The sequence below is a fragment of the Oryza glaberrima genome, chromosome 12, assembly GCF_000147395.1.
Source record: "Oryza glaberrima chromosome 12, OglaRS2, whole genome shotgun sequence".
Classification (NCBI taxonomy): Eukaryota; Viridiplantae; Streptophyta; class Magnoliopsida; order Poales; family Poaceae; genus Oryza; species Oryza glaberrima.
The window spans coordinates 4,348,652-4,418,677 of record NC_068337.1 but is presented as its reverse complement, the minus strand read 5'-3'; the positions used below and the strand labels follow the sequence as shown (position 1 = coordinate 4,418,677).

At 40.2% G+C, this 70,026-nt stretch overlaps 8 protein-coding genes across 9 annotated transcripts; 4 read left to right on the top strand and 4 right to left on the bottom strand.

Annotated features, from left to right (window-relative positions):
* Positions 1-1,221: 1,221 nt before the first annotated feature.
* Positions 1,222-5,080, top strand: LOC127757903 (uncharacterized). Its single transcript, XM_052283496.1, has 4 exons — positions 1,222-2,144; positions 3,616-3,817; positions 3,915-4,385; positions 4,476-5,080. Exons 1-4 carry the CDS (start codon positions 1,357-1,359, stop codon positions 4,887-4,889), a joined length of 1,875 nt encoding a protein of 624 aa, XP_052139456.1. The 5' UTR covers positions 1,222-1,356; the 3' UTR covers positions 4,890-5,080.
* Positions 5,081-16,008: 10,928 nt separating this feature from the next.
* LOC127757698 (psbP domain-containing protein 4, chloroplastic) lies at positions 16,009-17,974 on the top strand. Its single transcript, XM_052283265.1, has 5 exons — positions 16,009-16,428; positions 16,986-17,089; positions 17,187-17,295; positions 17,397-17,621; positions 17,706-17,974. The coding sequence occupies exons 1-5, from the start codon at positions 16,110-16,112 to the stop codon at positions 17,768-17,770; spliced, it is 822 nt and encodes a 273-aa protein (XP_052139225.1). The 5' UTR covers positions 16,009-16,109; the 3' UTR covers positions 17,771-17,974.
* A 90-nt stretch (positions 17,975-18,064) lies between these two features.
* Positions 18,065-22,921, bottom strand: LOC127757697 (O-fucosyltransferase 38-like). Of its 2 annotated transcripts, XM_052283264.1 has the most exons (13): positions 22,722-22,921; positions 22,241-22,316; positions 21,365-21,432; positions 21,000-21,088; positions 20,726-20,903; positions 20,099-20,227; positions 19,836-19,969; positions 19,700-19,758; positions 19,545-19,615; positions 19,281-19,465; positions 19,040-19,135; positions 18,825-18,960; positions 18,065-18,272 (listed from the first exon to the last, which is right to left on the bottom strand). In XM_052283264.1, the coding sequence occupies exons 1-12, from the start codon at positions 22,911-22,913 to the stop codon at positions 18,834-18,836; spliced, it is 1,404 nt and encodes a 467-aa protein (XP_052139224.1). In that variant the 5' UTR covers positions 22,914-22,921; the 3' UTR covers positions 18,065-18,272; positions 18,825-18,833. The 2 variants fall into 2 exon arrangements, with proteins under 2 accessions (XP_052139224.1, XP_052139223.1); XM_052283263.1 differs by having other exon boundaries at positions 19,545-19,758.
* Positions 22,922-36,559: 13,638 nt separating this feature from the next.
* Positions 36,560-40,732, top strand: LOC127757025 (GDP-L-galactose phosphorylase 2-like). Its single transcript, XM_052282436.1, has 6 exons — positions 36,560-37,143; positions 37,689-37,792; positions 38,578-38,883; positions 38,969-39,154; positions 39,589-39,849; positions 40,100-40,732. Exons 1-6 carry the CDS (start codon positions 37,011-37,013, stop codon positions 40,424-40,426), a joined length of 1,317 nt encoding a protein of 438 aa, XP_052138396.1. The 5' UTR covers positions 36,560-37,010; the 3' UTR covers positions 40,427-40,732.
* A 38-nt stretch (positions 40,733-40,770) lies between these two features.
* Positions 40,771-45,151, bottom strand: LOC127757024 (uncharacterized). The gene is made up of 8 exons (XM_052282435.1): positions 44,922-45,151; positions 44,716-44,807; positions 44,514-44,588; positions 43,940-44,046; positions 43,803-43,858; positions 43,499-43,649; positions 42,317-42,622; positions 40,771-42,092 (listed from the first exon to the last, which is right to left on the bottom strand). Exons 1-8 carry the CDS (start codon positions 45,084-45,086, stop codon positions 41,248-41,250), a joined length of 1,797 nt encoding a protein of 598 aa, XP_052138395.1. The 5' UTR covers positions 45,087-45,151; the 3' UTR covers positions 40,771-41,247.
* Positions 45,152-50,641: 5,490 nt separating this feature from the next.
* LOC127757683 (uncharacterized) lies at positions 50,642-51,680 on the bottom strand. Its single transcript, XM_052283251.1, has one exon. It carries the CDS (start codon positions 51,566-51,568, stop codon positions 50,891-50,893), a length of 678 nt encoding a protein of 225 aa, XP_052139211.1. The 5' UTR covers positions 51,569-51,680; the 3' UTR covers positions 50,642-50,890.
* Positions 51,681-56,711: 5,031 nt separating this feature from the next.
* LOC127758151 (probable indole-3-pyruvate monooxygenase YUCCA11) lies at positions 56,712-58,488 on the top strand. The gene is made up of 4 exons (XM_052283772.1): positions 56,712-57,428; positions 57,558-57,794; positions 57,885-58,007; positions 58,306-58,488. Exons 1-4 carry the CDS (start codon positions 56,712-56,714, stop codon positions 58,486-58,488), a joined length of 1,260 nt encoding a protein of 419 aa, XP_052139732.1.
* Positions 58,489-66,409: 7,921 nt separating this feature from the next.
* Positions 66,410-67,425, bottom strand: LOC127756654 (photosystem I reaction center subunit N, chloroplastic). The gene is made up of 3 exons (XM_052282011.1): positions 67,094-67,425; positions 66,846-66,971; positions 66,410-66,685 (listed from the first exon to the last, which is right to left on the bottom strand). The coding sequence occupies exons 1-3, from the start codon at positions 67,325-67,327 to the stop codon at positions 66,596-66,598; spliced, it is 450 nt and encodes a 149-aa protein (XP_052137971.1). The 5' UTR covers positions 67,328-67,425; the 3' UTR covers positions 66,410-66,595.
* Between the last annotated feature and the right edge of the window lie 2,601 nt (positions 67,426-70,026).

Sequence of the window (70,026 nt, the reverse complement as noted above, 5' to 3'; positions counted from 1 at the left end):
GGCTTAGATTTTGTACCTTTGTCGGATAAGCCCTGAGATATATTTTTGTGTCCTATACTTAACAAGATATTAAGAGAGCTTAGGTCAACATAGAAACAATTAATACACACGTACATTCCCTGACTATTTTAAGAGACCGACCTAGCTACGTACGATACGAGGAGTTGAATTTGGAATAAAATGAATGAATGCAGGAATACACACGCACACAAACAGCACAACACGAGATCCTTGTGATTTTCATGCCAACATATATTTTCTTCTTTTTTTTCCCGTATTGAAATTAAATGATACTCTGATCGAATTCAGAATTGAAAACCCCTGGTTCTTAATATTAATTAATTTCGCACGCGTTCGACTGTATATATACGTGTCGTGTGTATGAACAAGTCCCAGATCGATGTTTTTGAACCGGAAAATCCACAGCCCAACGCTTTTAATTTAATGCATCAACAGCATCCGAAGACTCGCGAAGAAAAGGCAATGATCTCCGGTTAATTAGGTTTTGCATACTCCCTCCAGTTTCGTGTTTCCTGTTATTAATTTTGGACATAATCTCATTTGCCAATGAGTAATATTAATTGATTAATTAATTAAGATGTCTATTTTCTGCCCGTCCATATTAAACTGAGTGTTTCTCCCACGTTGGAAACCACAGCAGCATTAACTAGAAGGTGTAAACTTGTCCAAAAAAATGTTCTTTAATCTTTCTGAAACAACATATATTGTCATCCAACTCACAGAATGCTTGAACGACAGTAAATATGAAACTGGAGGGAGTATATATACTCTCTCTATCTTAAAAAAAAAGCCTCGTTATCCTAATAGTACCGAATCTGGATACTAGGATATATCATCCTAGTACGAGTACGAGGTTGATTTTTGTTAGACGAAGAGAGTATGTACTTAGCATGGAGTATATATGATGGAACAAGAAGGTGTAGGAATATATTCAAGGCCATTAATAAATGGGTCACAAATAAAGGAGGGATATATATTTTGAGAGCCGAAGAAGCAATTGTGTCATGTTGACCCGGCGCATTAATTAAATCAAACAGCTACCCTCTTCTTCCTCCCCATTTCCTGTTCTTTTTTCTTCCTGACCCTTCTCTCTTTCTAAAAATTGCATTAGATTTAATTAATTCCACATCAATGGCGCTATATATACCACTGCCCATGCAACCTACCTAGTTGCCTTCAACCTAAGTGAAGCTACTACTCGCCATTGATAAATTGAGAGATTTGCTTAGCTTCCATTGCCATTGATCTTTCATTGAGCTTCTAATTAAGCTAATCCCATTAATCAGTTGCTAATTACAATTAGATACAGAATTAGGATATAGCTAGTTAAGGAGAATGCCATCTCTGCAACTGCAAGAAGCGGCGGCGGTGGATGAGGCGGTGAGCAGCATGATGAGCCTGCTCGGCGCCGCCATGTCGTCGGAGAAGAAGGGGTCGGCGGCGGCGGCGGCGGAGCAGAGGGTGGAGTGGCTCCGGTCGCAGCTCATCGGCAAGGACGCCGAGTTCGACACGCCGTTCGGCCGCCGCCTCCTCACCTACGCCGACCACACGGCGTCCGGCCGGAGCCTCCGCTACATCGAGGACTACCTCCTCAACGAGGTCCTCCCCTTCTACGGGAACACGCACACGGAGGACAGCCATGTCGGGAGCAAGACGACGAGGCTGGTGCACAAGGCGGCGAGGTACGTGAAGCGGTGCATGGGCGGCGGCGCCGGCGACGCGCTGCTGTTCTGCGGCGCCGGGACGACGGCGGCGATCAGGCGGCTGCAGGAGGTGATCGGGGTGGCCGCGCCGTCGGCGGCGCCGCTGCGCGCGCGCCTCGCCGCGGGGCTCCGGCGGGAGGAGCGGTGGGTGGTGTTCGTGGGGCCGTACGAGCACCACTCCAACCTGCTGTCGTGGCGCCAGAGCCTCGCCGAGGTCGTCGAGGTCGGCGTCGACGGCGACGGCCTCGTCGACGTCGCCGCGCTCCGCCGCGCGCTCGCCTCGCCGCGCTACGCCGACCGCCCCATGCTCGGCTCCTTCTCGGCGTGCAGCAACGTCACCGGCATCGCCGTCGACACCCGCGAGCTCGCCCGCGTCCTCCACCAGCACGGCGCCTTCGCCTGCTTCGACTTCGCCGCCAGGTGAGAGACACGAGACAGGAGACACACCCTGTTACCTTACGTGATAAGCATTAACCATTATTACTAATCACTAACAATTAGTACTAATTAATTTAAGTGTTTAGCTTGGACTATTCTAACAACTTTACACAATCGCTTTCATGCAACCATGGGCTATGGTAGCATGCATCATGTAGCCTGGTCTCATATTAGGTGCTCCTAATAGACAGATTAAGAAGTCCACATTAGGCAAGCCTGATGTTTTGACATCGATCTAGGGTTTCTAGGGATTCTTTAGAACGCGGGAATTTTATCGAAATTTTTCTAAGGCCAATTGGTTTGATTCCTGGAAAATTTCCAATGAAATTTTACCATTCCAAAGGACACCATGTTATGCAAAATGGCTTCTCCTTTTTGTAAATATGATATATTCGTCTGAGATATTGTTTTTTAGGTGGTCCTAGAACCTGTGCACATCACCGATCACATTTGTTTTTTAAACACGTCCCTATCAGACATTCTGCCATTGATATGTATGTTCAAAGTACATATCTAGCTATGTTGTTGGAAAAAAATAACATGCTCAAAAGAACTGCAACGGTTATGTATATGAAAATATATCACTAAACTAGTCACTGAAACTCTGAAAATACTATCATAATGTAATATTTTAATTAATATAGCACATCCTGTTTCAAAGAAAATTAAAAGAAAATACCAGCAAAAAGTGAAATACAACAAATATGTTATTATCAACTTCTTTTTTCTGAAAATAAATAACATTTTACAAAATGAATACATATAATATATCCTTCGTGTAGTTTTCATGGTTAGGAGGTAAACAGTGTGGTCTAATTAATGAACAACAGAATGTCTTCATTCAATTTGCCTGACAGTACCAAACAGCTAGCTAGTAGTTTTTTTCTATACTTTGCATTAAATATGACAGCAATATATCTATCTCATCCAAACATTCAAGCATATGATCTCATGATGATTGACTTATGTGAATATATTGTCTATATATGCAAAAGGTATGAACTAAAGTACTGAGACTCTGTGGATCTTTGTTTGCGTGTTGAACCAAGATGAACTACTTGGGGCATATATTCTAATGTTTGGGGAGGATTGAGGAAATTAATCGGCCAAAAAAGTCTAGTGAAGTAGTTCATTGCGACAATGAAATTATTTTTGACTTTGACAGGGCACAAACAATTAATCTGAATGTTTTATTTCTTCCAAATTTCTACAATCTTGTACTTCATTTGTCTACAGTTTCAACTCTCTTTTTTGTTGACGGAGACTTTCAACTTAAACTTACTGGTCACTTCATTTTGAATTATATAACCGTGATCAGAATTGTTCAACCTCATACTTGAAATTCACTAGCTATGGTCAGGATTATTAAGCCTGGAAGCTAGCATTAATTATATTTCTTCACTTGTACATTTATAAAAGAATACCTAAATTTAACAATTACCCATGTTTGCAGTGGCCCTTATGTGAAGATAGACATGAAGTCTGGCGAAGTTGATGGTTATGATGCAGTCTTCTTGAGTCCGCACAAATTTGTTGGTGGCCCAGGGACACCAGGCATCCTTTTGATGAACAAATCGTTGTACCGACTCAATTCTCAACCTCCCTCAATGTGCGGGGGTGGAACAGTTGCCTATGTCAATGGCTTCAACGAAGAGGTTAGCATATAGACAAAGAAATTACAAGTATTTGTGTGCCAAATTAAACATGGCCATTTCATAAATACTAATGAACAAAGGTACACGTGATGTGTAGGATACCCTCTACTATGACGATATCGAGGAGCGGGAGGATGCTGGCACACCACCGATAGTGCAAAAGATCCGTGCATCCCTAGCATTTTGGGTCAAGGAGTACATTGGATATGAAACAATGGAACTACATGAGCGAGTGTACTCTGAAATGGCAATGAAAAGGCTCCTTGATAATCCGAATATAAAGGTCCTAGGCAACACAACAGTTGATCGTCTTCCAATCTTCTCGTTCCTCATCTACCCTCCAGTGGAAGATTCACTTTTTCTTCGGGTTGAGCCCGGTTGCTATAATTCATTGGAAAACAAGACAAACAAGAGACTACCCCTCCATGGGAGATTTGTTACAAAGCTTCTTAACGATCTTTTTGGCATCCAAGCAAGGGGAGGGTGTGCTTGTGCAGGCCCTTATGGACACATTTTGCTTGATGTTAATAACGAACTCTCTCTTCGCATCCGTTCTGCTATTCTTGAGGTATGATTAGATTGCCTACAGTAAATTTAAACCTATTAGTATATATCAAGGTACTAACTAGTGCTACTGTCTACGGTCAAATTATTTCAGGGGTACAGTGGACTGAAGCCTGGATGGACTAGGCTGAGCTTTGCTTACTATCTCTCAAAGGAGGAGTTTAAATTCATCCTTTCCGCCATTGAGTTCATAGCGGCATATGGTCACCGCTTTCTCCGGCTATACAAATTTGACTGGATCACCGGTAACTGGACTTTCCGTGAGCAGGCAATCAAATACCATGTTTTGAGGGAGGAACTCTCCCTTGCCACTACTGTGCAATATGCAGAAAATATTAAGTCAAGAATTGCAAAGAATTTGGACAAGAAGCCTGAGCCCAACCATATGAGATTTGAAACCTATTTGGAGAATGCAAGGAAAATTGCCCGGTCCTTGCCAAATATCAACCAGCAGATTGTCAGCATCCCAAAAGGCGTAGATCCTGACATGGTCCTTTTTCATATATAGTGAATTTTGGATATCATGATTAGGCTACAGCTTGACAGAAAATTACATTCATTGTATGATAATATATGTGAATAGTGATAGCCGACTACACAGTTAGAGGATGTGATGTAAACCTTTAAAAAATAAATGTGCCAAAAAAAATGGTACCAAGTAATATCAATTGTACTTTGATTTAGAAATCGATTTTAACAAAACAACTCCCACGAAAATGATCTCCATATCGAAGTAATATTGATTGTTCTTTGAACTCCATATCAGAAACAGTGCGCATGTGGTCTCCTTTTTTTTGGAGAAAAATCAGAAGAGTAGAAGACTTATATGCATGTCTTTTTGTAGTTCTTACGGTTGTAATTACAGAACAAAAAAAGTCGAACAATTCAAGAGACAATCAGAATGTTGTGCATGATAACTAAATTGATAGCAATCATATAGAGCGACTTGACTAATCGCCTCAACTACAGCTGATTTCACTGTCTCGATTCTGAATCTGAACCAGGCCGACGGTTGCAGCAAGTCAAAATACAGGCGTGACATGATTACGACACCTGATTTTTATTCCATGTGCCAGTGTGATGGAGCTCTTTTTTTTCTCAATTATCAAGGGATCCTTTTTTAAAATTATTATTCCACAATATAGATCAGTATCACATCATGCGTACTTGATTTTTCAGAATAGTCCAGAATTCTCTGGAGAGTTTCATGGAAAGTATAATCAGAACGATGAACTAACTATATTCTTATCAGATACTGCGCGCGTACCTTTGACTAGAGAAAAGTTCAAGCAAACTAAAAAATAAGTTTCAGAAATATGATTTCAGGAGTTGTTCATGAAATAAAAATCAAATAAAAACATTTTTTATCAATCAAATAAATTTAAGGTTGACCAATTCTTATCAGATCAAGCAAAAAAAATCAAATAAAAAATTTCAGTTCTCATGAAACGCTTGCAGATTGCTATGATTTAGCCGAGAGCAAGGTGCAAATTAAATGCTTCAGAAAATAAATTTGTACGAAGAAAAATAATTATTAAAAGACTAGCTAGAAATTTTTAACAGGAAAATAAGTGTCACGGATGTAATATATATGCACACTGCACATACCTTTGGCAAAGTAGTTTTCAACATATGAAGGTAACCAGCTAGCTGGATTAATGTAGTTACAGGAGGAGAACACTTTCAACTAAATGCTCGAGAGATATATGGCATGTGGTAATAGGAGTAATTAGTATGTCATCTCGATGTGATTGCAATTCTGCAATCAACATTGGTACGGTGTCCCTTTAATTTTTTTTATTCCTGTACTTGCAGATTTCACTGTCTTGTTGTATTTCACAATCTGAACCAAGAATAGTTGTCACAGGTATGAAATTAAAGATCGCGACATCGATCTCTGATATATTTGTTTGATGGCCAGTAAGTCTGAAAGGAATTAAGACAAGGTAAGATTTTTGCAACAATATTTTTCAAGGCACATATATATATGTACAGATATGATGTGACGTGTACTTCGATTTGAATTCCAAAATAATTGCAAGCTAGTCAAATGATTAACTGGTTTATAATAAATATATTTTCAGCATAGTGGTACACATGGGTATAATAATCATGCCATGTGTGATCCTTCTTACTTGCAAGGCACACCGTCTTGATTTGTACATGTTTTGTAAAAATCAAGATCATTCTAGCATGCAGCTGACGAGATTCAGGCAGGCTAGCCTAACTATGGAAAACTTAATTAGTTTCCAAGAAATTAAGCAACTGGAAAATAATGACCAAACGTATGAGATATTAGATGAAGACAAACACATATAAGCATGGTGTAAGCGTATGATTTGTCAATTTGATTGTATATATATTCCTTTTTGCAGACTTTGATCTAATAGAATTCGTCCTGATTGTATATGCATGCATCCATGCGATTCTTGTCATGTAAAAAATACATGCCGTTCACGCAGTTATAACTTATGACCTGAAAATTGAAAAGACAAGCAATGATACAATCATATGCAAGCGTCGTGTGAAGAAAACTTACCAAACTGAGAATTCTCGGTATGTGCATATGTTCTTTTTCAAGAAAAGAACATATTATACCTATTGCACATTTAAAAGACTTAAAATCGTGCCGGCAGTACACAATTTGACTATTACTAAATGCACCCGCGCGCGCGTACTTGTGCATACCTCTTTTCTTTTTTACTGTTGATGTTTTAGAAATCGACAGTATTCAATATACATGTTATATTATTATTATTTTTATAAAATTATTAATTTATAAAAATATTAAATATATAATTATAAAAAGGTTTTTTCATAAAAAAATATTCTTTGACATTTTTTAAGTCGTGATTTTTTTTTAAATGATGTAAGATTTCGAGGTTTGCATTGATAGCATGTATTTTATTTTAGGACATCGTACTTTTTTTAAATGGAGGTAGTAATACTATTTGATCTACTATCAAAGTACTCCATCCGTTTTATATTATAAGCCGTTTGACTTTTTTTCTTAATTAAAATTCTTTAGACCAAATTAATAGAAAAAATTAGCAGTATTTATAATACTAATTAGTTTAATTAAATTTAACATTGAATATATTTCAACAATATGTTTGTTTTGTATTGAAAATATTAGTATATTTTTCTACAAATTTAGTCAAACTTAAAAAAATTAAAAAAAATCAAACGACTTAAAATATGAAACAGAGGGAGTACCTAACATGTGTTTATAGGCTGTTCATATATTCTTATGAGCGCCTATGCACGTTATAGACTGTATAGTTAGATTATGGAGAACTAAATTAATTTAGTCAGAAATTAATAAAGAAAAGACTATTTCAAACAACAAGCTGACCAACCATCATTCCTAATTTTGCAGAGGAAAGAATTTGTATGACTTGCTAGTCGATCGACTGCTCGTAGACGACCTAGCTACATACTGTGACAGTGAAGTACTCCACTGATATACATATATACGCGTGGACGTGGCAGAATACTACTCGCGAGAAATGCAACGTGGATTGAGTTAATTGTTATATACACTCAGAATTAATTAATTTAATTAGCATGCATGCCGCATGTGACACACGAGATTACACGTGGTGTACTCAGAATGCATTATACCTCATCGGTGCATGCATATGGTTCAACTTCACAAACACAGGATGTGCTAGAAATCTAGTTATAGTTAAGAGTGGACAATTACTATGTATCATTCCAGTATGCAGTTGACGAAATTCAGGCAGGCTAGCTAACTATGGAAAACCTAGTTTACAAGAAATTAAGCAACTGGAAAATAATGACAAAAAAAAGTACGAGAGATTAGATGACCCTTTTTTTGACAAATTGATCCTTATAGAAAACTTATTTCAAAACTAGTCCCTACCAAAAACTATATCCAGAAATAGGCCGTCGGCTCAGCGCCAATGTGTTCCTATCAGCGCCAACGGAACTGGCACTGACATCATGCCAGCGTGACGGGCGAGCCGTGACGTGGCGCGGTCTCAGCGCCAATATATCTAGCGCTGACCAAATGTACACACTAATTAAACTGATGCACTGTAGTCAATCAGCAATGTACTTGTGGTGTAGTGGTAATTTCTTTGATGGTGTACCCTTCAACCAAAGTTCGAATCCCCATTAGGTCATATATTTTCATTCTTTTTAATCTGCATGCGTACATATAAATGATAATCTCTTTTTTTGAAAAAAAAAGTAGAAGAATGGATTTAAAAAAACTTGAGTTTTTAAAAAGAAAATTTAAAATTAAAACAACACTTGAACTTTTAAAAGAAATATCACTTTTTAAAAAAAATTAAAAGGAATAACACATTTAGTACATATTTAAAAATAGAAGAATGGACTTAAAAATACCTGAGCTTTGAAAAAATTAAAACCGCAAGTTGAGAACTAAGTGAAAAAAAGTTTAGTAAAAACATATAGGAGGGGGTTTGAACCCTGGTCACTGCAGTACCAACTCACAAGTACCTACCACTGAGCTAAGCCAAACCTCATTGCTGCATTTGCTTTTTCACCTATTACTTCTGATGTGATATGGTGATTTTTTTTGCACCGTACATATTTTTTTTTTTCAAAAACAGAGATCATCATTAATCATTTATATGTACTAATGTAGGCACGTAGATTGAAGATTTGAAGAAAAAAAGAACGAGTAGATTGAAGATTTGAAGAAAAAAAAAGAACGAGTAGATTGAAGAAAAAAAGAATGAAAATGGCTGACCTGATGGGGATTCGAACCCTGGTTCTAGGGTACACCAACAAAAGAACTTACCACAAGTACATTATTTATTCATTACCGGGCATCAGTCTAATTACCATGTAAATGGGGTCAGCGCCAAATACATTGGCGCTAAGGCCCCACCACGTCGCGGCTCGCCCGCCACGCTGGCATGATGTCAGCGCCAGTCCCTTTGGCGCTGACAAGAACAACCTCAGCGTCAATGGTTTTGGCGCTGACCCAACAGCCTATTCTTAGATATAGTTTTTGGTAGGGACTAGTTTTGAAATAAGTTTTCTATAAGGATCAATTTGTCAAAAAAACAGATTAGATGAAGACAAGCATGTACACATAAGCACGGTGTAGACGGCCGTATGGTGGCGGGCCCGGATCTCAGCGGGGGAGAAGAGGATGATGCATGGTGGCGACCACAGGCAGTGCGATCCTCTGATTTTGAGAGCCCTAGGTAAACTCATCGTGATGGGCCCTTTAAGCTATATATAAAATTTTATGATACAATTGACGCTAATTTTACTTGCAAAACGAAAACAAATACATCCATATATTAAATTTAACATGTCTGGTAATTATCGAGAAAAATAAAGTCGACCAAAATAACAATATATTTGTACCTAAGAACTAATATTCATTACCTTAACGAAGAATAGAATCCCATCATATCCATTGTTTCTAATGAACTTCTTCGAGCATTTCTTGATGCAAAATCATCAAGAATGAGTCGACGACGATGTGCGCCTGTGCGGTTGTGCCCTATGCGATGCGATGTCGTCTGCCGAGTTGCCAACGCTGCAACTCCTCTCGTCTCTCGGGCGTTTCTGCTTCCAGGTAGGCCATAGGCAGGTACTAGACTACTAGTATTAGGTGTTGGCCCCCCACCATCATGGGCCCCCGGCGATCGCCTCAGCTGCATAGCCCCAGGGCCAGCCCTGACAACAGGGGCCCAACAGCGAGGCACATCGAAAGTAGAACGGGATGGAGGCAGCGAGGAAGAAAACGGCAATGGCAAGGCAAAGGCGCAAGGACGTTAATGACGGCCAAACCGGCCTCTCCAAGACCAAAACTAGCTACACCCTGTCCTGGATCCAACAAGTTGGGAGCAGCTTGGTCGAGGTGCAAGTGGCCAATGGAGGTGAAGGTGGAGATGGTCAGCGAGTCAGAGTTGGAGGTGTAGGTGACCGGTGGAGGTGGAGGTGAAAGCCAATCGGAGATGGAGGCGCAAGTGTCCAAAAACTATGTGCAGGAGGCCAACAAGGTGTCCAGGTGCCTGGCACTTTTGTCGGAGGTGGTTTGCGAGGTAGCCAGATTTTTTTTCTTTTTAGATAATGAACGAGGTAGTCAAATAAGCAGATTGCCACCAGGGCGCAGTTGAGATGGATGGACAGCCGCCAATGTAGTTTGTTTGGTTGGAAAGCCACGGGACATAGTGAACAACAGTGTGGATGGTGGCCTAGTCGACCGCAAGGGGTCACTACACCATGTCCAAACATTCCCTGGCCGGCTAGGTCTTCTTCCATTCCATGGAGCTTCTCCCCTTCTTTTGACCAGTTTGCTTCCAGACTCTGGTCGTGGGGAGTTCCATGGCAAGCGGTGAGGCTCCGGTTCGGTTAGAAGGGTTCTATTTGGTAGTGATCATGTGGCCATCAACACTTTTTGTGTTTGAAAGTTCTTGCGGTAGCGAGGTGTTTGGTTTGGTGGAGAGGTAGTGCATGAGGCCCTCATGGTGCAACCATCAGTTATTGTGTCAGAGTGGAGACTGAGCTACTTAGTCAGGTGTGGCAAACTCAGCAATGATAACCCTCATGCTCTTTCATCTTGGTAGCATCAAAGGAGTAATTGTGCAGTTGGATTCCTAACGTGGCTGTGTGTTGGTGTGTTCGGATGGAATCAGAGTTGCTCTACAAGGACGGCAAGCTTAGCAATGATATCCCTTATCTGCTTTCATCTTGGCAGCACTGCAGCGGCCTTAGATTTCATAGTTGACACGCAATGAGAGCCTAGGAAGAAGTCTTGTTTGGTCTTTGACTATAGCCAACATGTCAATGCCTATGGGCATCGTTTCCATCTTGAAAGACGTCGTTGCTTTGCTCTCATCTTTTCTTTGGGTGAAAATCTTGTTACGATGCTCAGACGAACATTGTTCACGTCTTGGACACTATCTTCCTCCTTGTAGGCTTCGTTTAGAAGACCCTGCACTACGGTTTCTTGGTTGATATAATTGGTTGTCTAGTACATGGCTTGATGATATGAAGTCGGAATTGCTCTTTTGAGCTCTGCAATGATGAATTGTATTTCTAGCTTCAGTTGTGCCACTGCAAGTGTCTAGTTTGTTCTCCATGTGGGATTTTGGTCGGTTTCCGCAATTACTCGTGCATTTGTGATATATTTTGGGCTCGGTTTTTTCTTAAAAATTGGGTGAAGTCTCTTCTTCTTAAATGAAAATAGGCGCTCCATGTTCTCTTTTGAGATTTAGCAAAAAAAATAAACATGGAATAAGTATTATAGTTTGTCGATTTGATCGTGTGTGTGTATACATATTCCTTTTGATCAACTTTGGATAGAATTTGTGCTAATGTATGTATATGCATGCCATTCTTGTCATGTAGAAATCCAGTTCACTTGTTTATAACTTATGCTCGGAAAATTGGAAAGATAGGCAATGATATACTCCAACTAATGAATTATCAGTATGTAGGGGTGAAAACGGTAACGGTAATTCCCAGCCGACCGGTGTTCGTTTCTGACTTTCTACCAGCCGAGCCATATGGAAATGGTAATCAACAGAAAAAAATGGAAATGGAAACGGAAATGGTTTTGCTATTTTACTAATCATTTCCGTATTTACCGTATTCTTGTGGAAATTACCGTTTCTTATAATATAATAATTACCGTATTTCTAAATATCTCGATATTTATAGGGCATGTCTCTACTTGACCCACAGTTTAGAGATTGATTGACTCTTCAATCAAATCCCTAACTTGAGTGTATGGCTAAAATGGAGTTAATTTATAATTTATGTAGTATAGCTTGAATTTATTTGTACATATAACATACTTATGTAAAGTTAAATAAATGTTTTCTATAGTTTAATGTTTCCGTATTTTTTACCGGTTTCCGATCTATACCGACATTTTTCCGTCCGTATTATTCCATTTCTGGCTTTTCGATATTTCCGATATCGTTTTCGCTTCTGACTTTACCATATTCGATTTCATTTCCGAGAAAAATATGATTATGGAAATGGTTGAGGCTGTTATCCGATCGTTTCTGACTGTTTTCATCCCTATCAGTATGTATATAAGTTTTTTCCCTAAAGAACGGACACACATATATACACACTGTTATGCCAACACCACCACACGGAACTTATGCTCACACTGTCACATGCACTTGCATACGTGGAAAGATCCTAGACACAAAAGTACACATAATGTATTTATCTATGCACTACAATATGCATTTACATACATAGAGTAGATCCTAGACACAAACATACACACCTCGTAATTATACTCACAACGCCACATGCAGTGGCGCTCCCACATGCATTCAATTACCGGGGTTACAGGACCCAGGTAATTTATCCAATACTAACTAAAATGTGCCATTTAAACTAATATACTAGCTAATAATTATGTATTGGACCCTGGTAATTTTTGCTCTAAGTTGACCACTAGCCACACACATTTATGTACGTGAATGAATCCTGGACACAAACGTGCACAGACTATACTTATGCCCAAACGCATACTTATGGCCACACCACCACACGTGATGGATCGTGGACACAGACATACACATATCATCGTTCCTATACCCATGTAGTTGTCGTGGCGAGACTAATAATTGGTGGTGCGACGCGACCTCACATCGAAGCGGCGTGGCATATTCAGGGGCGCGGTCGTGGTGAGCTCAAACAGAGCCAACGCGAGCTCACTGCCACACACACTTACATATGCGGATGGATCTTAGACACAGATATACACACGTTGTAATTATGCCCCACGCATGAATTTGCATATGTGGATAGATCCTAGATACAAACGTACACACGTATATATGCCTAAACGTACCCACACTGTACTTATGCTCACACTGCCACACACACTTTGGTATGTGGATGTATCGGTCCTGCACACAAATGTACACGCACCAAAATTATTACCCTACCGTACAAACATCGCACTTATGACAACACAGCGATAGGTATATGGATAGATCTATCATTGATACAAACTTACACACATCATACTTATGCCTAAACCGACACACATACTTACATGCGTGGATGGATCTTGGATACAAATATGCACACACCGTACTTACGCCCACACCATAACACGCACTAACATACGTACACACACCATACACCATACTTATGCCCGCTCCGCCATATGCACTTACATATGTGGATGGGTCTTGGACACAAACTTACACACATCATACTTATGCCTAAACCGACACACACACTTGCGTAGTGGATGGATCATGTATACAAACGTACCGACACATGCATTTACACCCACACACCACTATACTCACTCCGTCCCAAAAAAAACAAACCCTGGTTTCCGTGCCCAACATTTGACCGTCCGTTTTATTTAAAAAAATTATGAAAAAAATTAAAAAGACAAGTCACGCATAAAATATTAATCATGTTTTATCATCTAACAATAATGAAAATACGAATTATAAAAAAATTCCATATAAGACGGACCGTTAAAGTTGGACACGGAAACTCAGGGTTTGACTTTTTTGGGACGGAGGGAGTATGTACTTATACGTGGATGGATTCTGAACACAAACATATACACATGGTATTTATGCCAACACCTAGGGATGAAAATGGTACGGAAATTTACCGGCTGCACCAATACCGTTTCCGTAAAAAATAATATCACTTCCTATTGTTATGAAATTTAGCTTTTCTAATTTCTATTTGCGTTGTATTGAAGTTGCTACTAAATAGTTAAATTTATAAATATGAAAAATTCCTAACCGTAATAACATTGCCGTAAAATAAAAACTAGTATTGTTTTCGACTGCTCTCATCTCTACTCACATCGCCGCACGCACTTGTGGATGGGTCTTGGACATGCCCTTGCGTACGTGGACAAGTCCTGGACATAAATGTATACACGTCATACTTATACCTATGCATGCATTGCCACACACACTTATGTACATGGATGGATCCTATCACACATTTAAAATATCAGAAATTAATAGGACAAGTACACACTTTGAATATATATATACACCCACATGTGCTAGTTTATATGCATATAGGTTCATAGTACTTATACACCGTATAACTCACAATAAGATCGATCATATATATGTCTATAGATATATATTGAAGTCAGAAATTAAGACTATTCTTGTCGGCCGGAGGGGAGCAAAAAAACAGAGAAAAGACTAGTATATTCCAACAAATCCATGATGGAAAATCAAACTAAACCATTCCTAATTTTTCAGAGGGAAGAATGACTTTTCTGGTCGTACGTGACAGTCGTAGACGACTGGACGGACTGACCGTATATAGCTAAGCTAGCTATGGTACGTACATACTGTGATAGTGAAGTACTGTATATATATACGTAATACGTACATATATACGCGTAGACGTGACAGAATATTAATTAGCGAGAAATGCAACGTGGATTACGTTAATTGTTAGGTACACCTCAGAATCAATTAATTTAGCTGCATGACGCAGTAGACTACACGTGGAGTGTGATGGTCAACATCACAAATTAACGCAGCATGAGCTAGAAAGTTATAATTAAGAGTGAATAATATTTAAGAATAAAGTCAAATTTAATTCGTGAAGGTTTCGGATAGTGTATCCACAGAAATGAAATCCACTAGCTAGCTAGTATTCATATATATGCACTTCAAAATTCAAAAGATCACCTGGGGTTGGAGATCGAGATTAGTAGTACGTCCAATACAGAATAACAATGCATGACTATTAATTCTCGAACACGCGGAATGACGAAACGATATAGCAATTCAACATTTGATGATATGCCAAAAGTCTTTGTAAATCTTATTTACATTGACACAATGGTGAATACTAAATATGTCAGTATATACGTCAGTCAGTCGTTGCAAGCTTCTTTGGTCAGTCTCCTCTTCACCGCCGACCACAAAATAATTCAGTTTGATCGCTGTATTGGTCTTGTCTCTCCTGTGTAGTGTGTGTGCACACTGCACAGCACAATTTCTGTTTCTTTTCCTCTACCAGAAGATCATTCTTGTAGTAATATTTAATTACTTCTTCAAGTAATTACTATTTATATTGGACTGGTAGAAGCAAAAAAAAAAATCAAACTAGAGTTTTTGGGCCCTTGTACCTTGGGCCTTTTTACCTTTGAAAACTTTGAGCCAGCAACAGAGCTTGGGAGAAATGATCAATCATCCTTGTTCACAAGGCTGCCTGACATGGATGCTCTGGAAGCTAATGGATATCAATCATGGGCCACAAGAATGATTTTTCTTGCCATGTGGTTAATGTCTTTTAACATAGTATCAAACCAGAGAGAGAAAATAAAGAGAATCTGAATTTTACAACTGAACACACATGCAATAGTGGTGAGGAATTACCTGAAAAAATAAGGATATTCTATATTCAGCTGATATTTGATATAATTTGTAAGTTCTAACCAAACCTGGGTGTAGCTGAACACCTCAACTTATATGTGCAAAACAAGCATACATTAAAGCAAAAAAGTGAAGCAGCCACACTCAACCAATCTAGGACAGAAGTTTTTTGTCTGAACGCTGAACTCCCAAATCATCCTGTCCACTCATGGCTTGTGGTCCAGAACAGCCTAAGGAGTATTGAACCAAAGAAAAGATAATTCTCTCAATGAAAAACAAGAAGCAAAAAAATTATTCAAGAAACATCATAGAGCCAGAGCTAGAGCATCACAGAGAAAGAAGAACTTGCTCCCAAGAAACTATCCATGCTTCTTGCAGAGATGATGAACAGCTCAGTGCTGTTCTTGCCAAGCTCATCCCTGTTCCTCACAAAGCAGCTGGTACCTGCAACCAAGGGCAGAGCATCAGCAGCAGCTGCTGTTAGGTGCAGCAGTGGGCCCAATCTGTCAGAAGCACATGAGGAGGAGGATGGTGTAGCCTCCTTGATGGGGAGGAGGCATGCAATGGCTTCTGCTGCTGCTGCCTGTGGAGTTTCAGTGTTTGGTTTTGCAGGTGAGAGCATGGCAGTGAAGCAGGGTCTTCTGGCTGGGAGGATCCCTGGGCTCTCTGACCCTGATGAAAAAGGTTGGTTCTTTCTACCATTTTGACCCTTAATTCATGTGCTTTACAATGTTTTTGTTTATTTGAAGGTTCCATTTAGACAGTTTAGACAGAGAGACAGATTGTCTAATGTTCTTCATGCCTTTCTTGAGACAATAGTTTTGTTGCTTGTTTTGTGCTCATAAGGATATTCAGAACCCTTCAGTTCAGGATAAATGAACATGGTTGAAAATGGTCTACCTATTGCCCATGATTAAAAATACTTTAATGACCTCCCAGTAATCTCCACTGTGAAACCAAGTGCTATAGATGCTAATACTGTAACTGCTGAATCATAGCCATAAACTTCGATATCATGCATGTTTCCACAAGTAAATACTACTACATGTTTTTGCTGTCAAAGAATTATAGCATCAGGTTTAATATGAGACTAGGCAACATCCAAGTGATATATGGTCAATATCTTTGTACAAAATTTGCAGTAGCTTCCATTTTTTGTCATATAAGGATCATCTTTCAGGCATGCTATCTGAAAAAAAGGAACTGCTGGATTGTTTTCATGATATAGTTTGTTCAGACAGGTTGGAGAACATACCGTAGGCCAGATGACAAGTCCGGTGGACATGGAGTTGGATGGAGCCCAATCATTCCCTACAGCTTCAAAGTTCGTGATGGCTGGGAAGAGGTGAAAAACTGAAGCTACTGTCACAAATTCAGATTTATAGAACACTGTCACAATCTTTCCGATGCAAAATTGATGCTGTTCCAATTTTTCAATGTAGGTCCCGGTGTCGATTGCTGATCTTGGTGGCACCGAGATCGACCTGCGGTTTGCGAATTCCAAGCAGGGACGTTTGTTCGTCGTTGTAGCACCGGTTCGCAGGTTTGCAGGTGAGAAGCACATTCTTCTGAAGAGAATGCAGTTTCTGTAAGATATTCCTAGGATGGTAACAATCTTAGCACTACTAACTGACATGATGAACTGTGCGAAGAACTCGACGATGCGACAATTGAAAAGATCGGTACACCGGAGAAGGTGATCGACGCCTTCGGACCAGAGGTGATCGGTGAAAATGTTGAAGGGAAGGTTTTGTCCATGGCAACAGCAGAGTATTCAGGAAGAACTTACTACCAGTTTGAGCTGGAACCACCTCATATCTTCATCACTGCAACTGCCGCTGGAAACAGGCTCTACCTGTTCAATGTAACTGCAAATGGTAAAACTACTGTTCCTATCTCAAAACTGTATGACATTTTCTTTAGAACTCCGAATGCTGAATAAAAGATATGGATCGTTGCAGGGCTACAATGGAAGAGGAATTACAATGACCTGAAGCAAATAGCTGAATCATTTCGTGTTGTCTAGGGTTTAAATAAATTGCTCACGATGTATCTGTTTATGTGCATACCATTAGAGAAAATGAGGTGCTATTATACAGACTGCAGAGGGGCAATGAGTAAGAAAACATAACTTTTGAATATGAGTTGTTAAAGCTGAAGCTTTTGAACATTGTACGTAAACTTCCCTTTTTGAGGCCTAAATGCCTAATACTAGATACAAAATTTTCTAGATCTAAGGAACCTATTTCAGACACACATATCACACATCCTTTGCAATTTCTGTCTCTGTGACTGTGACAAACCGATGAATGTACAATTTCTTCCCTCTACCTGCCAATTTTCCCATCTTGAATTCTGGACCTGCAGGCTACAGGATTCTTGGATGTAGATCACTGAAAGAATGATACCCTTGCCTGACTTGCATGACTGAGTCGAGTACCAGTGTAATTCTGATGCGTCACTGGAGCTCCATTCGTCGACAGAAACACCAATACAGAGAGCAAATGGACTTAGGTCGCCATGCAGAGCTGAAATTAAGAACATACACCATTTCATTCAATAGGTTATAGGATGCTAAGGTTTGTACGACACTGGCTAGAAATGGCATGGGTAATAACTACAAGAGAAGAAACCAGTACAGCATGCATGCAAAAACCTCATGGAAAACATGCGACAAACCATTTAGCAATCGTTTAATTGGAAAAGGACCAGCTTTCTTCTTTGATAAAAGAATTTCAAGAAAATAGGGTAATCAACGTTCAAAGGAGAGCTGGAACAAATAGGTTCACTCAAGAAGAACATAGTCCAAACTCCTAAGCAGACATTTTCCAAAAGTTGCTTGAGAACTAAGCAAATGTGATTGTGACGCACAATTTTATTGATAATGCGTTTGCACCCTGGCCATTTCTTTATAATCACATGTTCCTTTTAGTAGCTTGCCAGTAGAATTAATGAGATAAATGTAGTGTATGCAGCAATGATTGATTTACAGGAATTACTTCATACTTGTTTAATCAACAGTATTCTACCTCCTAACTAAAAAATAATATCATACAGCAAAATAAAAGTGGCAAACCTACATCATCACATCAGTGCTTTCCATTCAGGCAGATGCACTCAGGAAATGGGTTTTCATAAAAGGATTCCTCGGTCCTTAGACGTGCTCTGCCCTTGCTCCCTGGCAAGGAGCCATATCTCTTCCTTGGAGCTCCTTGCCTGAAAACAGAGAAATACAATCTCAGTCCAATCCTTAAAGCGTGAAACAGAAGAGTACATGCGGCATAAATCAAATCACCTGTTTTTATGCATCTCAGTAACAAGTGAGGAAAACTTTGGACCTTCCATAAGTTCCCCTTTTTGTAGTAAATCAAAGAGTTCCACCAATCCTCTCCTGAAGATTAAATGTGACAAAAATTTTAATCCAGATGTGAGAGAAAAAAAAATAAACTAAGCAAGCAACTAGCCTCCAGGCCAAGATTGGTAGATGCATGATACAGGAAAAAAAATAACGTTTTTGTGAATATTCCAATATTTACCTGTCAGGAGTGACAGTCTTACGATGACCTAGAAATCGACGATGTCCCTCAACAGCTCTTGCCATATTGCCAGAATGTGATGGAATAAACACATCACTTTCAACTGAAACTATGTAATCAAGGGCTGCAACTTGAGAAGCATGGTCGTTAAATTTACCAAGCTCTTCTTTTGTTGCTAACACTTCCTGCAAAAAAAATCTTTGGTTCAGAAATATAGTATACAATGGTTCGCAGAAGTGATTAAAAAAAGGTAGCACAGCTGACCTTGCTAACCAAGTTCGGGAAGTATGATCTCAATTTTGATATATACTTATCACCGCCATAAATTTCACCAGCTGCAAGGTAGATCCATGTGGATTCAGGATATCCCATGGCTCGCAGAAAAATCCCCACCTCCTCAGGCGTTAGTGGACAGTTACCTCCAGATCTCTGTTCAGTTGAGTTTATGTCCTTCAATTTCCAGTGGCTTGTTTTCTCCCTGTTCAGATGGAGAAAGCAAATTCATACAACCATAGGGAAAAAATAAAGGAACTGATTTTCATTGATTATTGGTACCTCATAATTCTTAACTCATCTGCTTCCGATTCACTCAGACCATAAGTGCATCCCGTGAATGCTAGCATATCTTTTTCATATCGGAGATGAAGAGCAATAAATTTTCCACGTGATCTTAGACGCTCCAAAAGCTTCTGTTGTAAGTGTTATGTTGGCTCAGAACCTAGTTTACAGATTGCCATAAATTTCCAAATGCAAATTGAAAACTGTAATACAGATCCTGAGTTAGAGAAAGGATAAGGTTATTAAGAGAATGCCCATGCCTTTCCAAGGTTCTCAATTGGATCTGAAAAACGCAGTGCTTGGTAAAGACAGCGGCATCTTAATCTCTGGATATCAATCGGAAGACCATTGTTAGCAAGTCGTGAATCTGATTTCGGGATGTGAACTACCTGTAACAAATATGGTTGGTGTGAGCTCGCATAAATGGCTTTCAGGTTTCAAAGAAGGCAAAAGTGCCATTTAAAAAAAAAAACAGATATTTTCTCTCCGGTCATCTTTTCAGTTGGAAAATCAGAGTTATTCAACAAATTTTGTATCTAGTTGAGAATCTCTGATGTTATTTTATGCCAGCAGGTGCTCAATGCAATAATGCTGGTAGCACAGAGAAATAAACGACCATCATGATAAATTATATGAGTAATATTTTTTTCACGCAAATTCATGATTATGCTTCATATATATCATGTAAATCATAACTACAGCTCTAGCATTCTTGATCCTATTTCGGAATAACTATATTAAACCATTTCAATATCAAGAAGTACAAAATTTAAGAGCTAATAGCACAACAATACTCTGCACAAAAGAAATCATTTTTATGGGCATCTAAAACTCTGCAGTGCTGAGGCGGTTCATTGTGAAGGAGAGCTGCTTAACTGAAGAAATACCTTGTGATCCTTCCAAAGTTGTTTCACCTCCTCATAATAACTAGCACCAGACCATGAAGTAAAGTGCTTCCGAGCTCTTGGAACAGACTGCAGGCTTTGAGGCAAGTCATTCACAATGCTGACATCCCCTTCCAGAGCTTTAATAAAACGAGGCTCATTGAAGATGTCCTTAAATGTACTGTAAAAAGCAGAGTAAATTGTTAACACACTAAACATGGAGGGAACAGTATATGACAACTAACCAAGGCACCAAGCACATTCTAATGGTAGGCACCTGGTATCTTGCCAAAAGGATCGCTTATCTAATTGAGGAATAACAAGTGTTGCATTCACCAAACGGGCCACTGCAACCATATCACAGATCTGCAGAGGGAAGAACAATCCTCAAATTAACCATGTTACAGTAAATTTATTGAGGATGATCACAAAGAAAAGATGAATAAATGACAATAATGGCAAATATAACATAAGAAATTTTCTGCAGGATGAACCTTGCAAAAGCAATGCCGAATTTTTATTTTTAGAATGAATAAAATAACATAGACACATGAAGGTATTCTACAAAATTATTGATGCAAAACTGTATAAAAGTAAGACAGATATAAGCCTAAGGCCTAAGCTTTTGTGTCACAAACTTACTCCAGTACGCATTTGGTTGAGTCCTCCATTACTCCTAACTGTCATGTAGCGCTCTGACCCTTTTGGAGCTGACAATACAAATGATGGTGTTAGGACTGTATACAGTGGAACCATATCAAGGAAGGGATTATTACATATGCATGTATGTTCACTGAATTCGCTTGAGCACTATACTAGAGTATGTAGATAATAAACATGGATAGGCCAATAGAGACACCCTAAAGAAAGACAGCAAGAATAATCTATAACTTAACACTGACGCCATTACGGACAAATGGTAGACTTGGAGGATTGTCGGGCTTGGCACGCCAATCACATAGCCATAGCCATACCTCCCCATTGTTATATTCGATATTCGTGCTGGTTTGAACAGAAATGCTCTGGTTCGTGTCTTTTCGGCTTTTGACTGTGCTTTATAGTATCTTAGCACCTTGGTACTGAGATTATCTTTTCAGCGACTGTGCTGCTGTTCACTGTAACCAAACTTTTCTTCAGCCTTAATAAATCTTGGCCGGCTTCTCATCGTCGGCCCGGCAAAAAAATAATAATCTATAACTTAACCATTGTTGTGCCAACCCTATTGCAGTAAAACACGTGTTTTTTTAAAACCAAAAGTAAGGTACTGCACGAACATTCCATTTACTATCTTACAGGGAGATCAAAGGTAGTTAAACCAAGTTATAGATTATTACTACAAGCATATTAGTGAAGTCAATATCAGAACAGACAACGAGAAACTTTCCACCAAATTCTGACTTCAAATTAACAACAGCTAGTACTTTCAAGTTGCAAACAGCCATATATATCCAGCTCAGTAAACTAAAACGGAGTCATCGCATATACGATGAAAAATTGCTTCATAAGAAAGGAATTTACCCATATATCTAGATGTTGGTGTGACACAAGCATGAGAACCGTAACCATCAGAACCCCACAGCTGCTCATTTGGTTCCTGCAGATCAGTTACACAGCTCGAGTCAAAAATTACTGAGCATCACAATGGTGCCCATAGGACTATCGCAATGCCAACTAACTAAAAGTAAAGCAAAAAAACACACGCATCTAAGTTTACGGCCATGCGCGATGCTCGAGTTTCGCCGGCTCAAAACTCCCAATGATCTTGAGGTAATTTTCCTAGACAGTTTATAACTAATAACACTACTAAAGATAACTTCATCATGGTCTACCACTACTACTATCATCAGTTTCATGGACACCTCCCAAGTCCAAAGATCCAAAGAAATGAGGTAAAATTTCAACCACACTCGCGAAGGCAACTTCCGTGGTTGCACTTGCGGCCGCCTAGGGCGAGGAGGAGACGCTGCAATGCAACAGAGGGAGAGATGGAGAGACGGGCCTGGGCGGGCGGGTGGTCGCGGGGTGGGAGGCCGACGCGGTGGACCTGGCGGAGGGAGAGGACGAGGAGGAGCGCGGCGGAGGCGGCGAGGAGGCCCGCGCAGCGCGAGATCGGCGACCGGAGCAGCCGCCGCGGCCGGAGTGGGAGGTGGTAGCGCGCTCCTCCGCCGCCGCCGCCGCGAGGGTTCGCCATGGCCGGAGGCGAGAGAGAGAAAGAGAGGAGGCGAAGGGGAGAGAAGCCCACGTAAACCTTGATGGGCTGATTTGGTGGGCCTTGGCGTTGCGGTTTGATGGGCTGATTTTGGTGGGCTCAATTGGGCGCAGGAGCTGTGCTTTGATGGGCTGATCTGGTGGGCTCCATTGGGCCCTGATTTTTTGCTGTTTGGTGGGCTGGTTTAGTGGGCTTTGGCCCGTTCCTAAATTCCCGAGCTATGCTGCGACGGATTCGAGGCTAGATTTTTTACATTTTAGTCCTTTAAAAACTTATTTTATCAATAGATTCCTGATAAAACTTATTTCAGGACCATATTCTAGATGCCAAGGTCCAACGTCTCAGCACCAGCGTAATTGGTGCTAAGACGTTAAACCTCGGCGTCAAGGTCACTGGCGCAAAAAATTGTTTCATTCTTGAAATAAGTTTTCTGGAGATCTATTTATAAATAGTTTTTTTTAAAAAAAGGACTAATTAAACGTAAAAATTCTAGGATTTGAGGAAGGTAACTTCTGGTCGATTGGGTGCACCGTGCACGTGTGTAAAACGTGCTCGAAATGAAAGAGCACTCGCCTCATGATAGACGTGGTCCTACATAAAGTGCACATGCTTAGCTTCAGAGAAGTATAGTGTGAAGAAGCGGCAAGAAACAGCTCAATGATTGTTCGGAACCTTTATGAAATATGGCAACTTGGATGCAGCTGTTTTACATGAATTTTAGGAGGTCCGGGTTGTTTCCTATAGATTTTGATGGAATCTTCTTGAGGTGGGTGCGTGTGAGCAATCTAGGGAGTATATATATAAGTTCTTTTTCTATTAAATGAGAGAACCTATATAAAGGTGTGAATATCTTCCTTGCAGTTTTTATAAGATACATATGTGGAATTATATTGTAAAGGTACAAAAGCGTGCTTATTTCAATCAAGACATTCTTTGTGGGGGGATATCCATTAATTATATTTGTTAGAGCTTCCATAAGCAGTAGATGGCAGTTCAGTTTAAGTCTAATTAGTTGTACTCCCTTCATTCAACAAATTAAAATTTCTAAATTGTTTATCTCATAGATTAAAGTCAATAAGAAAAGTCGATTTTAGTGCCACTCATTGCCATGGATGCGGGTAGGTGGGTGGTCAAAAGAGATATACTCCCTCAGTTTTAAAATATAGCAACATTATACTGGATGGGACATATCCTAGTACAATGAATTTGGACATGGGTCCAGTACAAGTTTAGGGCCTGTTTGGTACAGCTACAACTCCTAAATTTAGCTATAGGAGTTGGGTCTAAAATGGAGTTATAGAGCTGCTTAAACCCAGCTCCACAACTCTAGTTCATTTTGTGAGAGAGCTCCATCCAGCTCCATCCAGCTCCACTCCTAGTTTTGATAGAGCTGAAACTGTTTGGCTGAGCTCTAGCTCCAGAAGGGGTGGAGTTGGAGCTGGAGCTATGCCAAACAGACCCTTACTATATTTTGAGACGGAGTGAGGAACTAATAGGATAACAATACTACTTCCTGTTATTTATGGGTATGTTTTAAATGCTACGAACGCTTATATTTGTGGAGGGAGTACTTAGATTCCATAGGTCTACGGACTTTTTCAAGACTAGCTATATACGCCCAACTATGATATACTATTTTCTCTTTAGTTAATTATATATACTATTGAAGCAATATTGGAAACCGTATGACTGAGGTGATTAATTAAAGATAAACTCACATGTTGTCTTTATTTTTCTACGGCTTAATTATCAGTCGCAAAGCTAAGCAACATTTATTTTACATGGTTAATTATATTATAATATTTTTACAGTAGATTTTTTTTAGGGTGAATGACGCGGCTAATTAAGTCAAATGTTGAAAGACTATGAACAAAGAATACTTGCTTTTTTGTTTAAGGTTGAAATAAAAATTAAACGTAAAGTCCCATTTGTATTTGGCATGCATATGCTTTGTAGTAGTTAGCCAGTCAAATAGTCAATGGCCGCCTCTCTTGGTCTTCTAGCAGCTAAGATCATCCACATTACGTAGCAGGTAGGTGTCCAAAGATTATTTATATCTGCATACATATGTAAATATAATATATATGATGAGCTCACTAGATCGATCGGCTCATCACTGGCCGGCGAATGCAGCTTAATTGCATCATCATAGATATCTCTTATTTATGTACGTATATGACACTGATTGATTTTTACATACGTTGATTATTCGTCTTACCAAAAAAAAATCTAATTATCAGTTATTTAGTTGGTTATAATTTATTTATCATGCGTTAGAAGCAATTTAAGTATATTTTTTATTTTTTGCAATTTATATAAATAAAGTTAATAAGACTATGGTTAACGGAAACGACATCGTATATTAAAAAAGGATAGAACAATAAGCTAGGTATTGCATGTGCGTGATGTTATATAAAATCTGTATTGTTATTTTCTGCTGCAAGATCTCACCATATCGTGTGAAGGAAAAGATTCTAGCATCATCTCCACAGTCTAGATCTCCTATCAATGTTAATCAACCATTAATTTAGGAGTAACTACTCTCTCACCAGATAGTTAACGACAAGCTGGGTGGCGCGCGTACGTCATCACCTACGCCATGGCTGACGACATCGCTAGCTATAGCTAGCTTAATTAGCTTCTTCCTCAGCTCCGGCCGTATGTGATATCTTGAGCATCGTCGACGTTAATGGTATTTGTGTTTGTATAACTCAGGCATGAAAGGATTTGGTGTTAAAAAACAGAGGTAATTAACTAATACTCCACGGTGAAAAAAAGGTCAGCTACTTCAACAAACTAAACAGATGGTCTGATATGGATGCATCACGCATCTCCTTTCAGAAGTTCAGAGTCCATTTTCAGCGAATATCGCCGATCGGAATCGTTTTTTATTTTTTTTCCCCTCCTGAAATTGATAGTCATATCAAAAGGTGGCCAAAAGGCATTTGCATATCTCCTTCATAGAGAACGATTACACTTTATGTTTAATTTTGCGGCCAAAATCCATGCCAGGACATCAACTGATACCTTTCAAATATATAACTTTTAACAAAATTATTGATATGACTGCACGAAATTCTAGCACAAAAGCAAATTTGAGCCACGCAGTATTTTATTACAATGAATTTTCCATAGGATTACGGCCATGTTCATTTTTCACAGCCACAAACCATCCCATCATGTGGGGGCACCTCAATATAGGTGAAGACAAAACGTGCCCACACTTTTATTTGGTCCCAACAATCACTTGTCACATAGAGTACAAATGATCGAATTGCAATCCCGGTGAATTATTCATGCTATATAGCTGTCAAATGTCATTTTCTCGGTTTTAAACGGCGTGTGTTCACTGTTGCGTAAATATTGTACTGTTGAAATTAAAGCGTATAGAAGGCAAAGTGACCGGCCGGATATATTAATGATTGATGAAAAAAAAAAGAGTAAAGTCCATCACCGGTTTCTAAACTTGTACCGCTGTGTCATCCCGGTCCCTAAACTCGTAAATCGACCGTTCAGGTCCTCAAACTTGTTCGACTGTGTCATCCCGGTCCCTAAACTTGCAGATCACTCGTTTAGGTCCTCCAACTTGTTCAGTTGTGTCACCCTGGACCCTAAACAGGACGGTCTAAAAACTTTATATCAAAAAATAATTCATAATTTTTTTATGTAAACTCTAATGAAGACAAACTCTATATCAAAATTGTAGCCCTTGACGCGACCTACAACTTTGTATTTGGAAAGTTTTTGAATTAAAACTGTTTAGGGTCCCAAAATATTGTTGCACGTTTATAGATTTTGAAATTTTAATTTTAAAATTATATTTTGGGACAAAAATGACTTAAAATAAAAAAATTCAACTACAAAGTTGTAGATCGTGTCGAGGGCTACAAGTTTGATATAAAGTTTATCTTCATTAGAGTTTACATGAAAATGCTATGAATTATTTTTAAATATAAAGTCCTTAAACCGTCCTATTTGACCAAGATTATATTCAAATCCAAGTTTAGAGATGGGGTGACACAACTGAATAAATTAGAGGACATAAGTGATCTGCAAGTTTAAGGACCGGGATAACACAGTCGAACAAGTTTGAGGACCTGAACGGTCGATTTGCAAGTTTAGGGACCGGGATGACACAGCGGTATAAGTTTAGGGACCGGTGATGGACTTTACTTAAAAAAAAGAGCAATATGTTAAGATCATGATAAGGATCACCGACGAACGGGAGTGTAGTTACAGTTATATAGTAGTAATTGGCACCGATATATGGGCATAGTGCTAGAGGAGAATGGAGCTCACATGTTAGTAGCAGAGGATCTACATCTCATTCTCATATATCACCATGATATACAACATTTAGTAAGTTTTGTAAAATAATGTTCCACTAAGTGATATTATTTTATCTTCAAAATCAACAAATTTAATTATAAGTGAAAGTTATAAGAAGGGAAATGATAGACATAAAAAATAATTCTTTCTTGCAAATGCTGATGTCACATTGTGATTTAATCTTAACTTTTCTGTACATAACTACCACCTAATTAGATCAAACAGTTGAGATTTGTTACTAATTAAGAATTTTGTAAGGATTATTTTTTAGTATGTATAGCACTGTTCTTACAAGAATATCTAGACAATTAAGGCCATGTTTCTTTCAGCTTAAGATTATTATAATATAGATTATTGAGTCAGATTACTATAAACTAGATTGTTATAATATGTAGTAAAATAAGCGGTTAATTGTTTCTTTCCTAGATTATTAGAGCCTAAATTATTGGGTTTGCAAATTTAAAGAGGGAGTGGGGTGGCATGGTGGGTAATTTTTCACCCAATAATCTGAAAAAAAAACCACCTAAATGAACTTATCAGATTATAATAAGCTGGGCTCCAGATTATAATAAGCTACTTCAATAAGTTGTCTGTTTCTTTCAGCTTACTCTTAATAATTTGGATTATAATAATCTCAAGCTGAAAGAAACATAGCCTAAGAAAGCTTGGAGTATAACAGATTTGTAATAACATGAATCAGGTCAAAATTTTATCCGTTGCAACTTGCAATATGTGCCCCATCAGGGACAAAACTAGGCTTGAGACTTGAGAGCCATTGGGTTTTCCACAGTTGACTATCTACGAATATTTACCCAACAAAACTCTAGAAGGAAACTGCCTAGCTGCTTCATATTATGTAGTACACACCTTCCGTGCCATAAAAAATGGAGGCTATGAATATGAACATAGGATACCAGTATAATTCTTTTTCTCCATTCATTTTGATATATTGATTGCAACATTGCACAAGAGAGGTCTTTTATATTGGGTAAGCACAGATAATATGATAGTAGTAATTGGTGCACAATTAGCTTATACTTATCAGCCAAAATTTTAAGTTGTTTTTGGGATTTTTTTTCATCGAAATTTATTTTCCAGTCTTTACTTTTAAATCGCTAAGAACACGTACACTGGTGGAGAAACCATCTTTGGTCGGTTGGCCAAATTCCACAATAGTCCCGGTTCTAATAAAAACCGGGACTAAAAAGCATTTTTAGTCCCGGTTGAAAAGTTGAGGGGTACTTTTTTATCTTTAGTCCCGGTTGATCATTTTTAGTCCCGGTTCAAAAAGTTGTTGGGTTCAAGACAGATCCCGATTATTTTTACTCCCGGTTGGTATAAATAGCCGGGACTAAAAATAGATCTTTAGTCCAGGTTGTTTATACCAACCGGGAGCAAAGACTATCCCGAGAGCCGCGCGCGATCTCCTCTTGATCTCCTCCCCTCTCATTAATATCTCCTTCACCCTCTCTTCCTCTCCCCTTCATCCCCTTCCTCTCCACTTCCCCTACCGTTCCTCCCCTTCCCCTCGATCTGGAGCGGCGGCCGGCCGGGCGGTAGCGGCGGCGCCAGGCAGGAGCGGCGGCGGTGGCCGGGCGGGCGGGCGCGGTGGCAAGCTTGGCGGGAGCCAAGGCAGCGGCCGGGCGGCCAGGCGCGGCGGCAAGCCGGGCGGTAGCGGCGGCGACCGGGCGGGCGGGCGCGGCGGCCGGCCGTCGGCGGCCGAGCTGGCGGGATGCCGAAAGGACGAGGACCGGGAGGCCGGCGGCGCCCGGCGCAAGCGGCGGCGGTGGCCGGGCGGGCGGGCAAGGTGGCAAACCGGGCGGGAGTCATGGCGACAGCCGGGCGGTAGCGGTGGCACCAGGCAGGAGCGGCGGTGCCCGGCGCGAGCGGCGGCGGAGGCTAGGCGGGCGGGCGCGGCGGCAAGCCGGGCGGGAACCGGGGCGGCGGCCGGGCGGGCGGGCGCGGCGGCAAGCGGGGCGGTAGCGGCGGCGCCCAGCAGGAGCCGTGGCGGCGGGCGGGCGCGGCGGCCGGCCGTCGGCGGCCGAGCTGGCGCGGACGCCGAGAGGACGGGGACCGGGAGGCCGGCGGCACCCTCCCATCTGCTGCCGATTTTTTTTGATTTTGTGTTTCATTGGATTTGATCTGTGATGTATGTGATATTGGATCTGATCTAGGATGTATTTGAGTTGTGATGCATTTCTTTTAGGATTTGTGATGTATTTTTTGTTTGAGATTTGGTGATGTGATGTATTTGTGATCTGTGATGCATTTCTTTGCAATATGTGATGTATTTCTTCCCAGATCTGTGATACTTGTGGATGATTTGGGATATTTAGGGAGCAAATCGATTGAGCAAAGAAACAACAATAACAAAAAAGAATCAACCGGGACTGCTCCACCATCTTTAGTCCCAGTTGGTAACATCAATCGAGACTAAAGAGGACTAAAGATGGATTTTTAGTCCCGGTTATTTTACCCGGTATCTTTAGTCCCGGATTCGTACTCCCGGTTGTATAACCGGGACTATAGGGGGTTCCTAACCGGGAGTAAAGCCCCTTTCTCCACCAGTGGTATATAAAAGTTTTATTAGCAAATTACTTTTTCATTTGCAAATATTTGGCTTATTCCATGAATAAGCCAAACGATGAGGGCCCAGGTGCAAATCCTTCTGTCCACAAACATAACACATACATTAGTACACTTTCAGGGATTTGTCCATATCTCCATCTATTTAATTTGAGCTTGCGTTTGAAGATGCATTTGTGTTGTAAGAGTATGGTGCGCGCACGCAGCAGTGTTTACGTTTATATCCTCCGTGTAAATAAAAAACAAAAGAAAAGAGAAGTCATCTATACTTGTACGTAGTTTTGACATGGAGAGAATGTGCGTGCTTGCTCTCTTATATATTATTCTCATGGAAGTTTTGGATCAAGATTCTTTATGTGCACACATTAAAGTATTCTACAGATTAAAGAACTAAAGATCAAGTCCTATAAACAACTGTGTGTGTGTGTATGGACCGTGCGTGTTATGTTCACAGTGCAAACTATTCGCTCTCTTGGCATTTTGTCAAAAGGACCAACAGCCTAGCTTAATTTTCAACAATCATTGGCCAAAAAGAAAAGGCAGAGTTGACTATACTTTGATACTCCATATAGGAGATCTTTTATCCGATCCTAGCTAGTGTTTTGTGCCATATCAGATCAAGAAAACATAGTTTAATTTGTTTCCCCTTATTTTATATCATCAAAATTTGGCAATCTGTTCATATTTTTTGGCAGCTGGTCTGTGCTTGGGATAAAATTAATAGAATAATGAATGAATTAACAGTGACTGATGCTCTTTGTAGCAATGAGAATAAAGAAGTCTATATGCTCCCTCCGTCCCAAAATATAATAACTTAGAACCAGATAGAATATTTTCTAATACTATAAATCTGGACATGCTGCCTTTCCAGATTCATAGTAAAAATGTCCTATCCGGTTCTAATTTCTTATATTTTAGGACAACAGATGGGAGTATAGATAGTTTTCCTCTGATCGATAGGCCTGCTTATCAGTCAAGCGTTTGCATCCCTAATGAGTCAAGCTCCATATAGTTATTTTAAATATTTAATTATTTTAACATTTTTATGGTTGATAACGGATATGTATTCCTATATAAAGGGATACAATTTTTTCGGAGTATGTTTGTACGGTGACCTAGTACGTATTACTGTATTATACTAGTATTGGATCGAAATCATTTGATTTATAAGTTGTATTACCAAAAGAAAAATTATTCCTCTACTACTAGCTAGTTGAAATGGTAGTATAAACCAAGTGAGATCAGCATAAAAAAATTGTAAAACCAATAGTCTCTTTACGGTGGTTTTGTGGCTGGAATAATAAACTCTTGGCTCTTACGATTCTGAGTGTGTATACTATAGAGATACTACAGACGATATCATAAACTAATACCATGCATATAAAATAGTAGTATGAAAACGGTACGGAAAGTTCTCAACCGTACCGATATTTTTTTCATAAAACTACTACTACTACTACTACTAATAATAATAATAATAATAATAATAATAATAATATCTTTATAAACTGTTACTTTTTAAAACTTTTAGTTTTTCTAATTTATATTAGCATCTTATTGAAGTTGATATAGTTAGTGCCTTATCGGTTGCACATATTTTTTAACAAGTCTAAATAGCTTATTAGGGAATAAAAATTAATTTATAGGTAAAAATTTTATATATTTGTTCGTAGCGACTTAAAAGCCATTGCCACAACGAAATTACGTAGAAAATATCTAAAAATTAACTTTAAAATCAAATTCAAAAATTCAAATTTTGGTATTTTCATTTGTTTATTAGGTCAACCGATTTGACTCTTGAATTTAAATTTCATGACCGTTTCTAAAAATAATAATAACAAAATAATGCCGTCTTGTTCTCATCCCTACTAAAATATGATACTCTTTCAGAGAAACCGTGAAAAAAAAAACCTTTGATAATTCACTAATGTTACTTTCGAGTATAACCTGCAAACGTTTTTCTTAACTAATTATAAAGTAGGTGAGGCCAAAAGAGGAAGGTTCCTAGCTACTGGAGTCGATCGAACCAAATATTAATTCTTAGCTGTCGAAATTCGTAGCTAAAAATATTTATATTTTAGAAAAGATGGAGTACTTCATCCGGAGCATCAAAAGGAAACCGGGCAGCATGCGGTGAGACAAGAGGCGAGATGACGTGGCGTCGTGCCAGTGCGTCATTTGCTGTGTGGACCAGATCACCTGACATCGACTACTGTAGAGATGTCGACAGCGAAACGGGTCTAACTTGGATTTTGATTTGAGAGGAGAAGAGGAAGGTACGGCAGCCACTCGAATCACAGGAGCGTATATACGGCTCGAGATTCGACCACGTTTGCCGTGTCGCCATCTTTCGTTTCTTACTTGGCCGCCCGCTGTCCATCGTCGCCACTACCTTTTACTTTCGAGCTAACATCGATGGGGAAATATATAGTGCAAATCCTATGTACAGGGAAAACTTAAAAACTACCGTTGATTGAAAAATGGACATTCGAGATTCATCCATATTATCATGAGTGAATCTACGAGTAAAATTTTTACTCATGGTGACGTAGACGAATCTCAGACGTCTTTTTCTCGATCCAATGGTAATTTCCAGGTTTCCATAATATATGTAGTTTCCACCATATATTTTCCTAAGATCGAGTTACTTTTCATGTAACGTAAGGTGGTGTTCTTTGCAGTAATCAAGGAGATAAAATTAGGTCACGGAAAAACAATATTTACGTATAATTAATTAAGTTTTAATTATTATAAATTTGATAAAAGTTAACCAATGTTTTAAAACAATTTAAATAAAAGAAAATTTTCATACGAAATTCACTGTTTGACCGTTTAAAAAACGTGCTAATAAAATACCGATGTAAAATTTTTATATATTAATAAAAAAAGACCATAAGAATTGGTTTTTCTTGTTATCGAATATAATGTTTTCTTAATGATAACCAGATTTACTATCGGGATAAGTGTGCTAACGATAGAGGCTAAGTAACTTCCTAAGTTAAAAAGGCATTTAATACAATTTTTAATTTTGATAAATTCATCTTTTTTTATTCTAGTACTATGGTAACTACATGATTACTGTGATTACCGGGCTTGCCGCTGGGCCACGGTATGTTAACCCCTCCTCCAATTCTCCCATAATAAAAAGAAACCCTCCATATCAACACGAATATGTACATAGAACATGTCTAGACTTAAAATCAGGAGTTGTCTTTTTAAACAGAGGTAGCATATCGGTCTAGTGTTAAGTTTTGAATAATTGAGACAGTTTCATCATGCACAAGATCGATTATCTCATGAAGTCATGAAAACTTAGCTCTAGCGTGCATGCATGCATGTGTGCGAAATTGCATAAGCTGATATCAGCTAGTTTCAGTGCGACACGGTACCCAGAATAAGGCCAACAATATTAATGTACATATGTACGGGAGAAACTTATGCATTTGCTGATCCAAAAGAGCCAATTTTGCCTTTCAAGTGTTGAGAAGGCAAATATTGGTTTGCCGGTGAAGAAGAGACATTGTAAATGCTTACGTATATATACATGCCAAACCATATATAGCGTGTATATAGAATGGACACGTCATGGGTCCAAAATAGGTACGGAGCCAGTAATATTGTTGATCTTTAACGATCAAGAGCTTTGCTGAAGGGTAGGGGTGGATATTCGGTCTGATCAAAAATTTCGGTTTTGTTCTTCGGTCTTTTGTTTATTTCAGTTTTTAAAAAGTAAAGACCGAATTTTAACGCGAAAATATCAGGACCGATAAATCGGTCTCGGTCTCAGTCCTGACCGAAATTCAACAATATTTTCATATATGCAAAGAAATAATGAAAATTTTGAACACAAAAATCACCAAAAAAATCATAAGCACGTATGAGTAGAGACTCTTATTAGATTGCATGTCTAGAAGAGGTAGGGATGTAAAAATTAGAGTTTAATCCTATTGAATTTAGTGAAATTGTAGGTTGCATTTAGATATTTTTTATTAATTCGGTCTTTTCGGTTAACCGAGGAGACTAACCAAATTGACCGAACAAAAATTCAGTCTTTCACTGCCTATGACCGAATTTCTCGGTCTCGGTCTCGGTCTTTCGGTTCGGTCTTTTTCTACCCACCTCTATTGATAGGGGAGTCTTAGCAGCCGGCTGACTAGTCTGGGAGTTGGCTGGATCGCTGATCTAAAATAGTACTACCTCTATTCACATTTGATCGTCATATTTCAAGTGTGCAGCAAGATCAAGACAAATAAAATATCTTCTATTAATCATTTAATTTGTCCCTTCAGTTTCTTGCATGCGATTTTTAAGGTAGGCAGGCATTCAATTTTTATTCAACCAAGGCCTTGCATGCAAACTGAATGGCTGGGAAACCAGCACTTCCTTGAATGCATGCAAAAGCATTAAATCAGCATACAAACCAAAGAGCCATGCATCCCACCTAAGGTTAATGCACTGATCAATTTTGAATATTTCATTTTTGTTGAGGCGTCGATCAAATATAAACAGAGGGAGTACATGGCAGTGCCGCTGTGATTACATGATCTTACCTTGCCCTCACATCATGCTATCAACTAACAGCCAACATGATGCATACTAATGTTAAGGTGTTGTGCATCAACCGCATATCGCTGAACCCACTCAATGAATCAACCTATGCTATCCTCCGTCATGCGGTGTTTGCACCAGATCGAGATCATCTTTACGGTTTCGTAATTTTGTTACACTATGTGTAGTAGAATTGTATGTACATTGAGTTGTCTTTGTCTTGTTACAATCAAATTCTATCTAACTACCGGATCGGAGTTGATAATTAAAGCTAAGATCCAACTAGGACACTAGGTTAAAAGGAGCTCCATGTATCGCCATTACCTTGTTTTGCACAAGAAGGAAGGTTGACGAAGTGCCACGACCTTCAAGCCTAACATACACAGTTATGCGTATGGACTCCATGTCACATCATCTTATAACCAAATTTGTGCAACTCTCATGTAATAGAGAGTGACACTAGCTAGCAGCGCATGGTGTTTTCATGTTTCAATATGATCCTCATGATAAAAAAAGAGGCATAAATTTAGTTTGTGCTAAGATGAACGTACCATGGAGGGGAGATGTAGAATCTACTTGCAGTAGTAGTTCGAAAATTATGAAAGAGAAAGTAGAGTAAGGATATCGATATCTCCAGTGTTACCTCAAAATAGAACGAAGCAAGCATAGAGAAGAAGACTTGGTTTGGTTTGAGCAATAGAACAACTAAACCAAACAGTTATATTCTGTTATTTCACATCAAGTGTGAAAGTATAGTAGGGTAAGGCAGACGCTAATATAGGAGGAGGTAGTGGTGAACGAGGACAAAAAATGCTACCGGATGGAGGTCTCCTTGGATGGATCAAGGTTCCTATCACTCGATAGACACACTTGTCGTCAGATCAAGCTCCACGCCGGTGAATTGATGCGCCCATCACATATCAAAGTTCCACGCTCCTAGATTGGTGTGCCTAGATCGGAGTTCCTCTTGGCTACATGAGAGCTCAACTCCACCGGATCATCAGATTATTGTATCTCCTTGTAGTCGGTGATAGTGTTGGATAACGTATGCTCATGTCAACAAAGAATGCTAGAAAGTGGGAAGGAGAGGAGGAATGAGATTATAAAAGGAATTACAAATTTAATACCTTTGTGAGTCCAACATAAAACGTTCTGTGTACTACAAGGAATACAACCAAACCAAGATTACATGCAATGGGACGTACGAATCTAATTTGGTTTGAACCTTCGCACGGACAGGTAGCATTTAAAACGTAAATAACATATTATATGAATAGCCCAATCATTTTAGTATTTCTATAATAGAAATCTCCTAAACCGTGGCTCAAAATTTAGCATTGGTATATTAGAGCAGGTACAATAGCAGGCTATAAGCCAGCTATAAACATATTTTAAAGAAATAAAGGAAGAGAGAGAAGAGCAGCGGGTTACAGATCTATAGCCAGCTGCAGCACGGACTCCAAGATGTAATGTGTGTATGACAGGTGGGACCAGGTATTAATAGTATAGTAAGCAACTATTGTATGAATTGGCTATTACATCGGCTATAGATTATTTGGAGCTAGTAGTGGGCTATACTATTAAACTTGCTCTTATACATGCGCATAGACCTAAGACCTAGCTACACAAACACAATTAATACTTCTTAGTACTAAATCTCACTATCAATGGGTACAGCTGCCGAATCAAGCACAGCAACCAACCCCAGCACGTGCTTAAGGGATTTTCAGTTTTTGCTTGTAACGTTTCACCACTCGTTTTATTCAAATTTTTTTTTAAATATAAAAAGCGAAAAGTTGTACTTAAAGTACTGTATATAATAAAGTAAGTCACAAATAAAATAATTAATAATTTCAAAATTTTTTGAATAAGACGAGTGATCAAGTAAAAACTTAAAATCCATTATATTATAGGACGAAGGGAGTAATAAACAACAACAGTCACAACCACAACCATATGCCCCCAACGTGCACAAATTCGTACACAAACCCCCACCCTAAAATAGCAGAAGCAAAACTCATCACAACACAGAACACACACACAGTAAAGCTAGTCTGTCCACAGATAATCCCAACACGAGATCCACCACACATCACAAACCACAACAAAAGCCGCAAATTCTTTTTTCTTTTTTTTTTCTCGCCTATTTATTGCCTCCTCCACCCTCTCCCCTCCTCGCCTACCACCACCACCACCGTCGCCGCCGCCGCCGACTGAGAAGAGGAAGAGGAAGAGGGGAGATTCCGCCGCCGACGAGAGGTGGGGGGGAGTGGGTTGTGATCGTGAGGAGGGCTCTCATCCCTAGACGGGCGAGTTGAAAGGCGGCAAAGACGGCTAGCGTTGAAGCGGTCGGGCGCGGCCACGCAGCTGCGCCGCCCACGCCCAGTGGGGGAGCCATCGCTTCTCCGGCGACGGCGTCCAGCCCAGCCCCGCACGGCGGCCGCGGGGCGCTTCCCTCGGCCGGCGGCAGCCCCTCTGACCTCCTCTTCCTCGCCGGCGGCGGTCGCCTCTGAGACCGCTCGCCCCCCCATCCACCTTCTCTAACATCCAATCAACAAAAATCTTTCGCTGACCTGACCCTGACCCCGAGAGAGAGGAAGGAATTGAGATTTAATCATGGAGATGAAGCTGACCATCAAGCGGGTGCCCACCGTGGTTTCCAACTACCAGGAGGATGCTGCCGCCACCGCCGGCGAACGCCCCCGCGCCGGCTGCGGGAGGGATTGCCTCGGGGATTGCTGCTTGCCCGGTGAGCCTCTTCCTCCCAAATCAGGATTAAAAAAACTCTTAGATTATTTTATTGTCTTATTATTACACCTTGGATTCCGAAATCCTGGTTACAGTTTTCTTCTGTGATGATTTTCTTGATTCGTTTGATTAGAAAAATGGTTGTGCTTATTTTTGTTGGATATAACTTGAATATTAAATTCATCTGTCGTCGCAAATTAAAAATAAAAAAGAAGAATAAGAACATCTTTGCAACTTCCAAGAAAGTTGGAGGATCCTGTCACCACTCGTAGGAAGGATGCTTTACCTTTGCTATTTTTAACCCCTGCGGTTAAAATATTGTTACTGGCCTACTGGGAATGTTTTTGGGTTCACCACTTGTAGTTTGGTTTCCTCCAACTTGGTAGGATAAAAATAGGAGCCACATATTATTTTACTTAGATGCTTCAAAATCTTATAGGGAATATAGGCACCACAAAAAAAAATGTGTGGATAGGCTTCTCGCTAGCACACTACCACTTGTTTTTAAGTGAATTAACATTTTTTTTCTTGCATTTCCTTGAGCAGATTCCAAGCTTCCGCTGTATGCTTTCAAGGCGAGTCCAAAAAAGCCGTCTTCGCAGGAGGATGCTTCCAACGATGAGTTCTTTGTCAATCTCCTGCTCGGCCTGGTAAATACTAAATAGAAGCTTACACTTTAAATTTCGCACAGGAGAAGTTCAAGTATTTGTTCTGTATTGCACACAACTACGAAATCTTGTTAGCTCTCTGGAGAGCTACTGAGGCAATTAGATAAGATATTTGCCCTATGTATTATAGTAGCGTTCGGTTGTGCAGTTTTGGGTCATCACCAGTTTGGTCCAAGCCTGTTACATGTGTTTGTTTCAAATTTCAAATGGGCAAGTATCGGATACTCTGTAATTGGATCCAAAAGATCGTTATGCTCCCTATATATCCACTGGAAACGCTTACCGATTCTGACTCGTTTCCTCCTACACGCGAGCTAAGATGTGAGACGTTATATTTTGTGATTATCAACCTACTAGTTAAGTTGTGGAAAAATATAGTCAAGAAGTAACAATTGCGTATATTTATGACGTATAACCTGCATGGAAGTTATGATGAGCACCCATGCACGCATTAAAGAAATGTTCTTTAATTTTGAGCATCCAGCATTCATGTTTGAGTGTATATTCTCTTTTTGTTGCTTTTGCATGCTCTTACTATGTTTTCCATGCAATAGAAATAATATATGCATGAAGTTATTACTAGCCAAATATACACCAGACAGCATTATTTGCGAGATGGTATTGCTGATTATGCAAGTAACAAATAACTAATCCCTCCGTTTGTTTTATGATATAATCTGTCCTGTGTTTATAATAGGCATCTGTGTAACCATGTTACGATGCTTATGTAAGAATACTGAAGTTCAAATTTTGTTTGTTTATTGCAGTGGGAAGACAGGATGGCCCGAGGCTTGTTCCGATATGATGTCACTGCCTGTGAGACCAAGGTTATCCCAGGCAACCTTGGGTTTGTTGCACAACTGAATGAAGGACGCCACCTCAAGAAGCGCCCTACTGAATTCCGCGTGGACCGTGTGCTTCAACCATTTGATGCTGCCAAGTTCAACTTCACCAAAGTTGGCCAGGAGGAGGTGCTCTTCCAATTTGAGAATGGTGGTGGTGATGACAGCTTCTTTGTGGAGAGCTCCCCAATCAGTGTTGCTGATCGTGCTCCTAATGTTGTTGCAATCAATGTAGGCTACATTCGCACTGGTAATCTATTTTAATTCTGATATTTATGTATTCTTGGTGTTAACGTTTCTATTTGACACTCTGCAGGTAAGCCCAATTGAATATGGCCATGTTCTTCTCATTCCCCGTGTACTGGACCGCCTGCCTCAGAGGATTGACCAGGAGAGCTTCTTGCTTGCACTGTACATGGCTGCTGAAGCCGCAAGCCCATACTTCAGGCTTGGCTATAATAGTTTGGGTGCCTTTGCAACCATCAACCACCTCCACTTTCAGGTACTCTTCACATGGTTTTGGAATTTGTTTACTGTTGTATCTACTTGTAGCTGTTAGATAAATCATAAATCTTCCAGCATGCAAAATTGCACGAACTGTGTTTTATATGGGTACATGTATTTTCAGTTGTTACAGTGACACTGAACTTTGCGTATCTGCAGACCAAACCAAAAATAGACTTATTGTTTGTATGGTTGCTAGGTTAATTTACTTTGATGTAAATGTCGATCTTGTTAAAGCTCCTGGTTCCCTTGTCCCAATGCCCATACAGATACATCTAGAGGAGTCATATTTTCTTTAGTGAAAAACAGTGTTCCCATTATGTGTGCATTTGATCTGAACAATTAGCTGATAAAGCTACCTGTATGAGTGTATGTTATAGTGTTGTGTTTACAATTGTATACTAAATCATAACCTGCTTCTTTTATCCACAGGCATACTACTTGACAGTGCCTTTCCCTGTTGAGAAGGCAGCTACCAAGAGGATTTTCCTTGCTGAGGGCACAATGAATAGTGGAGTAAAGGTGTCCAAGCTGATGAACTACCCTGTGAGGGGACTGGTTTTTGAGGGAGGCAACTCACTGAGCGATCTGGCCAATGTGGTTTCCAGTGCTTGTATCTGGCTGCAGGACAACAATGTGCCTTACAATGTTCTTATCTCTGACTGCGGCAAAAAGATCTTCCTCTTCCCTCAGGTAAAATGATACATGCATATAATCTCAATATTGACTGAACTGTATATGCCCATGCATTTACTTAGTTCTATCCACTAACATTGATATCTCAGACTTGTTGTCACCTAGCTGATCTGTATAAGGTCGCTCTAGTAAACTTTTACTTGTTCCTAACAAAAAAAACTATGGTGTATGAGTTTTAGCATGCTATCAACAATTGTGTGAAATGTTTGTGATTTCTTTCTAAGCTTCATCTGTTTCCGAAATACAGTGCTATGCCGAGAAGCAGGCTCTGGGAGAAGTGAGCCAGGAGCTACTGGACACGCAGGTTAACCCAGCTGTGTGGGAGATCAGTGGCCACATCGTGCTGAAACGAAGGAGTGATTACGAGGAGGCATCAGAAGCTTCTGCGTGGAGACTCCTCGCTGAGGTTTCCCTGTCGGAGGAACGCTTCGAGGAAGTGAAGGCCTACATCTTTGATGCCGCTGGTCTGGTTCAGTCCGACGAGGAGGAAGTCAGCGAAGACGAGGACGCCACCTACACGCCTGTCTCCATTGCCCCTCCTGCTGTCGCGGAAGGCTGCCTCGTCCTTCAGTGAGACGGTAGAACAGGTTGTCGGCCTGGTAAAGCGCTGTGCCGCCTTCGTCTTCTCATCAGTCTTCTTCAGTCTTCACCCGCTGGTCGCCTAGCTTCGTCATAGTTATGGTTGCTGGTCTTTTATAAGGATCAATGTAATCGAACTGCCTGGAGTCTTGTGTCTGAACCTGCATGCTACTTGCTCCTCCCTTCCCTGCTGCTCTGATATTCAGACTCTGCAAATATTAAGCAGAGAAACTGTGAAACTGTTTGTATTGTTTGTGCTGTTGAGCACTGGATCTAATGTGATGAACATTGTTAATAACTACACATCTTCCCTGATCTGTTTGCTTGTTTTACCTTGTCGTGGGGGGTTCTTTTGCGTCATTGATGTTAATTTAGTTTTTATATTCTTTTCTTGACGTACACTGTACACACCTATTCTTTGTTCCTTTACAGCTGCGAGTAAATTGTTAATTTATATGAAGTGGCCATGTTACAATATAATTATCATCTGAAAAGCAGAGTTGAATTGGATTGGCATTTTGGCATACATCGATTGGGAAATTTAGTATCAGACTAGCTGCAACTGAAACTACATGACTAGAAGTGTAGAACTGAATATATCTATCAGCAGGTAGCAGCAATGGCTGCCTGCCTATGTTTTGTTCTCTGATGATGGAACTAATAAAGCTGCTGCTTTATCTCAATTTTCAACAGAAGAGGCTAAGCAAAACTGGGGGGTAAACGATACATTTTTCTCTTAACTAGCACAGTACTACCCTTGTTCGTTTTACAGCCTGAAATTGTTGATTTAAGATGACAAAACTGAACTAGCTGTTGTTACAACAAAATTTTCATCTTTGACTTGATAAAGAGTAGCTCCTCTTCGCTCACCATCTTCCACACCCCACCAACTAGCAACCTACCCTTCAGAGGAAATGCCAGTTCTGGCATATCTGAAATCTCACATTCTTCAGGTGATGGTCTTGATAATTCCGGAATTCTTTCAGCATCCAATTGCTTCTCTGGGTCAGAATAATAGCCGATCCTCTCAGTATGATCATCAGGCTCAACACTTACATGTTGCTCTAATATTTCATCTCTTGATTCATGATCTACGACGTCAAGGGTCGGAAGAACAGCCACTGAACTAAATGAACAAGGTATCATTCCTATCGGACAGGGGGTCCAAGACTTTGCTGTAGACCATCTGTTACGTTTCTCTGGCATGATTGTGTTCAATGAAGCCCCGGTGTCATTTTCTGCCAAACGTAAATCCTTCTGTTTCAACCGCGACTTGAACATTTCCAGCTTCTCTGTTGCTTCCTCAACTGATTCCGTTTCTTTGGTGGGCTCTGGGAGGGTAGAATCTCTAGCCACCTTTCCCAGGGATAACATAGGAAGCTTCCTCAGTTTCTCCTGCACATTGTTGGTGGCCATCTCAATCAGCACTAGGACTGCATCTATGATACATCTTTCACCTATAATAGACAAACTCAACAGCTTCCGCAGAAGTTTTGCTAGACAGAAACGTGGGACTGCATTCCTGTCTGAAGAGAGCACTCCTATCTCATGGACAACTCCAATGCAACCTGAATCCTTCAATTCTTTTAACTTTGTCACAAGCCACAGAACATGGGAACTTAAAAGTTCCACTTTAGCTGGCAGGCTAGCATTGTATTCACCTATAAATATAACAAAAAACAGTAAGGGCAGATTCATACTGGAGTAGTGCTAATACAACTCTAAAACGAGCCAGGAATGAAATGCTAGCATCAAGTAACAACAGTGAAATAATAAAAAAAAACAATAATCTTTCCATGGCCGGATTATGGCTTTGGAAACAGTGCATGAAGTGAACTGGCTTCAGTACCTTTGAAAACATAACATCTAGCCTTAAGAACAGTACCTTTGTTTTCAAGGTCTTCCATGGTCTCAATTGTTTCAATTACTGACTTCAGTATGCCAAGCAGCAACCTTGGTTCCTTTTCTGATAATTTAGTTATGATAGTTCTCATATCATTATTTGATATTTCACTGTGAATATCAGATGACTGATCTACATCCTTATCAGTTTCTAACACATCGCTATTTTCAGAGGACTCTGGGGCACCACGTTGGAAAAAGTCCAATATAACAAAGGCAACCTCAGAAGGACATGCGTAGTAAAGCCGGCGTACATATTTTATGTTTCTCGAAATCATTTTCTCAGAACCTGCAATACAGGGTCATGAAGATGATTATAATTATCATATAACTTTATCCATCTGAAATGAATGCTAAGTCATAATTTATTATCATGTCAGTGTCAAATGGTAGCAACCAAACTAATTCAATAATGTTCATACATCAGATACTGAATGGTAACAAACAATGATGATGCTTGTAGTTACACCTGTAATCCTCTATAGTATGTTCAATAATTCTGCACTAGTGCAGTTAGGATTAATAAAAGAGACATGCAACAGAAGAATTTCATGAGCTGTATGACCACATTATCAAGTATAATCCTAAGTTTTTCTCAGTACAACGATAAAAAGAAGCATGACATTCTAACATGCAAAACCGAAGCAACTATAAGTAAATGAAACCAACACAAATACAGAATAAAATGACGGTAACATTGTACTCCAACAAGCTTGAATTGGGCATCACATTACATGTGACCAAGATTTTGTCGTACCATCAAGTGTAACATTAAGTGATAGCTAAATCACACAATTGGGAACAGATTTGCCTATTTGCAGTTAAATTTGTTAGAAAAATGTAAGGCACAAACTTCCTAATTTGCCTAAGAGAACTAGCGAAGTGTGAAAAACAAAACCTACCAAGAACAGAAAAGGCTGATAAAAGTCATGTACAAGTTGTAACTTTAATATTCAAACATAAGGCCGACCAGAAAATTCTGAATGCTAATCAGGAGGTTTTCAGAGACATGGCATGAAAAGACCGATTTCTCATTGCCTGCAGAGAAATCTTAATGCAACCCCAAGTAGGGAAACCTATATTTGGCTATATAGGTCCTGAAGAAACAGACAAGACCCAGATCTAACTGAATCACAATTTCAGACTATAAGCTGATGATACTCACGTTTCCTTTTTGAACCCGACTTTGCTTTCATTGAATCTTTTCCCTTCATAAAGTTATTGATCTCATGCAATTTTGACCTTACTTCAACTTGAACATCAGGAATAGCATTAGTCTGGGAATCCCAGTAAATACACTTCAACCAATCAAATGCCTGAAAATAATCTCAATTGGTGAGGCAAGATACAGTAAACAAAACTTACAAATAACACTGAAAAGTATTCCTAATAACCAAAACCCAACACTCAGCAGGATTAAAATAACTAGCAATTAAGAGTCCTTCTAAACATTAATCAACAAATTATACCTTAATGGCTGCCAATCGTAGCAGCCGAAGAGAGGGAAGATTGCGATGTGAACTCTCTACAAGGGACAGATAATTTTATTAGCTCGACTGCAACAGGGCCACTTCAAAGGTTGATGCAACAAACAAAATCTTCTAACCATGACGAATGTCGACAAGAACTCGTGGTATTCCAACAGCCTCAGCTAATTCAGATATTGAATAGCCAGTTTTCTTATGTGGGTTCTCCACAAAACCATTTACGAGCCTGGAAGTAGAAAATTCTATGGTTATTCTCTTTCATAAAAAAACCAACTTAAGTAACAACTGAAAATAGGATACATTATAAAGATAAACCAACAAAAAGGAGCTTTGAACTTGTACGATCAACAATTCAGCTGTGCTATAAAAAGACTCACTTTTCTCATTGCCATATTGCCACCTTAAGTACTGTTAAGCTCTAATTCTATATTATCCATAGGTGCACTATTAATTGCTTAGCAATCTCCTAAACCATGCAATATGCTATTGCCGAAACCACTGTAACTTAAAAAGTCGGCTTCCTTGCACAAAATAAGTTGTTCCATGCAACATTTGAAACCCACCCACACAATAGTAGTCTTTCCTTCAGCAGCATAACAATGCTACGAAACAATTTGACACATTACAATTTCCAATTTGAGAGTTCTTCCCCATACATCACAAAAGCGCAGATCGCGGTAGGAATGTACTCGCCTCATGATCGCCATACTATACAGCATCGCCAGCATCTCTTCCGACTCCAGCGCATCATCCACAGCCATTACACTCCTATAGGAAACAAAACCATCACTCCATCATCACCTTACAATACAAACACACCATCCCCAACTCCCACAGCCACAAAACCCACAAGGGTAAAGAACTTTGCACCAATCAAACATAATAATAACATTACCGGAAGAAGGGATCCCGCAGCCGTATCTCGACGAAAGCCGCGGTCACATCGACGGGGACCGGGAGGGTGCCTCTGCTCCTCCACGCCGCGATCTGAACCAAAAAAAAAGAAAAAAAAACAAGCGAGACAGTCACAAATCACACTCCGTTTGCTGAAATTTTTTGGGGGATTTTGCGGCGTGGGGGATGGGGGAAGAAGAGCGTTACCCTACGAAGAGCGGCGGCGGGGGAGGCGGAGAAGAGGCCGTCGCGCACGTGCCGCCACTCCGCCCAGCTCGACCACGGCACCAGCTTCCGGCCGGTGGAGAGGCCGCCGCCGCCGCCGCCGCCTCCGCAGAAGCCACCCGTCGTTTCCGGCGCCGCCGCGTCCATGGGAGCCAAGCCAAGCGGCAGCGCGAGACCCGCACTACTACTCGCGGCGGCGGCGGCGAGGAGCGGAGGTGGGAGCAAGGGACGGCGGCGGCGGGAAGGGGGAGGGAAGGTATCGCCCGCGACTTGGGCCGTGTGTCCCACGTGGGCCGAGGAGCTAATTGTTTTCTGGCCATGATGGGCTCCCTCGAGCAGATTTTAATTAGTCCAGGAACAAGAAGTTCAGTTCATGTCCCTCATCTTAGAGTATGAGTTTCAAGCGGGTCCGTAAGGCCCTCTTTGTTTAGGCTTATAAGCCAACTTATAAGCCAAAAGTCTAAGCCTAAACAAACAAGCAGCTTTTTCGTTTGGCTTTTTTAAGCCATAAGCCACTCTTACACTATTAAGCCAAAAGCTAGGTTGGAGAAGCTTTTTTGGCTTATATAAGATAGACGTATGATTCCACCACTAAACTTAGGACATTAAATTCACTGGCTTTAAATCATATAAGCCAATAAGCTGACTTAAAAGTCTAAGCCAATAAGTCTAAGCCTAAACAAAGAGGGCCTTAATCTCAAAACCTGGTACAACGTATCCTCACGTTCTAATACCAGTGTCAACGAGATCCCAGGGCAGTATGGAGCCTGGGTTTAGCTGATGTGGCGTTTACGTGGCACATCAATTAGAAAAAGAAAATTACAGTGAGCTGCACTGTTAGTGAAACATACCATCATTTTTCCTTCCCTACCCCCTCTCTCCTTTTTCTGTGTGCACAAACATTAGCAGTGGAGGCCGGCAAGGTCGAGCTCGCCAGCTCATCGATGGGAAGGCGGAAGCGTGGCGACCAGCAGTGGGTAGCAAGCGAGGAGCTTCTCACATGGCCTTCTCGCTTCCTAGACCATCGCTGTGGCGTGGGGTGAGGGGGGGGGGCAAGAGGAGGCAGCGGCGGTGAAGCAACAATAGCATAAGCTCGACTGCGGGGGAGATCGCAGGAGGAGGCGAAGGCCGATGATGGGAAACCCACCACCGGCCCACCAATTTGGCTGAGAGAGCTCACTCGTCTCCTCGGTCCTCTCCTCAGAGCCATCCTCCGCCAAGACGAGGGCTGCCAAGACGTGGAAGGAAGGTCTAGAGGCCGGAGGTCGAGAGGAAGGTGAGGTTAGGAGCACGAAACCCTCCCCACCACCTCCTATAGAATGGCGCACCTCGACGCCGAGCTTCCCATCCTTCCAAATCAGTGAGGCAAGTGCCATCCACTACAAGTTATCCCCGAGCTGCATCCCTACAAGGAGGCTCCTTGTCTCTAGCTCGAGGTTAACCATGGGGCAGCAGCGGGTCCATGCGGTGGATGTAAGCCCATATGAAATGCATGTTCGTTCTCCTTTAGGAAATCTTCTAGAAGCAAACCAAATCAAACCCCACCCTCCAAGTCTCCTGACTCCATGGCACAACTCTCTCTATCTCTCTGACTCCGGTGGCTGCAGAGGGAAGTGGCGCCGCTCCTGCGAAACCAGCCGCCAAGGCCGCGGAGCTACAGAAGTGCTCCTCTTGTTGCTCAGCATACGACCGCCGTTGCAACGCACCCGCGACGCCGTGGTGTGCTACCTAATATAGACGCTAGCTGCCCCAAGTGTCCTCTCCCAGCGCGATTTGGCCATCCTAGAGGCGAAGGCCGAGCGCTTCAATCGCTATGTTTGCTCCAACTAGATAAGAGGATGAGGAAGCTAGGATAGCGAGGAAAGAAAGAAAGAAAGGATGACACGTGTGGGCTTCATGGTTTTTATTTTTTCCTTATGAGTGACACGTGTGTTCCACTATATTTATTTATTTTTTGATTGTTATGTTATGTAAGGGCCACCACGTGAGATGAAGACCAAGTCAACATGCTATAACAGTGTCACGTTAGTTGAAACCACCGTCTAAATTTATTCTTTTCCCATGTAGGTGATATGTGGATTCATGGTTTTTCCCCCTTTTGAGTGACATGTGGGTCCCACTATACCACATGAGATGAAGATCAAGGGTTTGTTCGCATGAATATGTTTCCAACCCAAATAGTAAACACGGAAAACTGAGCGGTCCATTAACATATGATTAATTAAGTATTTGCTTTTTTTTCAAAAAGGATCAATATGATTTTTTTAAGAAACTTTCGTATAGAAACTTTTTGAAAAAAAACATACCATTTATGAGTTTGAAAAGCGTGCGTGCGAAAAGCGAGAGTAGGGAGTTGGGAACCATGTGTGAAATCATTGTCATAATTAATATTTGTGATGAACAATTGGCTGTGCAAATGATTTTATCAATGAATTGGTTTGAAAAGATGTGTGGATGTTGGTGTGAGTGCGTGTGACTAATGTGGGTCAGGTTGTGATATCTGTGCCCAGAAACGGTTGTTTTGTCTGATTGTGTGCAGGTGACTTGAGGTCAACTTTGGTCAATGGTGAGGACCGGGACTATGTTCAGGGAGGAACAGAGGTCTAGTGCGGTCGGGATACCATGTGAGAAGGTGACTAGAGTCAGAATTCTTGGAGGTCAACTTCGGTCAACGGTGGGGATCGAGACGAGACTCAGGGAGGAGTTGAGGTCCAGACGGTCAAGGATACCGGGTGACGAAGTTGGATACGAGATGACATACGGTGGATGGACACCGTGTGGGAGAGATCTTCGCAATGGGCTTCACGAGGTGTGCGTGCAAGCGTCGGTGTTCGCGAGGAGAAATGAGAGAAGATAGAGATGTTCATGTACGGTGGAGTACATGGTTGCTACAGTACTCGATGTACTGTAGCGTGTAGTTTGCATGTACGTGATGTACATGTGTGCAGATAGCATGCATGTGTGCATGGTGTATGCATGTCCGTGACTTGCACTGGGAGGAGCAGCAGCGGCTCGGTTGGATGGCAGGCCGAGTCGGTCCAGGCGGGCAGGAGACCGAGACCGAGCTGGCGAAGGATCGGTACGAAGGAGTCCGACCACGAGCAGGAAATGGCAGGCGCACGGGTAGGTTGCGGCTGTGTGTTTTGGAAAGTTTGGATTGAGTCGTATTGGAAATAGAAGTTCTACACCTATTTTGAGTAGGTGTTTTTTTTTATAAATAGAGAGGGAGCGTGAGGTTTCCTATATCGCTTTTCAGAGTGCGGAGTTGATAGTTTAATTAGGGTTTCGAGTTTAGTCGAAATTTTTGTAAGGAGTGCTGTTGTTGCACTTTGTAAACACAGAGAGAAGCAATAAAGTTGTCATCTACTTTGAGAGTTCTTCGATTTGTGTTTCTCCGGGTTCAGGCGGTAGGGAGGCGATCCGACCGGCGGTGACAGGACTACGTCGAGATTTCCATCGATTTGAGGGTAACTTTTATTTCCGCTAAAAGTTTTTGGGTTTTTAGTTTTCCCTACCATTCACCCCCCCTCTGGTAGGCTTGGTTACTTGTGTTCGATCCTACACCATGTCTTGTAAACAGAGCCCAAGTCAACTTGTCGTGTCGGTGTCATGTTAGCTGAAATCATCATCTAAATTGTTTTAGGACTATATTTACACTGGTTTCGAAAGATGGGAATATGTTATAAAGTCGAAACTAACTCTTAGATGATGAGGGAACTAGAGTGAACTTTAATCTAAAATCCGGTGGGTGAATTGTGCTGCGGTTGGCCTTGGGGGCTTGCTGACTCAGGGTTCATGTGACCTACCAAAATCGACCAAAATAATCTCTCATCTTCAGTAAATACAACTCCATCATGCTTTTCATGCAACTAATTAACCAAACACCAGCTCATGAGTCATGTTATACTGGCTCCATCCATAGAGGCAACATCTGCACCTTTATCTAGGCTAGCTTCCTTCATCCAAAATGACTCATAGGAGCTTCACTCTCGCTATCCATCCATGATCCAAGCAAACACTATCGATTACACGTGTTGTCCATATTCATTGCACACAAACAACCAAAAAGATCATTTGCATTCCTTTATCTAATTAAGCTAGCCTAATCTAGAATGACTCATACGTCCAGACCACCGAATAGAGAATGATGGCTACAAGTAAGTAGAACCAATTTTTTCCCCGATTACATGAAAGATAAACATGTAGTACACAATCACTATGTACGTATCAAATACGTCCTCCAGCACATGCTCAGACGGAAGGAGGATAACGGCAAATCTTCAACCTCACGAAATTCCTATTTTATATATAGCGTAAGCACATATGCAAAAATATTTGTTGGCATCTTGATTTAAACTCCGATGGGTGAAATCACATACCCACGACTCCGCCATTAATTGCACCACTGCCTTCCTGAAGCACAATCGATCTATTAATTAAAAGAATTTCGATCAGCCCAACAAGGAAGAAACACATTGTTTGGTGCTCACGAAATTATTTTATAGCCTTTATTACCTTATTATTATTATTATTTTAACTATTTTATCATTTCTAGACGCTCGAAAAAAACCTTGTGTAGAGGCGATTTCTATAGTCTAGAGACACTTTTAGAGGCACTTTCAAAATCACCTAAAATACTTTTACTCTAAAGACACTTTTAGCATATTTTGCTGAATTTATCTTGTATAGACATCTTCTCGAAACTTTAAAATTTGCTTTATATGTAAAGGCATTTTTTTAGACATTTAAACCTAGAGACACTTTTCCGAATATTAAGACATACTAAGTAACTAGATATAAAAAGTAACTAGATATAAGTAACATGAAACACATATTTAAAGTAATTATTTGAGGTTGAGGTTGTTAGTGTATTGAAGATAAAAATGATCGAACTCAAGAGTGAATACAATTCACCAAAAGACAATTATGAGACATTATTTAAAATGTCTCTACAATGATGTAAAGGCATTTTAAAAATGCCTGTATTAGGAAAATGCCTTTACGAGACATGTTTGTTGTAGTGACAATTTTCTTGAGAGGCATATACCGTCAGGAATAGCATCAGAACTGCCAAATTAATATGTTTTGTCAGCCAAATGATAAGAAATATATACACGCCAAGTCTAGATAGCAAGAAAAAGCCTATTTTATTGACGGATAACCGTAAAACAACGAGTAATTTTGATGATCAGGATTATATGCGGCCGCCAAGAAAATTAACTAACTGGCTGCAAATTAAAGAAAACTAAGTATCGACTGTCTAGAAGCACGTACTAGCTCAACTGTTGCATTTGCCACAGTTAATTTGTTTCAACAGTCGAGCCAGTTCTGTTTGTTAACTCCCTTACAAATATCGGTTTAAAAATGGAAAAACAATACAAACAAGCGCATCGATATAAAAAAAGTTAAATAATACTTCTACTAACAAAGTAATAAAACCAAACACCAAAACTCTTTGATTCCTCTCTAATAATTCATTTCCTGCCCATTATACATATACTCACTATATATATCCAAGTTTCAAAAATCGTTCAAGACATGAACAATTTCACTTTCACCATGTGTGTATAGATACAGAATTAGATGGACCCCAAAACCATCAACCATACGAGATTACGAGTCCATCGAATTGTGGTGTGGATTATGAACAGTTAGCTTGATTAATCAAGCAATCAAGCTAGATCATGAGAGCCCATTATACATTCACAAAGTTATAACCAAACACCAAAACTCTTTGATTCTCCTCTCTAGTAATTCATTTCCTGCCCATTATACATACCCACTATCCAATGTTCAAAAATCGTTCAGACATGAACAATTTCACGTATAGATACATAATTTAGATGAACCCCAAAACCATACGATAAGAGTCCATCAAATTGTGGTGTGGATTACGAACAGCTATAGCTTGATTAATTAATCAAATCAAAGCTCAATTGATCAAGCAATGATCAGGAGAGGGTGATGAAGTGGCGGAGCGAGTCGACGAGGCTGGGGGGCCAGTGCTTGGTGTCCCTGACGTAGGCGAGGTCGGTGTAGTGCGGGTCCAGCAGCGTGGCGATGGCGAACTGGTTCTCGGCGAGCAGCGCCGCGTGCTTGTCGGCGTAGAGCGCCGCCGCCAGCGCCGCGTGGATCTCCGGGTAACCCCGCAGCGCCACCGACGCGTCCTCCATCTCCGCGATGGCGTCGTCGCGGTCGCCCACCTCGTACAGCACCAGCGCCCGCCCCACGCGGGCGTACCCCGACAGCGACAGGTCCCCGTACTCCGTCGCCACCGCCGTGAACGACGCCAGCGCCGCCGGGAACTCGCCGCGCGCCTGCAGGTCGCGCCCCAGGTCCAGCAGCCGCACCGCCTCCCCGACGCGCCGCGACACCGACGCGCTCGCCGCGCGCTCCGCCGCTGTCACCGGGTCGTAGCTGGTGACGGCGTCGTCGTCCTCGCTGCTCGCCGCGCGGGGCGCCGCGGCGGCGGCGGCGGCGAGGAGCAGGGAGGAGGCGGACGACGCGAGCAGATGCCTCCTCGTCGGGGGCAAGACGAAGCGGCAGGAGGTGGAACAGGTGGTGGTGGGTGGTGGTGGGGGCGGGGGCGCGCCGGCGGCCGAGCTCGCCGGCGTCACGGGCGGCTGCATGGGACGAGACGACGACGACGAGGCGCGTGCGTTCGCGCGGGTCACATGCGCGTCAAGTACGTTGGCGCGCGCGCGGAGGTGTCGTGGAGAGCACGAGGCGAGACGAGGATAAGGCTTGAGAGGCTGCACAAAAATGTGAGGCTTAATTCGGAGGAAATAAGTAAAATGACCTGTCGTTTTCTCAGAAATTAATTATTACTAACTGCATGCGTTCCAAACGATATTATATACTCGCTGCCTCATTAAAAATCAATCTAATACTGAATGTGACATATTTTATTACAACGTATCTAAACATATTTAATCCAATCGCATGTTTGTTTTTTTAGGGTTATTGGTTCATTTTCTTAATTGTTATATTCAAACTCTCATAACTGCACACACGTACACCCTAACTTTTATGAACGATATAGTTTCAGTGATTGCACGCACAAATAACATACCCTTATAAACACATCCATGAGACTGGATTGGATATGGACGAAACCACCGTAAACGACTCACGCTATCAGCTGTCATATCGCTTACCACTAAAAAGATAACTAACTATAAATACGAGTATTCGTGTCGAATTAAAGATTGAAATTTAGATAAACAAGTTTCACTATAAGAACTTAACATTCAAACTCATATTTAAATTGCACGTTGACCTTGACCTAGTTTACATTGATGAACAGATTCCACTGTGAGGAACTTAACATTCAAATTCATGGTAGAATTAAAGCTGAGAAAGAAAATTGCAGTCCACCAACAAATGTAACGTTAAAGCCCATGATGTAACGTTGATGTATTGGGCCAAAGCACTGGATTGGATCGAGCCATGGCCCAATGTGGGGCTCATTGCCCCCGGATGCATTCTTAGGCAGGAGCAAGTTCAATGTTTATATCCTCGATTGCAATACTAGATATCTTTACCTCCAACTATTTAAATTAGTGTAATTTAACTCTCTTAGCGATTTTGAGAGTGGTTTTCGTTGACATGACTCGCTGACTAGTCTAACTGGGTGAGTCAACATTCGGGCCCACATGTCATTGCCCTTCCTCTTTCCTTCTTGTCTCTTTTCTCTCTCTTTCTCCCCTCTCCATTGTGTGGCAGTGGCGTGGAGAGGCTGATAGGAGGAAGGATGAAGGGGTGCGCCTGGGCCGGGCTCTTGCCCACCTCACCGGATTTAATCCCCAGCCCTCGACGAAATCCACGACAACCTCAAGCTGGCCGGCAAAGAAAGGGGCAATTCCTTCCACGGCGGATGGACAATGGCGAGCTCATGAATGACCACCTCCCTACTGCCACCACGAGTTGTTCTCCACCAACAAGTGAACAACCCAAGCAGGAGTCTGCTTCCGCCTCTCGGTTGACGGACATTAAGCACCATTTAACCGTCAACTCCTGCATAAAAGAAACAAAATGTAATATCAAACTTAATGGTAGAGGTTTATTACTAACCGTTTTTACGAGTATTGGTAAATATTTGTATGCAGGTAATTTTGAATGAATCTACACCCACCATGCGACGAAATGTACCTCTAGCCAATCGTACGCGAGCACAAGAATTGAAGGGCCCACATGAGTCAAAACCGACTAAAAATAAGCCTATCCATAGTGCACCCGCATAGGGGCTCACCAGTCAGCCTCCTAGCAAAAGGAGTAGCTGACAGGTGGGGCCCATGGGTTGGCCAACCTAGGGGGTCGGCCAAACCGCCATCACCACCTCTCATCCTGGCCTTCCATATGGTCATCCTTGATAACTCTCTAATGGCAGTTGCTAGCGCACTGACCTCCCAAACCGCATACAACCATCATTAACGGTTATAAAAGGAGGAGCTCAAGCCACTTTATAGCACACAAAGTAGAGTACATCTCACTTTCATACATTGGGTGTCACTTTAGTAGTATGGAGAAAATGAGTAGAGAGTGAGGGGAAGGTCCGGAGGAGTGCCCGAGTTGTCGGCGCTCTATCCTCTCTTGTACCTCGGAGAATGCTTCTTCAATAAAGTAAGTGTTCAAGATTTCCTTTGTTATTTAATTAGCTTATTTAAGTGAAATATATTCTTATCGTTGTGGGTTTGTCGTTTAGTATTTATATTAAGTGTTCTGGTACTAGGACTCTGGATGAAGAATGAAGTTCTTACGCGAGGCTAGAGTAGTAATCAATAACTTAGGCGTGTTGCCTAGGTTAGCGGTTGCCTTCGTTTGTTTTGTTCTCCACGAAAAGTGTGGTTAGCGGCAGGTGGTGACAGCCCTGTCTGTCCGTTGCATCCCTCCATGTTCGGATACACCATAGAGCTACAGGCCGGAGTATCTTGGTAGACCAAAGGTGAGCTCGGAGGACCTAGGCAAGGCGGCAGTGGCAGGCAAGCTTGGGACCCAGCAAGGTGGCAGCAAGAAGCCAACGAGATCAGGGTGGTTAGGGAAAATATAGAGAGGGGAGAAGGCGTATGACAAGTAGGCCCCACAATTTTTATATTTTTTTCTTGTCAATTATACGTGGGGCCCATTTTTGTTTTGTAACTGGGTTGCTATATGTCAGCATAGGTGAACCAAAGTCGATGTGCCATGCCAATTAAAACCGCTCTTAAAACCATCGAGGGAGTCAAATTATATCAATTTTAATAGTTAGGGGTTAAAACATCCGGTGATGTAGTTTCGGATATGAATCAGGTTGGACCTATATTAATTTGATTAAGGGATTCAAAGGGGACTTATTCCTAGGGTTCATGGCCCACAGTGCAGGGTTAATTTAGAGAAAGAACACATGTAATCACATGAAAAAGTTGAACATGCTTCTTTTAAAGAAAACGATGGATTTGTCTTAGTTGGCATACCCCAAAAAAATCACACCATTAATACTGTCTTATACACGTATGCTTTACGCAAACACAAGCTCAGTCCTATCTTCCATTATTATGGCACGCTCTTGAATAGTATATTCATAAAGAATGTATCTAAGGAAAAACGGGTTGTTATTAGTTGAAGATATGTAGGAATAAAGAAGGAACAAACAAACAAACAAAAGCCTTACTAGCAAACATTTTACTTTTCGCACAAACATCCCTAGGTATTGGCTTCCGTTTCAGTTTATAATTGATAGCTAACCATACACCTGTACACATATTGACAAAATTAAAAATGACTCGATCTGCAAAACTTCCAAGTTAAGTGCATTATCATTTCACAACAAATATGATCAACATGCATCGTCACTCTTAATTAAGCAGTACGTATCCAGACATGGTTGATTTCATCTAACTAACATGTGGGGCCAAGCTTCGGTTTCTAATTTTCATCTCCAAAAGTTTCTAACTTAATTTATTAATAGTTAATTCCAGGCCCAAAGCAAGTTTTCTCAAAAAATTAAGTTCAGTTTCCTCTTTAACTTCTGGGGAATGTGTTAATATATTGTCAAACATGTATCTTTCACGAAAGTATGACTAAGAGCTCCCAAGTTACATTTTTGACAATATACTTAAAAATGGAAAGGAATCTAGCTCTCACTTGGAGCAATCTATTGTCCTATTTGAAGATAGTGTATGTCCTATCAATTAGTTCAAGAATTGCACATAATATTTAGAAAAACAAGGTATTGCAAAAACGAAAGCAGGACAGTGTGCGTATTATCTAGTTCCTACCCCCTCCATTTTTTCTAATATTGCCTAAAAAAATGAAGCAATATGCTATCACAACTCACCATGCATTTTTATACATTTAGTTGTTAAGATAAAGATTTTCTGTTTTTGTGCAGTAGGCAGATGATACAATAATTAGAACAACATACACAAACATGTTTTGCATTACAAGTAGTACGTCATCTCATTAACTCAGGTCGGATTAAAATCACCAAGCATGCATGGAGTTATAACTAATTAGTGCATCAATTCGTAATAAATAATAGCTCATACATTCACATGAAACTACAAATAATCAATGGTACTAATACATTAAAATAATTAAAGGATACATATTCAAGACTTTGTTTAATATTGTTTATTTTTATTTATTTATTGACAGTATTACTAATTAATTACATTTAGAACTAATAGAAAATCTACGGAGTTCAAATGTGTATGCCTTACCATATTCCATAATTTTCTTGAGAGACATGCATAGACCGTTAAGGATAGTATCAAAACCACCAAATTAATATGTTTTGTCGGCTAACAGATAAGAAATACCTGCCAAGTCTAGAGAGCGAGGGAAAGTCCATTTTGCATTTTGTTGGCGGATAACCGCAAAGGTAACGAGCACTTTTAGTTGTCGGGATTTGGCCGCCAAAAAAACTAACGGGCCACCAAGAAAATTCTAGATTCTAGTAGTGATGCTTGTAGAGTAATAAGTTGATATAATGTTAAGATTGCTAAAACCATATATGTTCACTACCCTATATATTTAAAATGGATACATATATAAATTAAGATTTTGAGGATACTGTTATTGAGATGGGGAAAATGCAAACCAAATTCACAGTTTACCACATTTCAGTAGTGAAATGGATTCGTGTCCACTGCATACAATAAGTTGAACTTTTCAAACAGCTTCATGCCATATTACAACACTTTATGCACTTTAGACAAGAACCTAGTAGAATCCAGTTGGTATACGTGCTCTATTTGCTAGCTAATGTGGTAGTAACTGAAAAATAAAACAAATCTCCCACCGAAAGTACTTATAAAGAGACATGTTCCTCAAACAAGGCATCCATGCATAATAAAGTTGGTTTTATCTGAAAAAAGCAAACAGAGGCTCTTCCAGTCATTGTAAAAGGTATTTGGATTTTTTTTGGGAAACTCACAACACAATGCCCCCCCCTTTTATGTCGTATTCAACACTTCCCAATAATCATGACATATAAGATAAGTATTATATACGAGATAAGTATTTTTAAAGTATGAATTAATCAATAATTAAATATGCAAGTACCACTTAATGATCATGTTAATGTAGAAAAAAATCATTTGTATATGCTCTTTAATTGAGAGGACATATTAAATAAGAAACCTTCTACTTTTGTCTACATATGTGTCATTCTATCTTGGCCGGTAGCATAAATAATGTACTTAATTCATGTGAAGTGAATCTGTCCAAAATACAAGTAAGAGGGATATGCATTACAGCCAATAGTAACGGACAAATTTCCGTATAAATAGCATGTGCTCTCCGAGAATTTATACATCTCACCAAGAGAAAAAACAACATATACAGAATAGTGTCCCAACATTAGTTTCACTTCCTTCCCTTTCCTTTTATTTTCTCATGGAGAAGGCTCTAGTTCTGATTGTTGGAGCAGGCCCATCTGGTCTTGCAACAGCGGCGTGCCTTGGCCAGCTCTTTATACCCTATGTTATTATCGAGCGTGAGGATTGTACTGCATCGCTGTGGCGTAAGCACACATATGATCGCCTCAAGCTTCACCTCGCAAAGGAGTTCTGCGAGATGCCCCACATGCCATATCCGGAAGACACACCAACCTACATCCCCAAGATTCAGTTTTTGAGGTATATGGATGATTATGTGGAGCATTTCAACATTTGTCCCAAATTTAACTCATCTGTTGAGTCATGTTTGTATGATGATGTACAAAAATATTGGGTTGTCACAACACATGACCAAGTGAATGGCATGGTGTCCAAGTATGCAGCTAGGTTCTTAGTTGTAGCAAGTGGTGAAAATAGTGCAGGGAACATTCCTAGCATCCCTGGACTAGAAGATTTCTCTGGCCATGTCATACACTCATCAAGCTTTAGGTCAGCAGATTCCTATGCTGCGCAAAGGGTGCTTGTTGTTGGATGTGGAAACTCAGGCATGGAGATTGCCTATGATCTTTCAAGCCATGGAGCAAATACCTCCATAGTCATCCGCAGCCCTGTAAGTAAATAATACATTTGCATAAAAGTTTCCTTTCTTTATTTTGCCTCCCTGTTTTCCAGGTCAAGTTATTGTAAGTATCCTATTAAATCATTTTCTTACACCACAAATTCTTGAATTATTCTAAAGCTGCATGTGATGACAAAGGAGCTGATTCACATGGGGATGAAACTTGCAAGCTGGAGCCTCCCAGTGAAATTTGTTGATTTTATTCTTGTGGTCCTTGCATATCTCTGGTTTGGCAATCTCTCAAAGTATGGCATCGTGAGGCCCAATAAGGGGCCACTGCTTCTTAAGGCAAATACTGGTCGGTCAGCAGTAATAGATGTTGGCACTGTGGAGTTAATAAAGAAAGGGGATATCAAGGTAACAAAATTCTTGACACAATATAGAAAAGTCTGTATAAATTCTATTTGGTACTTGACAGGTTCTATAAGGAATTTATGTGGCATGTAGGTCTTTGGTACAATATCTTGCATCAAGGGAAATGTTGTTGAATTTGATGATGGGAAAGAAAGTTACTTTGATGCTATTGTTTTTGCTACAGGCTACACAAGTACTGCAAACAACTGGCTTAAGGTATGTAATATGTTGCTCATATGGTAAATAGTAAATACAAAAATTATTGCAATCAGATTTAGTGTTATTTTCTCTCTCCTGCATACCTCAAGTGGGGCATCAAATTAAGAGTGCCTACAATACTATTAGACAGATTTAGAAAGAAAAGCATTTGCGTGATTGACTCAACAAAATTAGTGATAAAACCTGTTATAAAATTATAGTTATAATTAGAAGACAATGGTGCTATCTTCATATTTAACTTTCTTTCTTTCTGTGGAAATATTTGTTAATAAAATAATTATGATTAAAAACGCAGAATGGTGAGGATATGATGAACAAAGAAGGCATGCCCAAGAAGGACTTCCCAAATCACTGGAAAGGTTCAAATGGACTCTACTGTGTTGGGTTTGCGAGGAGAGGATTATCTGGTATTGCTCATGACGCCAAAAACGTTGCTAATGACATCAAGGCCTTCCTAGATTTGATGGCACCATTCTAATTATTATTTGCACTGGAATGATGCCTATCAAATAGTATTGTGGTACCTTCTACAATAGTGGTGTGTACTTAATGTTACATTATGTTTGAAGCAAGCTAAATGTTATGCAATCTCCAGAGTTGTTTAAATAATTATCTTTTCTTAATCGACATGTTGGATGAGCTTTTATTTAAAGCTCTTTGCTGGAATACATGAATATGTGGTTTATTCTTTATAATGTGTGAAGCCCTTTGTTTGGATCCATGAAAAATAAAATCAGAAACTCATGTCAAACCTCCCCTCACACCTGTATTACCTATCCTACTCTAAATCATACCCCCTCCTCCCCCCATCGGCACCATAGTTGTTCAGCCAGTGACGCCCTGCCCTTTTGAAAGAAGTTGAGCATCACTGCCGGTTCATGGCTGTTTAGGCGGGAAAATTCACTCCAACGCCATGAACTGGTAAAGATTGGCAATCCCTGTTGGCTCACACCAAACCGACAGAGATCAGTGGGCAAGGATTGCCCTTTCTGTACCAGTAACACCTTTATCCACTCTAGTTGTGAAAAAAAAAATCCTCTTTAGAGTTGTTTGTTCCTTATTTCAACTCAACACAACAATATGGAGTTCTAAAAAAATAACACAACATTATGGAGAATACTAAATAATAGTAGAGATCATAGATTACTTAGAAGTTAGAACATACCTAAAAGGGAGATTTTTTTAAAAAAAAAGAATTCATTTTCAATCCTATGCCTTATTTTCACTGACATTTGGAGTCTATTTGGGGAAGAGGTTCCTTTTTTTTTTTTTGGGGGGGGGGGGGGGGGGGGGGGGAGGGGGAAGGGAGGGCTGCTTTGATTAATTCCTCCCATTGTATTACATTTCACTTGGATGGATCATACCTCCTATTCTTCTAGATACCATGAACAAATGTCATTGAATTATGAGATTGACTAAAATCTGCGGGTGTCAAAGATTTCAGAAAACTTGAGTCTTTGGTGTAAATGTTGGTGGAAATTGCACCCTTTTATATCAAATGCCCATTGGGTTTGTGCAGCTAGCCTAAAAAAGATTATTCCCCATTTTGGAAGGTTATGTGTTACAAATCAGACATCTCCGCAATATTTTCAGAAAATTAAAGTGGGTACTAATACTATATTTTTGCATGATCCTGGCCTAAGGTGGTATTACAATCTGTTGAGATATGCAATGGTCAAAGAGTGGTACTGTACATTCTATTAGAGAGCTAGATTTTATTTTGAACTCTAGATGTGGGTAACTGATGATACTGGATTGACGAAAGCCAAAAGCCCATCTTTATGAGTTTTTTAAGGACTTGGTAGGATCAATACATAAACTTTTAATAGGAGAAAATGTACATTTAATATAACCAATTTTTACATGACGCCTCCACAGGAGGCACCCCTCCCCTAGGCATGCCTCTAAAGTTAGCCCTGTTAGTGTTCTATCCCTTTTGAGCAGACCATTCTTGAGTAGGTTACAAATGTCACACTGTTTGATACTCCATTTGTCCTAAAATATAAGGTGGCCATATATAGTTTTAGCAAAACCAACATATGTAGGTTTTGACAAATAACAAACTAACAATATACTGTATATGTTTAATGCCATCCATTTCATATCCTAAGATTCATATTTGAAAGCACTCTTGTATGATGTAATTTTCTAGTTCTTGATAATATATTATTGAAGAAACTAATTGTTAAAATATAATATTGTAGACAGTGTAAGAAAACTAATATGCTTTATAGTTTGAGACTGATAGGACTATTATAAAAAGGTCCTCCTATTACACTTGATGAGAATGATGGTAAAATTGCATGATATATAATTTGTGAAAGCTGGCACATATTCAATGAAATCGATATATTCTTTGGATGATCACGGGTGTTTCTGGGCCAAATTTCTACTTTATTTGTAATCCCGAGAGCTTCATCTACAAGTAAAAAAAAAATCCAGGTTTTTAGTTGATAATGTAGTCTATCTTAATAAAGGAAGAGATGCAAAGGAGGAAATTTCCTGCAAACACCGGAATGTCTTTTCTTCCCTGACTGAAAATACAGTTTTGTTCTTTACATGTAAATTAGCTAGCAAAGTTATTTAGGGGCATTACAGGTTTAGATATGCTTTGGCACCAAAACCAGGTACAGAACAAATGTTCGCTGGATGCACTGCATCGATCTTGATGTACTCCCTATGTTCAATGATATAAGACATTTTTGGTTTGTTCTAATCAAACTTGAATATACATATTTTCAGTTTGACCAAACAATGTAGTAGTGTTTCCAACACAAAACAAATATACTACAGAAATATATTCAATGGTGGATTTAATGAAACCAATAAAGAATATGCGATAATAGTAAGTCCATCTAATGCATAAAATCCTGGTGCATTACTATCCTAGGTTAATATGGCACCACCTATACTAAGATCTTCTTTCTCTTCATGTTTGATTGTACCTCTTGATATTTCCTTCCATGTGCATGCATGGTTTCAACAAAAAAAAAGGTAACACTGACTTGTTCCAATAATACACATTGTAGTTATCTATAGCCCTTTTTTACATACATATTACCCCCATTATGTTTGCAGTTGTTACCCCCCTTTATCTGATTAGAGCATAAAGGACCTGTGGAATTCTTACTCTTATAACCCGACTTTTTTAATCTATTCCATAACCTACAAATGGGTTTCCTATTTTGATTTGTAAAAATAACAAAGAGAAAGCCTTTGCTCTGATGGTCACAATCCTTCAATTTATTCCTTTTGTTTGTAATAATGTTAGTAAAGTAATCCATCAGTTGATTTATAACCCCCTCTCGCCAATGAAACTGATTCACTTTTATGAAGTGAGGAGAAAGAAGGGATCAATTAATCGAGGATCCAATATTTTAGTCCCTCGAGGAAGTCTCCTAAATCATTGGTAGTATTCATTTGACTCTACTAGTTACAACTAATAAGACATATTTATAAGAAAGAAAATGCAGCAGGAGGATTATTGATTTCAATTAGTTACTATGTGCAAAATTCAGTGCTCGCGTGCCCGGGGGGGGGGGGGCAACGGAGTTATTGTTCCTACATACAATAAATAGTGATGACATGCTCTAGTGAAGTTATTTCAGACTGGATCCACATGGGTGTCTTTCTTTTGTTTCTTTGGAAAGGCTTGTTGTAGCTATCTCATCTTGATAGGTCGAAAGATTCGTTCATTAGTAACGACTTGCTTAAACAAAGTTACTCCAATTTTGGTCCATGTGCATGCATCTTAATTTTTTTTCTTTTGTTTTGAAATCCGGTTGTCATAGCCATCTCAATATAGGCCAAAATAAGTTTTTTTGGTGTTTCTTTCCTTGTTAGCCCTAAAAATAGGCGACAAATGTCCAAAATTGCACCACTGACCTATAAGGATGGGCCCCTAGCTAAGAATTAGGTGCGACTGAGACGAAGTAAAGACCTATATATATACTAAGACATGTAACACCTTTTTTATTTTTCTATTTGGAAATATTCTTTTCCCTATTTCATAGGAATGAACTAAATTTCAAAAAAGAAAAAGCACACAATTACTACAAAAAAGTATGTGATTGAACCATTGACCAAAGATGGCGATTATTGTCTTTTTCACTTGGCAAAGTAGGCAACATAATCCATCTCTCAGCTGCCGCTTGGCCATGTCAAACTGGCTTAGTGATAAAGGTCATCCCCTTCGTCGATTGGCTCACAAGTGCTAGAAAAAGGGGAAAATAGGACATGGCCTTTGGCAGGATGTGTTTGTTGTGTACTTGCAGTGTGGGCGGAAAGTACAAGAAGCATGATAATTGGGTCGTTCAGTACATACCGATGAGTGAGGCAACTTGAGGTAGACAAAGCAATGAAGTGTATGGCTTTGGTGGTAAGATTGAGTAGCCTAGCCCTCCACATTTGGGTGAACAACAATGCTTGATACATGAATATAGAAAAAGCATTGGACAATATGCATAATGGCATGAGGCAATAACACTAACAAGCCACATTGTAGACTGAGATATATATTGAGTACCACAACCTTGTTGTAGGTAGCAAGGTCAGAACAACACTGCAATACATTGAGAGACATAATTGACTATCTTTCTTGGAATTATGCGCATGTTGATACACATTCCACTACAGAACAACCATTGTTCTTCAATTACCTGAATAATTTGATCCTGGCCCATTACTGGAAAAAATAAGATGGATGAGATTGCATGCAGTCATAGTTAGTGATCTGGCTAGGTTGCTCGTGCCACCAAGATGCGAGATTAGCACCCGAGAGAGTATAATGTGTGAAGGCACTTCCTTTGAGCTGAGCCTAAGGGAGATTACAGTGCGTGAAGTTGCATCTGAAGTCTCAGGTCTCTCGCCCACTTATGGTTTTGCATAATCTTCAGGACTTAACATATGTACCTATGCAAGTTCAGCTTTGTAGAAGCATAAAATATATGTGACACAAGTTCAATATGGGCGCAACTAAAAAACACAATACTAACTAATTAAAAGACGCTTAATTCTTTTGTTCATTAAGTCTTTGTAAGAGAACTTGTCGATGCAAAAAAACATACCAAATTTGGTCGTTAACAGAACTGTACGGAGTCTTTTTCACGAGAGTTTAAGCTAATGAGATGGCTAATAAGCGAGTGACCTAGTGCTTATTTCTCTGTGTCATATTCAGTTGTGTGCGCGGATGTATCACGTGACAAGTGTTTCGCTCAACAACAATGGTACACATATCCAAATGACATAGAATATGTTGCTTGAATAAGACATAACTGATACTCGCCCAATTGGAAAATTAGTCACCGAAGCCCTACCACAGTTGGTTTTGTTTTGTACTTTTATTTGAGAGAAATCAAGAGATAGACAAGGATAAAAGAGTGACCAGAGCGATGGTGATTATAGTGTTAAATTGTCGTTAGGAAATCACTCAATGTTTAAGGGGCTGTTTGGTTCATGATCCTGGTGAAAAGGAGCCTGTCCTAATCCCTTCCTGTCACATGGTTGAGTGTTGTTTGGTTCAAAGGCCTAAAGGATTTTCAGGATGCCTGACTTGAACCACCGCCTTGCATCCTTTAGCCTGCGTCCGGCTTCCCATTTTGGAGCTGGCCCGAGCTTCAGGCACGTCAACTCCATGCATGCAGTTGCTTGCGACATTGTGGTCGGAATAAAAAAATTGGCAATAGTCCCTTCTATATTGATTAAATCGGAAGTATGAGCTTGTTTTGATTTTGATTCAAATCCTTAGTTTTTTTCCTCTAAATTAATACATGTTAATACTTGTTAATTGCTATAATTGAGGAGTACGAGTTTATCAGTGTTCATTGTTACTGATAGACAAGAGATAATCGATGAATGATGAATCTTCCATAACTTAGGTAAGTGTTTTACCAACATATGTAGTGTAGTAAAAAAATGAATTCAACCCTTTCGTGCTTACTATAACTAATTAATTTGGTTTTCTATTTGCTCCTTTAACTCTAACCCTAGCTCTATTTATTGGCTTGAACAAGGTACATCTTATTTGAAATGAATTGAATGAATAAGGCAAAAAAAGAAAAAAAACATTCTTTTTGATTCCTGGTATCCTACAACTCTTTTTCACACTACTTACAAATTCTTTTTTTCTTGGTCATGGATAGGGCTATACATAAAATCAATGAATACGTTAATATGTATCTATTAAGTTGATACATATCTTAATTACCAATGTGTAATCTTGAACTCAGGCTTTCCTAGTCAAGCATATTTTACCAAATTCTCAAGTAGCTCTCAGACATACGTTTTTATCAATCATGTTGCTCAGGTCACTAACCAAACAAGCCCTAAGTTGCAAGAACACAAACACGACTGATTTCATCAATGAGCCCAAGTCGTTGGTGTTTTTACCAGATGACTCATCACTATCGGTTCCTTTAGAGATGACACTGATATCACTGATGGTTCGTAATTAATTAACAAGAAATTACAATGATACTTAAGTTTCCACTAATGTATCACGGTTAGTTCATAACAACAACCAGCACCGATATTCAATGGACCAGACCTCAATGGATCGGATCATATTCAAGACTATCATGTCCATTGAGTATCAAACTATATGTCATTAGTACTCAAATGATAATTTGAAAGAAAATGGTAACTTTTTCATAAGTCAGGTGAAGACAAACATTATGTAAAAGTATATAGTTTAACCAAAGCTACAGCTTTGTAGTTGATGATTTTTTGATTTTTGAGATTGTTTACATGCCCAAGTTGTTAAATCTACTCGGACAAATTTTTTGATATTCCCAAATGTCCTTGGATTGAGACTAACTCTACATAAAAATTGGCGACACGATCTATTAATTTTTAGTTGACAATATTTTCATTTTAAGTCATTTAGATGCCCGAATATATGTTAGAAGTGTTGGCTCTATTTGGATAAACGAAATTTTAAAATTTTTCAACGACTTTAGACAAACATGAACTCTATATGGAAGTTTTTGAGATCGATGAGATCTACAGATTTATCATTGAAGAACGAAAATAATAGCATAAGCTATTTAGGCAAAAAGAGCATTATAGTTGAGATGGGAGGCTGTGGAGATATAGTTGATCCTATGTTTGAATCCTATATATGTACCTCACACGCACGTACTTCATGTGAGAAATCATGTGAATTGTGATTTGTGATGTGTGTAGATACCTGATACGAAATACTTTTCTAGGTTTTTCATCGTGGAGAGAATTCAAAACCCGGTGCACAACTATCAAATACATGTTGATGTCTTTTTGTTGTTCTAACTAGTATTAATTGTTCTTAAATAAAGTGGATGGAAGAAGACTTGACACCAAAGCCTGCCGTTGGCAGTTCTAAGAACAGTCAGCCCTCACTTATCACATCCATGGATGGTGAACGATACTTTGCCTTAGTGGCAGAGCAAACTGTTTCCATTGGAGGCAATTGACTACGAGGACAAGATGTGATGCGGTGAAACCAGTGTCGTAGAGGTGAGACTAGGTTGACTAATTCCAATATGAACAAGGAGAGTGCCACAAAGAGAGAAAGAGAGGGAGAGGGAGGATACCAACAGAGAGGAAGAGGAAGGAAACCAGCTACCACTTGACATAGCAGTGAAGGGAGGTCAGTTGGAGTTTGGTGGCACTGGCCATCGGCTAGTGCAATCTCCATGTGGATGCCACCCATGTCAGCACACACGTGTTGGGCATTGTTTCAACCTCGATCCGGTCAGGTCTAGGAACGGCCCAAGCAAAGAAGCTACTAAATCTTAAGCCAGGGGGGAGAAGCTCTTCAAATCTAAGAAGATGAAGGGAAAACATGATTGGGAAAGGGAAGAAGAGAGGAGGAGGGGTGGCTGTTGGGAGGTCGATGGTGGAAGGAGAGGTGCAACCGGCGCTGGCAGGGAGCATCGCCACCGACAGTGAAGGTGGTCAGCGGCAGAGGGAATTCTGAGCTTACCATATCTGAAGGAAATAAGAAGGGGGAAAGAGAAGAAGAGAGGATAAATTGGCGGAGAGAGGTGGAGTGTGGAAGGAGGAGCCGCCAATAGTGCTGGGGAGCATCGTTGGCGCACACGGTGGGGAGGTGATCGGGGGCTTGGGGTGTCACCTCCCGAGTCGCCCAAGTTTAATTGAATTTCTGAAGGATGTATATGGCTCTACTTCTCTGTAATTCTTTAACTTTTATTTGCCAGGAATTTTTTTTTTAGAAAAATCTCATGTTTAATGGTGAGTCTTATATTCCAACGAACATAAACTGCAGTTTTTGTGCTTGTACGTGTCAGATATATACTCACTTCTTTCAAATTAGTAAATTAAGTGTTCTTTTTCCCTTTCCCTTGTTGGTCTGGATCACATTGATTGAATCTATTCTTGGTGAACCAATATAAGATGCATGATTAGAAATCAAAGTGAGATCGACGAATCGAGAGAAAATTCGCTACAAATCTCCACTCAGATGATACAAATACACAGTGAGCACGACAAGCGTTCAATTATGCATGCAGTTGTGTGATATCACAAAGGTTCTAGGTACAGGAATGTTTTCATGGCTGGCCAATCGATCGATGATCATCATCAGATCATCACCATTTCCAGAAGACGTTGGATCCGCACTTGTACTTCTCCTTCCCCTCGCACTCGATCTCGAGATCATCTGAGATGAATGGGACTTTCTGCACGCAACAACACAAGAGGTTTCAGATTAAATCATGCAGTACTCCTGTTCGTTCCATAAAAAACCAATCTAGTATAGATGTGATACATCCTGAACGAGGTTTGGTTTTTGATAGGATGAAGAGAGTGGAATTTGTGAAAGTAATGAAGTGATGAGACCTTCTGCTTGGCGAGGTCCTGGCAGCCGGTGAAGTTGTAGGGGAACTGGCAGCTGCCGAACTCGACGGTGTACGCCCTCGCGAAGTTGGCGCCGCTCGTCGCCAGCCTCTTCTTGTCGTTCAGCTCCTGCACACGATTAATCAATCGCCTCGTCAGCTCAGCTCTAGCTCGAGCTCGATCAGCAATGAAATCATGAATTAATTATAACCCGAGACTTAACGAATCATCGATCGACCTCACATTCTCACCTTGTTGGCCTTGCTCTTCTCGAGGTACTCGTCGAACACGCCGGCCTTGGCCTGCCCGGCGGCGGTGGCGGCGAACACGGCGGCGAGACCCAGCAGCGCGGCGCGCCTGCCACCGCCCTGCTCCTCCTTGGGCGGCACAGCGACGTGCACGCGCTTCGGCGCCGGCGAGGCGGCCGACTGCGGCACCGCCGCGGCGGGCTTGAGGCCGACGACGCTGGTGCTCACTCCGGCCATGGCTCGAGCTGCGCGTGTGCAAGAATTTGGTTGGTTGGAGACGACGACCAGGACGGTGTGGTGATGGTTTATTGGTTTTGTGTGTGATGAGAGTTGGGTTGGGGATATTCGGATTTGGGAGGGAAAATGTTGTGGGTGTGGTTGGCGTGTGGATAGGGTGAGGCTTGCTGCCATCTCATTGGCTGCCATTGGCACTCGTGGTGGCGCGCTATATCCGGATGGTGGGTCCCACGTGCCACGTGGATGGCTATCCTTGGATGTGTGGATCTCGAGGTGGGCATTCCTTGCCTACGTGGCATCCAGGGATGTAGCTCACTGGTCACTGCTATCCCTATCAAACTATGTCTCCCTATTCTCCTTTGGCTTTGTTTGTAACCCCTTGTTCCCAACCCCTTCCCCTTATTTTCTACGCGCACGTTTTTCAAACTCCTAAAAAGTGTGTTTTTTTAAAAAAAATTTCTATACGAAAGTTGGTTTAAAAAATCAAATTAATCTATTTTTGAAAAAAATTAGCTAATACTCCCTCCTTCCAAAAGTCCAAGACCTATTTCATTCTTTGGTTTTTCCAAAAGTCTAAGTCCTATTTATAGTCATTATGTGCTAAATTAAATTGTTGATAATAACCCAAGAAGCTATTTTAATGCTTATTGGTTGCATGTTAATTGGTTTTATCACATGGTGACTAATTAATTGCTTTTTAGTCTTGGTGCAAAAAAAATAGAACTCAGATTTTTGAAAGGAGGGAGTACTTAATTAATCACGCGCTAATGGGCCGCTCCGTTTTCTGTGCGGAGGCACTATGTTCCCAACCTAAGCATGCGAACACAGCCTTTGTTCCGATAGGGGGTGGAAATGGTATGAAATTTTTTTAATAGCAGTGATACAGTTTACACAAAATAAATATAGTACCATTTTTAAAATTTCTGTTAACATCGTATTGAAGTGGACAATAAATAGTTAAAATCATAATAAATATAGAAATTCCCTAATTGTTTATATCCATTTTCCGAAATAATGATAAAAAATCGATACCGTTTCTGACCATTTCTAAACATTTTTATTCTTACTTATAATCTCTAATACTACCTACCTCAAGCAATTATCTTTTAAAACAGATATAACATCAAGTTTTTTTTTCTTTTCTCTTTAACTGGAACTCTACGATTCGATTAACTAGACTGCTTAGTTGAACGGTGTATAAGAAAGAAATAAAATTATGCACCGTTCAACTAAGCAGTTTATTTAATCGAATGAGCTTTAGCTTTAGCTTTTATGTTCTAGTAATAGAAATGGAAAAATATATATTACCCTACTATATCAAAAGCTAAAGCTCAACAAGCTTGCATCCTGACTTCTCAGAGATTGCAATATGGAAGGCACAAAGAAGAGCCATATTTATATCAGGAGATTAATTCCTAGACTCATGGAGAGAACCATCCACAATAATTTGCTGCAAGTACCATTGTTCATGGGTTGCTGCAATTGTCCTAGATAAACGACAGAATCTGTACAAGTTACTCCATCTTCAGAAATCAGAAGCACCCAAAGCAGCACAAAATTAGGAGGCAACTCTGCCCCACAAACAGAGTAGTGGCCATCAAAATTTGGCCCAAAATTCAGAAACTTGTTTCAGAATTGCTGAATATACAACACCACAGGTTTGATTCCACAATAATTAAGTAAATGTCCAACAGCCCAATGGGTAGACAGTCCATGGGCTCCAAATAAATTTCAAGATACAGGGACAGATGTTGGATCGATCATAGTGGACCGTCCACACGAGCACTGACTCAAAATTCAGACAGATGCATATAATGTACTGAATAAAAAAATGATTGAAAAAAAATACGCACACACGTTTACCTTACTGTTTATGTGCGGAATCACACGCCCAATCCCAACTTAATCACTCAAACTAGATGAATTCCAATGACTCGGCAATTGTAACAGGCCCAAAATATGTAAAAAAAGTTAAATTTGTGGGTAATGTCATGGGTGTCCATCTGTCTTTTGCATTTAATACCTGTGTTTGAATTTTCTATGCATTCATAATTACGTTTGTATGCATATATTTGAACAGAAAAAAAAATAGTGATGCATTTGTACTAATAAAAAATTGGAAAAAAATCATACTATATACATCATAAGTAGCAGTCTGTAAGGTTGGTAAACTTTTATCATTTTATACGATTCCTCAATTGAATCAGTCAAATTGGTCAAAAACTAGAATAAAATCATAACAATTATGACCCTCCTTTGCAATTTTGCCATAATCAAACATCGCACAACTGAATGACTGATTACCAAGACTTGCTCTACTCATGGTAATATTCCCAGAATTTTTACCCCAAGGCAACTCAATGAAACTCTAGAGTCGAAGTAGTAGCTAACTGTTTTTAAATCAGGAAACTCCGCAACCGAGAACCAGAGGAGATCACCCCGATTACAAATTTACAAGATCGATGAATATCAAAATCTACAAATATCGATGAGAATGTGCAGAGGAACTACAGATATTAAAAGCTAAACTATAGCTCGCATCCTGACTTGGACTTGTCTGAAGATTGCAATAGCATAAAGAAGATAGGGCCAAGCAAACTTCAACATGTGAAGTATTCATCACATATATTCCTTATCAGATTCATTGCTAGACTTTTTTTTTAGAGAAGGGTATTTATTACTCGGCCTCTATATCCAAT

Coding starts and splice junctions, on each gene's coding strand:
- LOC127757903 (XM_052283496.1), top strand. CDS start 1,357: ATGCCATCTCTGCAACTGCAAGAAGCGGCGGCGGTGGATGAGGCGGTG. Junction 2,145..3,615: donor TGCTTCGACTTCGCCGCCAG/GTGAGAGACACG, acceptor CCATGTTTGCAG/TGGCCCTTATGTGAAGATAG. Junction 4,386..4,475: donor TCCGTTCTGCTATTCTTGAG/GTATGATTAGAT, acceptor AAATTATTTCAG/GGGTACAGTGGACTGAAGCC.
- LOC127757698 (XM_052283265.1), top strand. CDS start 16,110: ATGCTTCTTGCAGAGATGATGAACAGCTCAGTGCTGTTCTTGCCAAGC. Junction 17,090..17,186: donor TTCGTGATGGCTGGGAAGAG/GTGAAAAACTGA, acceptor TTTTCAATGTAG/GTCCCGGTGTCGATTGCTGA. Junction 17,622..17,705: donor GTTCAATGTAACTGCAAATG/GTAAAACTACTG, acceptor GGATCGTTGCAG/GGCTACAATGGAAGAGGAAT.
- LOC127757697 (XM_052283263.1), bottom strand. CDS start 22,913: ATGGCGAACCCTCGCGGCGGCGGCGGCGGAGGAGCGCGCTACCACCTC. Junction 21,089..21,364: donor TCAACCAAATGCGTACTGGA/GTAAGTTTGTGA, acceptor TTCCCTCTGCAG/ATCTGTGATATGGTTGCAGT. Junction 19,970..20,098: donor CAATTGAGAACCTTGGAAAG/GCATGGGCATTC, acceptor CACTTACAACAG/AAGCTTTTGGAGCGTCTAAG.
- LOC127757025 (XM_052282436.1), top strand. CDS start 37,011: ATGGAGATGAAGCTGACCATCAAGCGGGTGCCCACCGTGGTTTCCAAC. Junction 37,144..37,688: donor CGGGGATTGCTGCTTGCCCG/GTGAGCCTCTTC, acceptor TTCCTTGAGCAG/ATTCCAAGCTTCCGCTGTAT. Junction 38,884..38,968: donor CTAATGTTGTTGCAATCAAT/GTAGGCTACATT, acceptor GACACTCTGCAG/GTAAGCCCAATTGAATATGG.
- LOC127757024 (XM_052282435.1), bottom strand. CDS start 45,086: ATGGACGCGGCGGCGCCGGAAACGACGGGTGGCTTCTGCGGAGGCGGC. Junction 44,047..44,513: donor TATAGTATGGCGATCATGAG/GCGAGTACATTC, acceptor TTCTACTTCCAG/GCTCGTAAATGGTTTTGTGG. Junction 42,093..42,316: donor GGAAGACCTTGAAAACAAAG/GTACTGTTCTTA, acceptor TTATATTTATAG/GTGAATACAATGCTAGCCTG.
- LOC127757683 (XM_052283251.1), bottom strand. CDS start 51,568: ATGCAGCCGCCCGTGACGCCGGCGAGCTCGGCCGCCGGCGCGCCCCCG.
- LOC127758151 (XM_052283772.1), top strand. CDS start 56,712: ATGTGCTCTCCGAGAATTTATACATCTCACCAAGAGAAAAAACAACAT. Junction 57,795..57,884: donor TAAAGAAAGGGGATATCAAG/GTAACAAAATTC, acceptor TGTGGCATGTAG/GTCTTTGGTACAATATCTTG. Junction 58,008..58,305: donor CTGCAAACAACTGGCTTAAG/GTATGTAATATG, acceptor TTAAAAACGCAG/AATGGTGAGGATATGATGAA.
- LOC127756654 (XM_052282011.1), bottom strand. CDS start 67,327: ATGGCCGGAGTGAGCACCAGCGTCGTCGGCCTCAAGCCCGCCGCGGCG. Junction 66,972..67,093: donor AGAAGAGCAAGGCCAACAAG/GTGAGAATGTGA, acceptor AATCGTGTGCAG/GAGCTGAACGACAAGAAGAG. Junction 66,686..66,845: donor AGGACCTCGCCAAGCAGAAG/GTCTCATCACTT, acceptor TGTTGCGTGCAG/AAAGTCCCATTCATCTCAGA.